The sequence below is a fragment of the Protopterus annectens genome, chromosome 7.part0, assembly GCF_019279795.1.
Source record: "Protopterus annectens isolate FY-2018-M chromosome 7.part0, PAN1.0, whole genome shotgun sequence".
Lineage (NCBI taxonomy): Eukaryota > Metazoa > Chordata > Ceratodontiformes > Protopteridae > Protopterus > Protopterus annectens.
In genome coordinates, this window is record NC_056739.1 from 493701175 (window position 1) to 493773263 (window position 72089).

Here is a 72089-nt window from a genome sequence, read left to right on the forward strand (position 1 = left end):
TATATATAATATATACTATATATATATATATATATATATATATATATGTATATATACATAATATATAATATATATATTACAAGTAAGGTCACGCAATATGATAGTACAGGGGGAGTAATTAAACAATGTAAAGGCTATGCAGAAGGATACAAACAACATAGGTAAGAAGCTGACAGTAGTACATTTAACAAAGCATAGCTGTAAAGTTGGAATCTGGGTAAGTCAAGGAATATAAGGTGATTTGATATATTAAGTCAGTCATTTGACACCATGTTTAGGGCAAATTGAAGTTTTGTTGGGGAGAGATTCACTCAGGTTTTTGAATGTTATGAAGTCAGTAACTTTTTTTTTCTCATTTGGCAGTGGTTTCCATATGTTTGCTAAGAACATAAAAAGGAGCTCTGGGTTTATTTAAGAGTATCTTAACTGAAGAGAGGCTTATTAAAAAAAAAAAAACATTTTTTGCCGTAGTCATGAAGTTACAAAATAAAATAAAAAAAATATGTTTTGATGTTTTAGTTGATAGTTTCAAATCCAGAGCAAATTAGTATCTTGACGTTCTGATTTCTAGCTGTCAAAATACACTGACAGTTTTGTTTGAGGGTTAAGTAGTTTTAGAATTAGTAGGATGTATTTGAAGGATTACACAGCATAAATAATTCATTTTTTTTAATTTTGTCCAGTTGTGTTTTTCATTGCTGTGTGATTTATGGATCTTTTTCCCCAAGCCTAAACTGAAAATCAACAACTTCCAGTTGTCAATATGAATGTAAAAAAAAGACATTTACCATGCAAAAAAATCACATTCTAGTCCTAATAAAAACATTTTGTTAAGTCACATAACTGTATCGCTAGCTAGTAGGTTACCAATGAATAGATTTCAGACCACAACACTAGCTAGTGGGTCACCTCTGAAAACATTTCAAAGTGCTGAGTACACCTGCTTTCAGCTTCCTGTTGCAGCCTAGCCGTTACAACTAATGTTACAACGTTAGCAAACTGAATTCATACTATAAAACTTTAAGAAAAAAGTTCTTGTATTTTGTTCTTGAGCCTTTTTTGTTGTTTAGATGTATGACTCTTATGAGGTAGTTTCACATTTAATTCACTTATGCATGTTTGCACGCAGAAACTGTTTCAGCAAAACTGAAAATACTAGCAAAACTTCAGCTAGACAGGATGCTATGTGGGTGGAAGGCTAGTTGTAAAACACGATACCTTTGTATAGACATGAAACAAATGAGTAAGTGTGGGGAGGAGTGGATTGAGGTCAAACCACATCTAATTTTCAGCAGTTGTGAAGAACTTCCTCAGCCTTATCACAGTGGGTGTGAATCATTAATGCAGAGAAAATCATCAAACAGTTAAAACCTTTACTTAAATATACATTGATAAGAAAATGAGAGTATACCAACCTTAAGATATCACCGCCCACATATTTCCTGGGTTTCAGAGAATCCTATGATCCTTCTCAGAGTTAACCTGATTCACAGGGTTGTGATGCTGTACACTTTCATACTGCAAGAAAGATATGTGTGTTGACATGTGACAGTCTTCCAATGCTTTCTTCAGCATCCTAAAAGTGTGTCTTTTTCTAATGACTTCTAGATTAGAACATGCACAACAATTCAAATATTTCCTTTAATGTCTTTTCCTACAGTGATAACAAAAGTCAGTGAGGGATTCTAAATGTATCTTACAATCACAAGAATGCTAACCAACTAAGCAACATAATATGCATCCCTAAAACTCTATCTTAACCCAATGACTTAGGTCACTCCAAGGCAAGTACAAATATGACCAGTCATTGTCCATGCTGGTGTGAACGACCTGAGACGTACCTCCCTGGACTACATGAAAAGAGACATAGAGGAGCTCTCTGAGCATGTAGCACAGGCCGATATGACCATGACCTTGAATAGCATCTTACCCTCACCAAGAATGATGCCACAATATGAAGACAAGATGATCAATTTCAACAATTGGCTTAAGTATTGGTGTCATTCAAAGGGGATCCAATGCCTGTCAGCCTGGGATGACATGCTCGACAAGCCACGATGCTTCGCTAGGGACGGCTTGCACCTGTCATCCCTGGGCTTTCGGATATTGGCAAAGGCTCTTGCTACCCCCATAGTGCCTTTTTTAGGCAAGGCTCAAAAGACAAACCCACCTCCATAGGTATCACAATGGATAAGAAACTAAGAGTAATGCTACTCAACGCCAAAAGTCTAAACCTCAAGATGCACGCACTCGAAACTCTCCTTAGCATGGAGAACATCGATATCTGTGCAGTAACAGAAACCTGGTTGAAGGCTCCCGAGAGCACCCCAGCACTACCAGGTTATACCTCATACCATGCTTTTCGGCCCAAAAACTTGGACCGAGCCACAAAAGGAGGGGGAGTATCAATATTCGTCAAAGATACCCACACCTCCAGGTTGGTGGCACAGCATGAAGCATCAGAGACTATCCATGTGCAACTAACAGTGGGTAAAACTGCCTTCCAGTTTATAGCCTGCTACAGACCACCCTCCTAAACCCAGGAACCCCACTTGGCCTTCCTGAGAACCCTGAAAAATATGAAGGTCTCTCCAAACACCATTATATTGGGCGACTTCAACTACCCAAACATAGACTGGGAGCATTACTCTAGCTCCAACACCCTAGCCCAAAGGTTCCTAGAATTTATAAACTCAGATGCTATGGAACAACTTGTTACCACTCCCACAAGAGGGGGAAAACATACTGGACCTGATCATCACCAACATGGGGACTCTATGCTCCAGACCAGAAGTGTATCCCTCACTGGTAAGATTAGACCATAAACTAATCTCACTGGATATTCACATCCCGACTCCACCCCATGCCCTGAAAGCCACAGTGAAAAACTTCTCTAAAGCAAATTTCACACTCCTCAAAACCGAGGTGGAATCCTTCAAAGCCCCCGGGCCTGTGGAAAATATGGCCCAGACCGTAGAATCCTTTATAAACGCATTCTATGAACACCTTCAGGAATGCATGGATCATGCAATCCCAAATAAAACCAAGACCCAATCCTCCAAAAGCAGACGTCCTGTCTGGTGGACCTCAGCCATAAACAAACTATACAATAGAAGGAGGAAGCTACTACATGATAGAGCAAAATCCCAAAAAGGGAAGGCATCTCTGATTAGTATTAGCAAAAAACTACGGGCACTCATAAAATCGTTTAAGGCGAGCTTCGAGAGAAAAATTGCACAGGACACTAAGGATAATCACAAAGCTTTCTTTAGTTATGTTAGGAACCTGGGTGGGAATTCCCAGATATGCTCAGAATTAGTCCACAATGACAAAAAATACACCGAACCCACAGACATTGCCAACATCCTAGCTGACAGGTTCAGCGCAAACTTCTCCCCCCCCACCAAAAGGGCAAATATCTATCCCAGCAGAGTGCTGCCCCCCTGACATCTCAGATGCTCAGGTAAGAGCTGCCCTCTCCAAAGCAAAAAACACAGCATCAATGGGACCAGACGGTGTCCCGGGCTGCGTCCTACATGAACTCCAAGAAGAGCTAAACCCAAACATAAAAATACTGTTCAATCTCAGCCTTACTACAGGATATGTACCCAAAGAGTGGCGTACAGCAACAGTGGTCCCTCTCCACAAAGGTGGTGCCTCAACGGATCTTGGAAACTATCGCCCATAAGCCTGACTAGCTTGGTCTGCAAAGCTATGGAAAGGATCATCATGGACCTCATAAATAAAGATATTGGGGACCTACAGACACTGGATCCTACCCAGTTCGGCTTTGTTAAGGGCAGATCCTGCCTCTTAAACCTGGTTGATTTCTTTGAAACAGTCACCAAGGCCATTGACGAGGGGAAGGTGGTCCACACAGCCTACCTGGACCTCGCAAAAGCCTTCGATACAATACCCCACTTGGGCATTATAGATAAGCTCACCAGCTTAAATATAAACCCCTATGTCACTAGATGGGTTGCAAACTGGCTCAAGGACAGAACCCACATGGTTAGAATTGCTGGAGCCATGTCAGACTCCAAACCAGTTACAAGTGGCGTCCCACAAGGCTCAGTCCTGGGACCTCTCTTGTTCGGTATATATTTCTCTGAGGTACAGGCCAACATGGAAAGACTGTGGCTGACCAAGTTCGCAGATGACTGCAAACTGGGCACCATAATCGACTCTCCAGCTGACACAAGCATCCTCCAAAAGGGCCTCATAGAAACAGACAACTGGTGCCAGAGCCATAGACTCAAGCTAAATGCCAAAAAGTGTATAGTCATCCCCTTTGGCAAAAACAAAGTGCCCACAAATTACCACATAGGTGGTAATCCATTAAGTACAGAAGAAGTAATTAGGGACCTGGGGACCCAAGTTGATAGGAATCTCTCATTTGACAACCACGTGGCCAAAGTGGTTAGAAAAACATTTTATATAGCCCACCTAATCATGAAGGGATTCACATCTAGATCAGGGGAGGTCATCGTGCCTCTTTACTCATCCCTCATCAGGCCCATAATTGAGTACAATGCCCCTTTGGGATGTACCTTACCAGACACCTGCAGCAACTGGAAAGACCCCAAAAGTACCTCACCAAGAGGATCAAAGGGCTCCAACAGATGCCATATGCTGCCTGGTTAAAGAAACTCCAGCTCTACTCAGTGGCATACCGCCTGCTCAGAGGCGATCTGTGCCTGACGTATAAAGCCATGTCCAACCCGGAATTAATGGACATGCTGCACCTCAGAAAATCCAAATCCCATCGAGCTACGCGCTCAAGAGACTTGAACCTCAGCACTGAAATAAATAGGACATGCTGGAGGGACAGATTCATAACCCAGAGGCTCCCTTCACTCTGGAATAAAATCCCAGTCCTGGTTATGCAGAGTCCCTCATTGACTCTCTTCAAGAGGAATCTTGATGAGTGGATGGGAGATCGTAGGTTTACCCCAGGTATCACTTTTGTGTCACTGTTAGACAGAGGCACAGTATACTAACCTCGAAAAAGGGCATAGCAAAATTAACTTAAAATGGGTGGCGAAAGCCAAACACACTCTGGCTAGACTTATAAATGCCCTAGGGCAGATAGCCTAGTATGAACCTATGAACCTATGAGAAGCGCTTCCAATATGTCCTTTGAGTTTGCCTACAAATGCTAACCTAATCAAACATGTAGACTCATCAACATCAGTGAAGGAATGCTCCCCACTTATTGCTATCTATTGCAATGTGCTGTTTGGAAAGGCTAACAACAACTCTCTGACTACTGTGCATTTTAATCCAAGAGCTCTTATGTCAATCTTAATGTAATAGTTGACAGACACTAACTGTTAAACAAGCAATACTGTCAAGAGACAAAAAGAAAACTTCAGGGCACAAAGATGCTTCCAAAGCATGGCTAACATACTTGGACCATGTAAGAACCCTTGCAGATGGTAATCACATCTGATACCTCACCAGACCTACTTGTATTTCTAAGTGCATATACTTAACCACCAACATGCTGTAACATAGCAAGCAAGTCAAACCACAAACAACATTTATCATTTAACTAGCAAATGATATGTTGCAGTTTTAAATTGTCAAATCATTCCATCTAGTGACACTTCTTTATACTGCCCATGAGATCTGACAGAAATCTCACAAACCTATGTTATCTTATAGGTTCATAGGTAGGTACTAGGCTATTGGCCCAAGGGCCTAAGTAAGCCTAGCCAGCAAGGTTCCATAGCTTATGCCACCCAAGAAAGTTATTTTCCTGTGCTGCTGTCCAGCAGAGACACATAAGTGATCCCCGGGGTGTATTTCCTATTTCCCATCCACTCATCAAGATTTTTCTTGAAGAGTGCTAATGAAGAACTTTGCTTGACATAGATGGGTAGCCTGTTCCAGAGTATAGGAAGTCTCTGGGACAGGAATCTCCCCCTCCATTGTGTCCTGTTTATTGTGTTGACAAGGTTTAGGTCCCTAGAGCGTGTAGCTCGGAGGGATTGGGATTTCTTTAGGTGTAGCATGTCCAACAGCTCAGGGTTTGACATAGCTTTATATGTCAGGCAGAGATCACCTCGGAGTAGGCGATATGCTATGGAGTAAAGCTGGACTTTTTTGAGGCGGTCAGTGTAGGGCATTTGTTTGAGGCCAGTAATCCTCTTTGTGAGGTACTTCTGTGGCCTTTCCAGCTGCTGCAGATGTCTTGTGAGGTGCATTCCAAAAGGGGCGTTGTACTCTATAATGGGTCTAATGAGTGACCAGTAGAGGGGAACAATGACCTCTTTTTTCCTGGATGAGAACCCTTTTATGATGAGGTGTGTCACATAGAAGAACTTCCTGACTACTGTGATGATGTGACTATCAAAGGAGAGACTACTGTCCAACTGGGTCCCAAGGTCTCTTATCACGCATTCGGTGTTAAGTAGATTTCTGCCTATGTGGTAGTTCATGGGTACAGAGTTATTAACTAAAGGGGATGACACTGCACTTTTTGGCATTGAGCTTGAGGCCATGGCTCTGACACCAGGCATCTGTCTCAGTGAAGCCCTTCTGTAGGATGTCCACATCATTTGGGGACTTGACTATGGCTCCTAGTTAGCAGTCATCTGTGAACTTCATTAGCCAGAGGCCTTCTGTGGTAGCCTATACTTCAGAGAAGTAGATACCAAACAGAAGATGTCCCAGGACGGAACCCTGTGGTACTCCACTTGTCACTGCTTTGAGGTCAGATTTGGAGTCTGCAACTTTTACAGTGTGGGTTCTGTCAGTGAGCCAGTTGGCAACCCATCTTGTGATGTAGGGATTTATACCTAGTTTAGTGAGTTTAACTATAATTCCAGAATGGGGGATGATGTTGAAAGCCTTGGCGAGGTCAAGATAGGCTGTGTGAACCACCTTACCCTAATCCACGGCTTTGGTGACTGCCTCAAAGATGTTGATCAGGTTCAGGAGTCATGATCTGCCTTTCACAAAGCCGAACTGGGTGGGATCCAGAGTTTGGCGGTTACCAATGTCTTTGTTTATCAGTTCCATGATGATACATTCCATAGCCTTGCAGACCAGGCCCGTCAGGCTAATAGGTCGATAGTTCCTGGGATCAGTGGTGGCTTCCCCTTTATGTAGTGGGATAACTGTTGCTGTGCACTATTCAGTGGGCACAAAGCCTGATGCAAGGCTATTATTGAACATGGTGCTAAAGTGGGGAGCCAGTTCGTTCTGAAGTTCATGTAAAATGCAGCCTGGGATGTTGTCCGGTCCAATGGATGCTGTGTTTTTGGCTTTAGAGAGTGTAGCTTTTACCTGAGTAGTTGTGATTACAGGGACTCTGCTTTCTTCCTGTATAGATATGGGCCCTTTAGGGGGTGAGAGGGGGTAAAGTTAGCACTGAACCTATCTGCCAGGATGTTGGCAATATCAGTTGGTTCTGTAATTTTCGTGCCTTTGTGCTGTAACTCAGAGCAGATCTGGGTGTTGCCATCTAGATTATTGACAAAGCTATAGAATGCTTTGTGGTTGTCCTTGGATTCAGTGGCGATTTTGTTTTCATAGCTAGCTTTGGAGGATCTTATAAGGGATCTCAGCTTCTTACTGAGGCTGACCAGGGAGCTCCTCCACTCATGGGATTTTACTCTCTTTTGCAACAGTTTCTTCCTTCTGTTGTACAGTTTGTTTATGGCAGGGGACCACCAGATTGGCTTCCTTCTTTTGGAGGATAGCGTCTTGGTTCTGTTTGGGATAGCACGATCCATGCACTCGTGTAAGTGCGTATAGAGTGCATGTGTGTAGGATTCAGCAGTTGTAACTGTATTGTCCATCTTGTGGATTGAAGTCACTAAATAGTCACACACATTTGAAATTTCAGACTTTATACCCTTCAGAAAATGCACACAACACAAAACCTGTTATTCTAGCAACATTCTACATTTATTTAAAATCTGTCCCTATTTTTGGGCCTTTGTCTAGATTTCTTGTGCTAAGCAGTTGCGAGGTATGCTTGCAAGTGAAATCATAGTTGTGATTCTTGTATTCAAGCTTGGTTGTGGCTGAAAAGGGTCAATACTTGGGACTAATATAAACCTAAACAACCCCCCATCTGAAAATGTCAGACATTGCTATGAACTCAATGTACTTCGATGGACCTCCATGTTCCTTGTAGAACTATAGCACGGATGATTGTATATTAGTACTGTAGGCATAGACATAGGCTTCATCGAGCCCTCACATCAAACACCAGAAAAATATCAACACTCCCTAAAAGCTCATCCTCGGGGTACTGACATATTCCAAGTCAGACTGCAACATTCTAAATTAGGTACTACTGTTTTAAGCTCATTAAATGTGAAGATAGGTTTTGGCTCCCCTGTTAGTGAATCCTAAAGCAGTTATCACAAAATGAATGAATGTAGTCTAAAGGTACCTCTGCGTTTCATGTCAAGTAACAACAACTGTACATCAAGGTCAGTGTAATTTCTATCGGTCACTTTTACAGCCCCAGTATTTCTCCATCTTTCATGCCTCTCAGAAGTAACAACATAACTTGCATTACTGTAGACTCCAGTTCAGACTTGAGCTACTTCTGTTTATGTGTGTGGCTGTTGTGCCATCATTCCATCAGGAATTATTGCAGCTTCACTGTACTTCTATCTGCTATAGCAAGAAGAGTACTATAACAGGAACTACTTTGTATTCAGGGCACTTGTGTCACACACCAGCTGTATACCAGGGAATCCTGCAGGCTTAAGTTATTTCTATATCCCGTGATATGCAAAAGCAATACATACAGCAATATTTTAGTTTCAGAGTACCTTCTTGTGCTAGGAATATATTGTGGGCATTATTTCAGTCTCAAGGTACTCCCACCCATCATGTTATAATGCAAAAGTAACATATTAGGCAGTATTGAAGGCTCTGGAGGCCTCAATCTCCTACGACAGGTAGAAGGCTTAAATTATTTCCATCTCCTATCAGGCATTGATGTAGATTTGAAGTAACACCATCTCCCACAATAGCCAGAAACAATATAGATGCTAGTTCAGGTCACCTTCATAACACGTCAAGAAAATACTGTTGAGCAAAGGTGTTCACCATAACAATAACTTTTGGAGGCAGAGAGAGACTCTTAACTGCACTATAATGTATGTTCATACACTAGACCCTATATGGTTAGTTACATGGAATCTTTGTATAAGGTTAGTATAAAAAAGGGCTGAATATATATATATGAGAAAATCAATAGGTTCAGGAGGAGAAAAGCTAAATATTTAGACCTAAATCATAGCAGTTGAGCAGTATGACACACGTTCATATACACTGTTGGGGTAAGTCAAACATGAACGCTATACGAAGATGCTGGTAACCCATACAACCGTAACAGACAGTATATTGAAGATCTTCTGTTATTAGTACCTCTCACAAAACAGTGCAGTAATACATGTAACAGGTGACTCAATTGTGAAAAAAACCCTTTATAATAAGCTTGTAATATCTGAGTTACTTGTGCTATTATCTAACACTAAACAAGCATAATGCCAAACTACTAGACAAAAATATGTTAGCTGTGGGGTGTTATCCTTGTTTAGTGCTAGATTTTGCTGTTTGTCGTCTGAACACCGGAAACATTTTGTTAGACTATTTAGTAGTATAACAGCTTTGTTTGTTTTTCTTATAAGAGATGATCACTGATAACCGGAATCACTGATTTCAATTGAAGGCTCCGAACACAAAAGGAAGGATTACTTTTAACAGGCATCCTGTTGAAATGGGGTATCAAATACAGTGACTTGTACACTCCTGAAACTCAGAAATTCTTCTGGCTGAGGTGCAACAACCAAAACAACATTTTCAGAATATTTTAGTTTAGTTGTACTCAAGTCAGTTGTTCAGTGCTAAATTTCAACTCTCCCAATGGTGAAAGGGAGAGTAATAAAGTTCACTCCCATAGTGGTGAAATGGAGCACTGAGATAGTGTAATGAAATATGCGGACAGAATGTTTGTGGACAGTTGATGACATGCCGAGTAACAGATGCATGTACTTTGACTGAGGAATATTGAGATGAATGAAAAAGATCAAACAGTTGGCTTAATAGCTTTGACACTAAGACTACTTGATACTTTCTGCCCTCCAGCACCTAATGAACTATTGTCAGCCTGAAACAAAACCAGTTTAGTTTAGAGGTTAATGGTGTGCCTTTTCTTCTAACACCTGGATTTTGAGCTAATGTTGGTGAAAGCATTTTAAAAAATGGGTCCTTTCTGCTGGAATGCCCAGTGTGCTTCACCTGACAGTGGTGCTATATTCTTTAACTGCAAGACCATCATCCAAAAACATCTTAAGTAAATGATGACCTGGAAGTATTTCAGATATGTAGGATGAGAAGCTAGTTACCTTTGTTCTCTGAGGGTTTTGCTCTATAAATACTGCTCCCACTATCTTTTTGATTCCCTTTCCAAACTTGTAAATGTGTATATAGCTGAAATACTCAATTCTTCTAACTGATTATATACCAGTGCTGCATTTACTTACTATCAGACTACACGCTTTCTTCCTAGAGCTTGTATTTTGACTGAAGGTGTTGTGCCTTTTTTCACTATCCCCTTACTACTTTATCCACAGCACTGCAAAATGCAATTCTTCACCATATCCTTGCAATATTCTACTTTTATTTTCTGTAAAATATTGTAACGAGTTTGGACAAGGGCATGGATAAAGGGGGCCATTAGACCGACTCAAGGGCATGGATAAAAGGTGTCATTGATACCTCTCAAATAATCAGTCAGTGAAATAAGTAAACACATACAAACTTCATTCAGGTAATCAAAATCTTTCCATTTAACTAGTCATAATTGTATTGATTATTTTTTTTCAGATGCTCTCATAACTTCCTTCAAAATGTATAGTGTTTGTCAAGTAAAACATATCTATCATGAGATCATCCTCACCTAAAGGCTGCAGGATAGGATGCATGCTTTTCCATCTTGCTGTGTTAGGATAATTTAAAATGTTGATAGTTGTACTGTACATAGTAATGTCTTCTCCAGGAACTCAGTCAGTCATACCTGTCTTAGCCTGTTCAGAGCCACCATAAACATTTGTGTTAAGTTCTGTCAGGTCTTCAGTAGTGCTATTCGCATTAATGGAAAGAACAGACAGTCATCCGTACATAAGGTTGCCCATTCAAATAAAGGAGACTGCATTTGTTGTGTGGGCTTTTATATCCAGATTCCTTGTTTAAACTATAGATAGGCTGGCACTGTCCTGAGAACCAAATGGTCTGTGATTGGGTTTCCGCAAGTATCTGCCAGCTGGAGAAAGATTTGTGTACTCATTTTCCATTCATATAATTAGATACTGTTTGCTGGTAAGGCAGTCAGCAAATAATTCTGTTGGATGAATAGATATATCCTTCCAGAACTTCTCTTCATAGTATGCCTGTTGTTCTGCAAAGAAACAAAGACTAAGTCTGCTTGTTTGGTACAGTGGTTTGCTCATATTGCAATATGAAGAAAGATATATGTGTGATAGCATATAAGTGACAACCTTCCAGCCCTTCCTGCAGCATCCTGTTTGGAATGTTCTATAGCAGAGGTCAGAGGCAAGCACCGAGGTGACATTAACACTCATCAGGAGCTGTGTGAATGGCACATGTAAGACAGTCATAAATAGTATACAGGAGCTAAGGTATATGTACCATGTGCTTTGCATATCTGAGCATGTAGTCCAGCAAGGGAAGTTAGACATTCAAAGTTTTTATAGAAAGCAACCACCTAGCTATTGAGTTTTGTTTGTCACCTTCATGGGTGAAAAGAAGGCCCGAAAGCAAATCCGTGTGGAAAGGGGAGGACTTCCATAGGGATATGTGGAGTTGTAAATGCCAGCAGCAGTGGGAAATGAAGGAGTTTCTGGTGACCATGACACATTAGATAGCTAGTTGAGGAGGGGGAACACAAGAAGAAAAGAATGGTTTATGTACTTAATACGCAGATTTTGATGACAAATAATGACAGCTATATATATATATATATATATATATATATATATATATATATATATATATACTGAAAAAGCTGCAGCTCTAACTTATCTAACGGATTTCCTTTTCCCCCCATTTTCTCATGAGAATTGCCTTATGTCTGTCTAATGTATTACTGACTTCTTCAGAAGTATAGCCACAAAACACAGCAGAAATGCTGTTCCAATCATCCACTGCTGTTTATGCGAAATCAAAGTCCCCTGATCTGTATACATTGTATATTTAGATTACGTCCTCTAATTATGATACATATCTTTTTGAAAGATGATCTTAGAACACATGGCTAACAATACTGTACTTAAACGCTTCTTTCATTTCTCTACTGTCCCCTTTCTTCAGTATCATGCCTCCCTTTTATTTCATCCTGCATTACAATACATGTGAAGTTATTGATTTTTCTCTTCATATGACTTGCGGTACAGTTCATTTGTCATGTTTATGGCCTACGTCTGAACTGCTTTTATCCTATGTCCATAGAAAATCAGGTCTCTGGAAATGCAAATAGAAGTTCATATATGGTCTTACCAACTGTCTACATAATAACGTCCATTTATTTATTTATTTGTATCTTCCTGTGAATCCAGTATTTGGTCAACCTTTCTTTCTGCAATCTCGGCTGTTTGCCTAGCTTTAGATCATTTGAAATGATTAGCCTCACGCTAACTTTCCTTATTTGCTATTGATACTGCTGCTTATCCTTTTTTCTTATTTTTCCTGCTTTTTTCTGCATTCTTATACTACATTTACTGCTATGTTTTAAAGCTGTATTGTAGTCTTGCACAGTCTCTTCTCACTCTGTGTACAGTTTTTGTATTACGCATGTGGCATTGCTTAATGTCATTTATATATATGAATTTTTCATCCTAGTCCTGAAATGCCACTTGTATCTTATCATTTCTATTGTTATAATACTGACCACTTTTACTGATTAACATCCTTTCGTTGGAGTGGACTTAGGTTACTATGACCTTCAGTGTCCTATTGTCTAGCTGTTTTTTACCCACATTACCTCCTAGTAGCCACTCACTTCATATCTGTCTTATCATTTTGCTAACTGTATTATGTGATATCATGCCTGTGTTACCATACCAATTACTATGACTAAATATATGAAGGCCAAAACTTCAAACTCTGTTTGAACTAATATCGTGGTTACCCAGTTGAAGTACTCAGATTTGTCCAGCCACAGAAAAAATACTTCTGTTTAAAAAGTTTCTTTCATTTAGTACTTTGTACTTCAACTGATGCCTTTCTTTGCCAACATCTCTTCGTCAGTTAATGTTCCATGTCCTAATCAGTTACTTAATGAAAAGAGAATGGAGAAAGCGAGGAAGAAACAGTTGCCAGTTAATAAATTATAGAAAGCAGAAGTCTTTACTCATACTAAATGGAAATGAGGTGCAATACCTTTTGTTGTAAATCAGCGTTGTTTTGGATTATGTGACCCACTGAATTCTAGATATGTGTTTTTTCCTATATCTCAGATCAAACTGACAGGTTATTTGCCAGTCTCAGTTTTATTTCCAATCTTGAGAAGAAGAACTACATTTTAGGAAAATTACCCACTCCCAAGATATTTTTTAAATACTCACGGTATCACCATTTCCCTCAATTCTTTAAGAATCCTGAGGTGAATCTTATTGTACACATTCAGTTTTCGGTTTGCTATCTGTAGTCAAATTGCTGAAGAGAAACTGATTTTTAATGTTTTTATAACCTGCATTCTTCTTCTTCTTTCGGCTTTTTCCCGGTTAGGGGTCGCCACAGCGGATCACCTGCTTCTAACAAAATGGTCACAGAAAATGGTACTGCCACTCACAACACATACAAAAAACCCACTAAAACATATTTCTGAGGGGCTCACTTCTGCACTGTGATGTATAGGCTCCCACCCCCACACACTGTACTATAACTTCAAAGTCTCTCAGCCATGGAGAACGTGGAATGTTTGTTCCTGTATATAACTGATTGTGCTCCCTTCTCAATAGTTATCCATTTCTAGAAACAAGCTTCACAGCAATTATAGCCACCCTGCCATGAAAATGGCCCATTTAACAGGATAGCATTTTGATAAATAAAACAGCTCTGCTAATAAAACTCCAATATGCCTGAATAAAACGGGAGTGACTGTAGTCACAAAGACATTTTTTTCAGGCAATATGAACAATTTGGAATAAAAATAAGTTATTTTATTTGCTTTTGTTGAGTAGGTTGTTGTAATGGATTCACTTCAGAACACTGAGATACCATAATGTCGAAATTCAAAACATTGAGACCAAAAGCTTGAAAGTTCATTATGCTGAAAGTTCATAATGTCGAATGTTAGAATGTTGAATCAGCTGTGTAAACAGTGTTATGATTTGCAACTTGGTTGCTGTAGCTTTAAGACATATTACATTGTAGTATAGTAAATAAGAAGGGAACATGACTGAAGTTACCTGTGAAACTCCGGTAAGTATCGGAGAGATATATAGTAATGTGTGATGTGTTAGCAGTGAATTAGTGTTTCTAAGAGAAGGTTCAGTATAGTTTTTTTTACAATTTGAGTAGGTAGCCATGAAGTGTGGAATGGTATGTTTGCCATTTTGATTAGTGTAGTGTGATCTCAGAGTTGCTCTATTTAAGCAGCAGGGGTGTGGGGGTGCATGGGGGCTTGCCCCCTGCTTATATTTGGAGAAGTTTAATATAGTTTGTTTGTTTATTTGTTTCTGTATGTTGTTGTGGTGGAATATAATAAATGTTGGTTTCCTATGGTTTTTCAATGTTATGGGATTCAATGTTTTCAGTTTCGGTGTATTGAACTTTCAAGCTTTTGGTCTCAATGTTTTGAATTTTGACATTATGGTATCTCAATGTTCTGAAGTGAATACATTTTAATTAGGCCTATGGCTTGACCATTTATGTAAGCATGAGTTCAAGCCATATAGGCCGAGGAAAATTTGATCAGGTGGCCAAAAATCTTTCCTCTGATTTTTCATTTTTTTTCAGAGAAGCTGCTAGGAGAGCTTATATGTCTGATGGTTCTTATACTATATGGTTAATCAGTTTCCCTTGGTGCATTGGTGCATCTGGTATAGTCTGCAGATGAGGTTTGCATGTACAAAATGGAGTAGTTTCCTTTGTTTCCAAAATCACAGTCATTTTCTATGCTAGGCAAAATACCCTTCAACTTCAGGTTTCCACTACAAGGGTGGCTTCACTCCGGTTCAGTCTTGAAATGCATGGATTCACTGTTATTCCTTTTTTGCACCACGGGATGGCTTCCGCACTTTTTAATTGGTTAAGAACATAGGGAAATAGGAAACTGCCATTTCTGAGGGTCATGCTGCTCAGCACTAGAAGTCTAAATCTCAAGGTGCACTTGCTCGAAACACTCCTCAAAATGGAGAAAATTGACATTTGTGCAGTAACGGAGACATAGTTTAAAGCTGCAGAAAGCACCCCTGTGCTACCAGACTATAACTCATTCTACACCTTTTGGCCCCAGAACATGGACCGAAGCTCCATAGGTGGTGATGTCTCCATATTCATAAAGGATATGCACATCTCCAGACTAGTAGCCCAGCATAACGCATTTGAGATACTCCAGGTACAACTAACATTGGGTAAGACGGCGATTCAGGCTGTAGGCTGCTATAGGTCCCCAATCATGTCACAAGACTCTCACTACACATTCCTAATCACCCTGGAAACTATTAAAATCCAACTCAACACTCTCATACTAGGTGACTTCAACTACCCGTCCATCAGCTGGGAAAATGACTCATGCACCAATGCACTGGCTGAACGCTTCCTGGAATTCATCAGTTCCAATGCCCTGTACCAGCTCTTACCCTCACTAGAGGAAGCAACATCCTTGACCTGGTTATTACTAACATGGGCAACCTTTGCTCTACACCAATATCAATTCCTCCCTGGTTAGATCTGACCACAAACTAATCACCATGGAAATCCACATCTCACCCACACCCCCTGCAAAGGTATCCACCATGAAAAACTTCTCCAAAGTTGACTGTGGACTCCTAAAAACAGAGGTGGCTAACTTCACGACAGCCATGCCAATGGAAAATAGATGCATGATTTCTGAATCATGCACCGATGCACTGTATGAACACGTACATAAATGGCTGGAACTAGCCATACCCAACAGAACCAAGATGGTCTTCTCCAAAAAAAGGAAGCCAGTCTGGTGGTCCCCTGCCATTAATAAACTCTACAACAGAAGGAAGAAACTGTTGCAGAAAAAGGTGAGGTCCCAAGACTGGAAAAATTCCCTTATTAGCCTCAACAAAAAGTTGAGATCCCTCTTCAAAACCTCCAAAGCCAGCTATGAAGGCAGAATTGTGGCAGACACTAAAAACAACCACAAAGCCTTCTATAGTTATATCAAGAATCTCCATGGCAATACCCAGATTTTCTCTGAGTTACTGCACAGTGGTACCTCCTATACTGAGCCAACAGATATTGCCAACATACTGGCCAACAGATTCAGTGACAATGTTACCCCCCCCCCCCCCGAAAAGACCAATCTCAATACCAGAAAAATGCCAGGCACCCAGCATTACTGCAGAACAGGTTAAAGCTGCATTGTCTAAGGCCAAGAATACAGCTTCCATGGGACCCGACAATATCCCTGGCTGTGTTCTACATGAATTACAAAGTGAACTGGCACCACACCTGTATGCTCTGTTCATTCACAGCCTCGCCTCAGGCTTTGTCCCTACTGAATAGCGCACTGCTACAGTCATCCCTCTCCATAAAGGAAGAGTGACTACAGACCCTGGAAATTATCGCCCCATTAGACTGACAAGTCTGATATGTAAGGCTATGGAGTACATCATCATGGACCTAATTAACAAGGATATAGGGAATCTCCAAACTCTAGATCCCATGCAATTTGGTTTTGTGAAAGGTAGATCATACCTGCTCAACCTGGTTGACTTCTTTGAGTCAGTCACCAGAGTGGTGGATGAAGGTAAGGCAGTTCATACAGCCTACCTTGATCTGGCCAAGGCCTTTGATACCATTCCTCGCCCAGAAATTATTGATAAACTCAGCAAACTAGGCATCAACACCTATATCGTTAGGTGGGATGCAAATTGTCTCACAGATAGAACCCACAATGTGAAAATAGCAGACTCCAAGTCAGACTACTGACCAGTCATGAGTGGAGTCCCACAGGGATCCATCCTGGGTCCTCTCCTGTTTGGCATCTACTTTTCAGAAGTTCAGGCCAAAACAGAGGGATTCTGACTGATCAAATTCACAGACAACTGCAAGCTGGGAGCCTTTATTAACTCCCCAAGCGATGCAGACATCCTACAGAAAGGCCTCACTGAGATCAATGAATGGTGTCAAAACCATGGCCTTAAGCTTAATGCCAAAAAATGCGTTGTCATCCCCTTTGGGAAAAACTCAGTTCCCACTAATTACCACATCGATGAAAGCTCACTGAACACTGAAGGCGTTATAAGAGATCTGGGGAAAGAGGTTGACAGCAACGTCTCCTTCGACCACCACATTGCCACTGTGAAAAGTCCTTCTATGTGGCACATCTCATTACCAAGGGTTTTGCATCCAGGAAGAAAGAGGTCATAATTTCTCTCTATTCTTCCCTCATTAGACCAATCATAAAGTATAATGCCCCATTTGGCGTGTACCTCACTAGACACCTGCAACACCTGGAGGGGCCACAAAAGTACTCACAAAGAGGATTCTATGTGTTAAACACGTCCTACATGGACAGACTCAAAAACCTCCAGTTATTCTCTGTCTCATATCATCTACTAAGAGGCGATTTCTGCTTGACTTACAAAGCCATGTCTGACCCAGCTCTGTTAGAAATGCTACATCTAAAGTAATCCCAATTCCTCCGCACCACACGCTCCAGAGACCTTAACCTCATTACCACAATCAACAGAACATGCTGGAGGGACAGGTTCATAACCCAGAGACTGCCCATGCTCTGGAATAGACTTCCCATACATGTCAAGCAGAGCACCTCACTAGCCCTCTTCAAGAGAAATCTTAATGAGTGGATGGGAAATAGAAAGTTCACCCCAGGGATTGCTCCAGTGGCTCTACTTGATAGAGGCACTGAGAACTAACGTTGGGCAGCACAATGCCAGGACACTTCAATGGGCTTGGCTTGTAAAGGCTCCAGGGCCATTAGCCTAGTACACACCTATGAACCTATGTAGCGCTACCAGCCCCTAAAACTCCTTATTTGCAGCTGTTTCTCCTATATTTCCTTGGTAATTCTAGCTCTTATTTCCTGCCTGACAAACCCTCTACAGTTAGAAATTAGACCATTTGACTCCTTAGCCATATTGTCTTCCTTTCTCGGTAGTCTTTAGCAGATGGCTGCAGTGCCACAATATGTATGAGGCTATTATTATTATTATTATTATTATTATTATTATTATCATTCCATGAACATTCTCCTCATGACCAATGAGGTAAATAAATATAATGAACTGCAAACTCAAAATTTAATAGAAAAATAAAGACACAGTGTCTCAACACCACCTGCTATTTATATTCCACCTCCAACCTTGCACAACAGTGGGGAAAATGGAAAATTTTGTTTGACAAGTCTCAGATGAACTCTGACTTTGTACAAAGTGTGAATTGAATAAAACACTTTCTGTTTTTAGACTGGCATCAAAGAAATGTTTGACAGATGATACTGCATTCACATGTATCACATAAAGGAAATGAGCTGTGAATAAGTGCTGTACTATTATTTTTTGCTGTTTCACTTGCAGACAAATATTTCTGCCTCAAATCTTATAAATATGCAGTCAAGATACTCTGCTGTGCGTGGTTTCACCAGGTCCCAAAGTGACAGCAGGGCTTTTTGGTGACTAAAACTAATTATACATTCAAAACTGTATTTTAAGACCATCAGCACAGCTAGGATTCACAAACACACCAATAGTTTAGACTTTAGTTTAGGCATGAGCAGCATGGAGGACTGAGGGTAGAATCTAAAAGGATTTGGAAAGGCTGAACAAATAATCTGAAAAGTGGTAGTTCAGGTTCATTGAAAAAAATGCAAAGTACCACACACAGGCCACCAAGCACTCGTTGTGAACTGTGAGGGAGGTAGCTGTCCACTCAAATACCCAGGTCTCGCACTATATAGGAAGTAGAACTTATGGCAGCATAGCAGGAAGTGCCTCTAGGGGTAGTGATCATTAATGGACTGGTAGGGCAGTGATAGCAACAATCAGAATAATGGGGTGTAACTGCAGGGAGCAAATTATGAAAGCAAAGAGATAATACTTTCAAAGAGTAGGGTTCTCCATTGTCAGACCAAACACTGAGTGCTGTGTACATTTCTGGAGATTATATTAGGAAACAAACTTCAAGCTGTTGGATGGAGTCCAGGGAAAAGCTACTAGAAATGTATGTGAGATAGACAAGAGCTAGAGGTCTTCTCAATCTAGAGAAGAAGGGATGGAGTTGAGGGTGGGGCATGATATTTGTGTACATGATCATGTAAAGGAAAAGTGATGCGGCCATCTTGAACAGGAAGGACAGATGGGTAAGAAGAAGATATGCAGGCAGCAGATTGTAGGGACTAGCAATTCCCTAGATATCTGAAAAGACATTTTCAAGGAGGACATTGTAGACCCATGAAGATTGCATGTTGAAGAGAGAATTCATGGCACAGCTGATAAAAAAGTTAAGGGAGGAAGTAAGTAAGTATGGTGCTGGAGTAAAATGTTGATTGTATTTAAAAGGGTAGACTTTTTAGGCTTATCATCTTGTTCTGCTAACTACATGGGCTGCAGTTTATCATAGAATTGTAGGAACTAGAAGGAAACTGAGCCATGAGGCCCTTACCACCTAGTCAGTATCCACCCTTAGACCTTACTTCCCCATTTTTTAAGGAAGGCCTGGCCAGCCATACCAGGGTTGAATTTATGAATACCCATCCAGTTGTCCAGCTCCTTTTTAAAGGTAGACAGTGTATCACACTGCTTAACTTGGAGAATTTGATCGTTCCAGAAAATGGGGTAATCATTCCTAAGGAGTCTATGTAACACTGAATATAGAAATAAAGCCTCCAGTCTTTCTTCATAGCTTAGGTCTTTTAAGCCCAAGAGTTATTAAATAAAAACATCTGGGGTATTTTCAATTGTATATATGCTTAGTAAGGTACAATGTATTTAATGATGGATCTAATCAGAGTGGAGTTTAAGAAGGTGAGGACGTCTTTTGGTCTAGAGGAGATGCATTTTCCTATGAGCTATGCAAGATAAAAATATTTTCTAACTACTGTTGTAATTTGAGAGAGGGAGCTATCCACCCAAAAATCCAGGTCTTTCCCTATCTTTTTATTTTGAAGTTGTGGGTTACCTACTTTATAAGCTGGAGTTAGAGGTTCCATACTGAATGCTACATTGTGGCACATTTTGGCATTGAGCTGTAGTGCATTTTGCATGCACCAGCTATTGACAAGTATAATCCCCTTTTGGAGGAGGACTTGATGTTAACTCTCAACTTAAAATCATCAACAAACTTAAATAGATTAGATACCTAATAGGAAAAATTCCAGTACAGATCCCTGAGGAACTGCACTGGCCATCTTCATGTTCTCTGAGAATGCACCCATTACTCTTACTGTGAGACTCCTGTCCCTAAGCCCATTGATTAGCTGTGGACCATCAATGGATCATGGGAGGTAGAGACTCATAAGTCTGATTAATCTCATATGCAAAGCCATGGAAATTATTATCATGGAAATGATTAACAACAACATAGGAAACCTTCTGACACTGGACCCAACTCATTCTGGGTTCATGAAAGGCAGGTCATGATTACTCAACATGGTGGACTTCTTTGAGAAGGTCACCAGTGCAATGGATGAGGGAAAAATGGTGCATACTGCCTACCTTGACCTAGCTAAGACATTTGATACATAACACCACTTGGGCAACTCACGGAATTAGGTATAACCCCCTCTGTAACTTGCTGGATAGCCAGGGCCCAGAAAGCTATAAATGGAGAAACCACCTCCACCAAGATGTTAGTCACCAGTGAAGTCTCCCTTGGCTCTGTGTTGGGCCCCTCCTCTTTGACATCTATTTTTCCAGAAGTCAGGACCAATGTCAGTGGCATCTGACTTACCAAGTTTGCAGATGTTTACAAGCTAGAAGAACTCATAGAAACCCTCCCAAAATACTAACATCTTACAGGAAGGTCTAACACAGACAAATGACTGGTGCCAAAGTCACAGCTTAAAATTAATGCAAGGAAATGTATGATAGTACCTTTTGGGAAGTCAGACACTCAGGGATAATACCTCATTGATAAAACACCCCTAAAAGTAGACACAAGCGACAGTGATTTGGAGACATATGTAGATAGCAACCTGCTTTTGAACAAAATGTGTCTAAGGTTGTAAATAAAGTCATTCTTTGTTTCTCACTTTATAAGTAAGTGCATGGCACCTAGGTCCAGGGAAATCATTATGTCACTGTACTCAGTCGTCATTATATCCATCACTGAGTGCAACGTCCCCTTCTGTATGAACCTGACTAGGCACATGTTGCAACTGGAACATCCACAGAAAGTTCATCACAAAAACAATACAGGGCATAAACATAATGTTCTATGAAAACCACCTCAAAGCATCTCTAGACACTGTTTATGTCTGACATACAAGGCATCCTTGGATCCTGCTGTGATGGACCTTTTGCATATCTACAAAATGAACAGCATCAGAACTACTACATCTGTGGATTTAAATGTTGCTTGCAGCTTAAAAAGGACATATTTGAGGGTTAGGTACATATCTCAGAGAATCCCCATTCTCTGGAATAGGATTCCCATCCATGTGAAGCACAGCCTTTCCCTAACCCTACTTGAGCACAACCTGGACCAGTGAATGGGAAATCGGAAATTCACCCCTGGTTTGATACCTATGTCTGTAATGGATAGAGGCAGCCATTAAATCATGCCCTAACCTGCACCCCTTAAAATAACCTCTAAGGCATAATAACTTGTGGAATATATTTGAGTTGCATGGCTAGGCCTATAAAGGCCCCATTAGTCATTAGCCTAGTATACACATATGAACCTATGATATCTTTCAGCTTTTTTATTAAATTTGCATTTGGTATGATATAGCCAAGGTACACTATCTGAACAGCTTCCCCACAGTCTATGACCTGAGTAATTCATCCAGTCAAAGTTCTTGCTGGGGGTCAAGTCTGATATGACTTTTGACACCATAGTCAATTAGGTCAGTTATAATATGCTCAATGGTTTTGCATATAAAACTCATTAGACTGATAGGTCTGTAATTCTCAGGGTCAGTGGTGGGGCCTCCTTTCTGAACTGGGATCACAATTGCTGTTCACCACACCTGTATACAAAGCTATTTGCTAGGCTTAGGTTAAAGAGGTTGAGGTGTGGGAACCACCAAATGATTAGGCAGCTGGGTATGTTGCCAGGTCCCATGGATGAGGTTTTCCTCATTTGGAGAGTACTTTCAGTACATATTCTTTCATGATGGTTGGTGATTTGATTCCATCTTGATAAGTGGGTGTCAAATAGATGTCTCTGGGGAAACAGCTATTATTAAATGTGTTTGCCTTTGTGTAGTGCCATTATGAAAAAGCTATAAGCAATGTTGAGTGAGATTTGTTTAAGTATTTATAGTTTCTTTGGCATCTGTAGCTAGACTGAGCTCATGACATGCCTTTGTTTCATACCTCTCAACCTCTTAAAACAAGAAATCTGAACAAAGCCACAAATAATGGGGGGACAAAGGCTCCCAAATTACTCTTACAAACTTAGAAAGTTGATAGAATAACAGGTTTTGCATTAGTATGAATTTATGAAGGATATTAAGTCTGAAAATCAAATGCCTGCTACTATTTTCTGACTTCAGTCCTCAGTGATTTGCCAGAAAACTACAATTTTATAGAAACAGACCAAGAATATGAGTAAAAAATCTGGACATTCTGCACAAATATGGACAGTTGAGAGCTGCTTTGCTTTTCTGATGCCCTTTTTTAGTTTCCTAACTAGCTGTTTGATGTTCTCCCTAATTTGGGACTCTTTAGTTATATTGTATAGGTTAAGGATTTTGTCCTTTTATTATACTGTAGACCAATAAGGGTTTGCTTTTAGAGCAAGCAACAAAATGGTGGCCTTGTATTTCAGAGATGTTCACCACTGATGACTGAAGTGCTGAAATGGCCTTACACCAAATTCTGATCCAAATAGATTACATATGAATTATCTTTGCGGTTTATTTAGTTGTTGTTATGATGATGACAGTGGCCAGCTGTATGCTAAGCATAGGAAATGTAGCTGATTTCTGAAAAATAACATAACACTGAGCAGATGTTGACTGTATGAGCACTAAGGCTACAAGGCGAATAACAATGACAAAGAATTGACAGCTGTGTGTTACTCCTCTTTCTATTGCCTATCCACTGTACTTTGGAGTGTGGCCTGGGGTATTGCACGCATATGCAATGCAAGTGTAATTCTCTTTATAAGGTTTTAGGTCATTACATTGAGTGCGAACATCCTAAACATTTAAATTTACTAAGACTCCAGTATGTGGAACAGCCAAAGTATTACATTTTCTTCCTTTTTACAGACTTGTGCTTCACACGCCAGAAACATCTTATGATTTTGATGTTTGGTGGCCCAATGTTTACAAAACTAAACACACAGCTCTGAAGGTTCTACCTCAAATTCCAAACATCCTTGTTTTCTTTATGAGTGCTATAAACTTTGAAAAAATAATGTAAAAGTCACAGAAATCTACAGATATGTCAGTCTGGTACTTCTAAAATGAAAAGAAAACATTAGAGACATTAGATGTGTTGATAACTTTGCTATGCATAGTCTCCTAATTTTGGCAGCTTTGGGTAGGTGCAACTGCTGCTTGCTATAAATGCTAGGAAGAAGGATGTGTTATTTGATTATGCTTTAAGGGAGAATATATATTTATTAGATTTTATTGATTTTCATCCTGTCATTCTTCACCTCATAGTGAGAGGAGTAACTCAGTGTTAGAAAACTGAAGGTTTGACCAATAGTTCTAAGAATGGATTCTACTAGCCATTTCAGATCACGAAATGCACAAACGTCCACTTTCCCATAGGCAAGCAAGTTATGAGACAGTAAGAAGAAGAACTCACTGAGAGAGTATACAGTGTTAGCAATGAGTTCCTTTTCCGGTCTGCATGTGGGTTACTTGTGTAACACAAACACAGAACCTTACAGCTGATAAGGAGTGCTTTGCTGACATGTTATAATTATTCCTTCAAGTAACAGATAAGCTGACGCTGAAACACAACCATAATCTTCCTCTTTTTTACTTCTCATCAGGGCTGACTTTCCTTTTTTGTGCATAATCACTCCCTCACTGTTTCTAAATTCACATTTCCCTGCTATGTGAAATATACTTCCTCAGTTTTTCTATGAATAGAGACTGTCTATAAAACACAGTAAGAATATAGATAATCCTCACATTAAAATAGTACTTTTTCTGTTTCCAGGACCTAAAAAGTATCAGTATGCTGCTGAGCGCTGACTCATTCCGCTCTCTGTGCCTTCAAAACAAGTCCCAACAGCTCGTACTGTCTTTGTGTGTTACACCCAGACATTTTCTGTGTAGAAAAGCTAAAGTCGGGCACAAGCACATGCATGCACCCAGATACAAACACTTGAAAATTATAGTCTGTTAGTTAGTTTTAGCAGGCTAAGTGGAGTTTCATCATTCCATCATCCTGTATGAAAAGAGAGACAAACAAAATGTGACCAACATGATTTGGCATTAGACAAATATAATTGCATACACATCTAAATAAGTTTATGTAGTCTGAATAAAACTCTGTCTGGCAATTAATGCAGAGGAGTAAGGCTATGAGCTGCTAACAAAGTTTGTCCTGTAGTCCAGGCTCCAGTTGCCTCCTGTGTGACTCTGAGCAAGTCATTTAATCAGACAGTGCTCCTAGGTTGCTTTTGAAATGAGGCTTGTGCCCAATGGGATTACCTGGTTAACAAATAAAACAAAAATGGTAATGTGTGAGAGGCTTTGTGGCTATGAGATCATATAGCATAAAGTGGACTTAGCGATATTAGAAGGACAGAGGGGTGCTTTGTCATAAACTCCACAGTGGGTACATACATACTCCCTTCTGCCCCTTATTTGAATGTATACTCTATGGAACTAAGCTAAGTCCTAAAGGAAAATTAACTCCACTGGTACCCGAGCGTGGCAGGGATGAAAGCAATATGGTTTCTGAAGACTTGGCTTGCTAAAAGTAGGTTGAAGAGTTTCCTGACTCTAGCTTTCTCTACCCAAAATTTAAAAAAAATCCACATCTCAGTCTTGTAACTCATGTTTTCTAAGAAACTTGAAAACCCTGCATAAGTTTGAAATGGATGTGTCATTCATTTGTGCTATTATCTTCTTAATTGTAACAAGGATTTCCAGAATTGTTAATTCATGTCATGATCAGGCTCTGATGTACTTAATTACAATTCTTAGCATGCCGTTCCTGGTACGCTTGATCTTGAGTAGAAACAGGTCAGATACATGCTGAACTCTTGTACTGAAATAGGGTTCCCTGTTTTCAAATGACTGCTGATCCCACCTTTCACCTCAAGCATGGCTTTGCTGCTAAAGTGAACCTTGACTTCATGTACCTCATGCAAACCAGGATTTGCCTGACTGTAGGAGAAAACACTCTGTGTAGGCTAAATGAAAATAGTTTTCAGTGGATCATATTCACATAATTGGACTTTGGAGACTTTGCAATCATTGAGTTGGCATGAATTTTTTCATTTCATACTTTTAACCACAGATGGCTCCAATACTAGGTGACCTAGGCAGTTGCCTAGGGCTTGCTGGCCAGGGGGCTGCCACAACAATTAAAAAAAAATTATTATTTGTCTTCTTTAAGGGCATATGTACATGCGGTTTCTTCTTTAAGAATCTGTGAATGAATCTTTAGTACGACACACACGCACACTTCAACTCGGATTTAAACATTCCTGCTGCTGTGGCTTCTTTTTGCATGTCCGGAATTTAAACATGGAAAACTTGCTTGCTGCTGCCATGTGAGAGACAAAGGAAGTGTTCCTTTTTCAGTAAGTTACAGAACTTGCCATGAGGGGTGTGTGTGTGAGTAATGCTGTAGTTAAGCATGGCAGGTTAGTTAATTAACTTGCTCAGGCTCAAACCCTGTATCTTGGTTACAAGAGAAAAGAGCCTGATCGTCTATACCAGTGGTCACCAACCTTTTTTGCACGAAGGACCTGTTTCATGTAAGACAATTTTCCATGGACTGGCCATCGCGTACACATAATAAAGAGCATAATATTTTTTTATTTATTTCACATTTGTTTACCAAGGAGGCTCGACTGGGCTAGAAGTCCATTTTCAGCCAAGACCCGGGGATAAAAGCTCCAAAGTAGAATAAAAATACAATTGGCAATAATTACCAAAAAAAAAAAAAGTGTACATCTTAACAGCATAACATTGATCTACTATGGTCAAGAGGTACATAAACCTAATGGCAACCTTATTGACTTTCTAATAATAATTATAGTTTATAAGAGCAATATTGAAAATCTGTCCCTATTATTTGGCTCTGTCCAGCATGCCTCTCAACTGTCCAGATTTTCGCAGAATGTACAGAATTTTGCCTCAGATTTTTGGTCTGCTTCTCATAAATCTGTTGTTTCCGGGCACATCAGTGACAGATCATTGAAGTTTGAAGTCAGAAAATAATGACAGGCAGTTGAGTTTTAGACTTCATACACTTCAGAAAATACATGCTAATGCAAAGCCTGTATTTCTACATACTTTCTTAGTTTGTAAGAGAAGTACTTAAAAGTGTCCTTATTTTGGGCCTTTGTCCCCCATTATTTTTGTCTTTGTCCAGATTTCTTGTTCTAAAGAGGTTAAGAGGTATGCTGGCCAGATTTATTGTGCGAGAGGATGAGTGGTGTGGTCAAGATGTACCACAAAACCTCATTGCTGCTACTGCCAGGGTCACTCTAACTCTTCACTCTCTCTCTATTTCTGTCTCTGTCACTCACACACACACACACACACACACATACACACACACACAGTCTCTCTGCTTTCATGCACTCATTCACTCACACTCACAGACAGAAACAAACACACATACACACACACTTTTCTCTTTTGCTCGATCAATCTCTGTCTTACTCACATACATACTACACTCACACACATACTATTTTCATTTTATTTTTTTCATTTTACACTCACTAAATAGCAAAAGCACTGCTTAGAGAGTGTAAAATAATGTCTCACTCACTCTCTCACTTTCACTGACATGCACACATACACACACTAACATAAACACACACACCGTCTCCTTTGCTTTCATGCATGCATTCACTCACGCAGACAGAAACATACATACACACACACACACAGCACGGACTCTTGTACTTTCATACACGCATTCACTCTCACACACACAGACAGAAACATAGAAACACACAAAAACACACACTTTTTTCAGTTTCCTTGACTTTTAGTTTACACTCGCTAAACAGCAAAAACGCTGCTTAGCTAGTGTAAAATAATGTCTCAATCGATCTCACTGCTCACTCTCTCTCTCATACACACACACATTCTGCTTTCATGCATGCATTCACTCACACACAGACAGACACATGAACACACTCATACACACATACAAGCATTCACTTTTTGTTTCACTCTTTGTCTGGTGGACCGGGTACCAAATGATCCATGGCCCAGTACTGGTCCATGACCCAGTGGTTGGGGACCACTCTTCTATACCAACTACCAGACTGCTCTAGGAATTGTGACTTTCAGTGCATTTTCAAGGAACTGAGTTTCAAGGGAAGAGACATTTGCTAAATATGTTTTTAATGTGCATCTGCTTTGTTTAGCAAATGGCTGTCAATGTTTGTGCTATAAAGCTTGAAAACAGTGCTAGTAGCACAACTAGTAGCATACGTGCCTTTGGAGCAGGAAGCTCTGGGTTCTACTCCCACATCATGTAAATGGACTGCTAATAACACAGTGTACTTTAAGGGGAGAATGGGGTGCATCCTCCTTTGTATGTGATGCCTAGTAACTGCAAAATATTTTCCAGACATTCCCTTTTGCAATATTACCAGTTCATAATTTTTTTTAATGTAACATAAGCAATTTATTCTTCAAGGACAGCAGGCAGTAACATTTTACACAAAACACTGAAATGTAAAGTTGTTTGCCAGCAATAAAGCTTTTCATTAGTCACAGGTTTCTTTAATGTGGAATTATTCAGATGACTTTTACTTCTGCTATGATTGTGCATATTGACTGATATTTCTGGATGTTAATGACTGAAGCTTGAGTGGGCTTTTATGTATGAAATGTTCTAAAATGGTAGTTTTGTCATTAATGGTTCCTACATTTTGTTTTATTACTTATTCCTACATTTTGTTTTATTGCTTACTGGAAAAGTGTTCAGAACTACATATTTAAAACATACACTAACAAAAGTGGTGCTATGTTATACAAGGAATATCAGGAAGGGGAAACAAAGAACATGTGCATGTTTGTATGGTCCTAAAAATGTGTGCAAGGGGCCTATGATTTGAAAACAGCCCAAAGGTAAACTTAAACTTCCACTGCCAGAAGCATTTTCTTTGAATGTGGGTGTGATGATGTGAGGTATTGGCAGCTATGCCAGGAGACGTAGGGCAGTGGATATGTAACATATGCCTGCATAGCTAGCTGGAGTTTTGTAAATATTTATGTGTCATTTGTATATCAAACTGATTTGTACAGGTGCTTGTGTTGAAAATGTATTTGTAAAGCTGCTTGTGTTAGAAATGTACAAAAAGCGGGTCCTGCTGGACAAAAAAGAAATACACCAGTATGTCAGACTGTATTGTAACTGTTGAAATTAATATATTGTAACAGAGGATACTGGAAGTGAAAAGGTTAATTTCAGTCCAGCTAACTATGGAAAATAGTCTGAAATTAAATTACCTGCTTTAGGCCATAAATATTGTATTTTACAGTTCTGATTGCAGCCAGAGAAAAAATGTCTGTGAAAACCAGGACTAGGAATCCTACTGTATTATCCTTAGGGGTGAACTAATTGATACCCTTGAAGGATGAAAGTTTTTGAAATGGTTTTATAGCTTCCAAATGCTATAACATAGCTTAGCAAAGCTCCATGTGTGTGTATGGCAACACATATGTGCAAGATTCTGGCTCAGTTTCTAGTAAAGGGGATATTGCGGAAACTAGAATTCAGGTGACCAGATGTATGTGATGTCATTCTGCACTGAAATGATGTTTTAATACTAGGTGAGACAGAAGTCTCTCAGCAGTCTGTTTGTGAAACCTGGCAAAGAATGACCATTCATTCACATCATCTTGCCTTGTTCTAGTAAGTGAACTAGGGGACAGTGATTCTTTAGATCAGTCATGAAAATATAGTGAGATTAGTTAAGTATTGTTTTTCTGTATCTGTGTGAATCTTTCCATCTGTTATTTTTAATATTTCTTGTGACTGAAATTCTGGTGTTTATTTTAAATAGATATTTAGTATTTTCATGTTCTTTTATTGTTGATTATTCATTGTGTCTTGTCTTTTAGAGAGTATTTTAACCTTTGAGAGTACTTATATTTATTTGGTGAAAGCCTTGTGGTATTGGTCAAACACTACCATTTGTATTAATTTTACTCAGTATAATTGGGTACCTTTGTAAGAGCCTTAGAGTAGCTGGGTTTGGAGTGTTCTGTTGGCAGTATCTACCTTATAGTCTGGGCAGAGGGGGGATAACTGGTAAATCTGTGCCAGCTTTTCCCAGGTGTGCGTGTGTGTGTGTGTGTGTGTGTGTGTGTGTGTGTGTGTGTGTGTGTGTGTGTGTGTGTGTGTGTGAAAATCAAATTTCATAGAGTGTGTGTCTCAGCCACTTGGAGCAGGGACACAGAGCACTGGTCTCACAGAGACAGTGGTGGAGGACTTGGCTTGGAACACTCAGCTGAGGACTCAACTTTACACAGCTGTGTCAGTGGGGAGTCTTATTTGGAGCCTGGAGAGACACAGGGAAACCCAGCCCCAGGACTGAGTGCGTTCTTTGTGTGCTCTTAAGCAAAATTGTACTTGGTGCAGAGAGCTGCATCTGGAAATACTGTATGTGACTAATTTTGTTCCAAGTGAACGTCCCTCACAGTTGTCGGTGAGGACTGAGGCTCCTTAATTTACTGTCCCAGAGGAGGGATTTCACAGTCGGTTTCAATGTTGTTTCAATAAATGTGAGTTTCAAGGACAGGGAAGTTTACGGTTGCTCATGCTATGTCTGTTTTTGTTGTGAGACTATATTATTTTGTTTAACAAATTGTATCAGTGTTTGTGCTGTAAAATTTGAAATAAATGTTTTAAATTATATTCAAATATCTGTAATCACTGTAGAAGTAAAGAAGAAAATAGTATGTACACTGACAGGCTTGAACAGTGTTTATGGTAACTGGGAAGAAATAGCCTAGTAATGGGACACTGGAATGGCTTGAGGGGGTCTGATTCATTACTGTGCCTAGGACCCATTGATCATGATCTGGCTCTGCTTGTAACCACATTTGCAATATTCCCTTTAGAAAGGTTCTGATAGTTGGAGTCATGGATGATTGCCTACCTCCGAAGAAAAAAATTAAAATGCCTGACAAAATGCACTTTTGTTTCAGTTTCATTTGATATATTATTCAGCAAATATTAGAAATATTTCAACAGTTGTGTGACTGGGCTTGTCTTTATTTTTTGTTTTTTATAGCAGTGGTAGCATGAGTCTCTCTTGTAATAGCTACATGACAGATTGCTTCAGTTCACTGTTATTCACTTTCTGTTGAATTCCAGTTATTGTGATGTTTCTCATCTTTTTTAGAATCATCCATGTTTTCTCTTTACCTGTTAACTTCTTTATTCTGAGAAGAATACAATAATCTGATAGATGCAGCCCAGCTTTTACTGCTGCTTTATCTTCTTCTAGATTGTGTAGTTTTACTTGTAGCCTTTCTATGTCCATTTCTTGTTACATTGTTTGTTTTAAGGAGCTCACATTCTGGCCTGATGTGATTTCCTCTCTAAACAAAATGAACAATTGTGCCTCCTTGTAGTGCCTGCTGACCCATTTTTCTTTCTGGGTTGTTTTTCTCCCTGAGAACACTGTTTATCTCAGTTTCTCCAGGCCCTATCCATCTTGGCTTGGCTCTAGCAGCCTCTCTTGGTAAAACATTATGTCAGCCTATATTTAGACACAGGTGACGTAGCTTTGCAATGGCAACCCACGGGAATAACTGGAGTTAAATTTGGTGAAATCTTGGGTTATAAAGTAAATGCATTGAAGAGACAGATAATCATGATAAATTATATTCCACCACTACATATCATAGAGGAACTTTCCAGACAATGTGAAATACCAGGGGGTTACTATGACTCCAAGTTTAGAGAACTCAGCTTTTAAAACAAAATTCAATAATAACCAATATTAAGACATATATTCAGATTTGGAAAGGTCGCCACTTAGATTTTCATCAGGGAAATTCATGTTATTAAATGATGTATTCTTCTACTTCTTATCTATGCCTCTCAGAGTCTCCCAATATACTCATGCAGAGAAACTTGTCTGCTTCTTCAAAGACTAATCTTAAACTTTTTGTGGAATTAGCATAATCCCAGATGTTCAGATTATCTAATTTCATTGTTGGAAGATATTTGGTGGTCTGTGTCTTTTTGGATTGGGTGCATTATACGAAAGTGGCTCAATGCCAATTATTACAGAGCTTGATATCATCCCGATATACTGCTGTTTGAAAATCTTCTATTGGATCAGATGCGAGAGGCTAAGTAGCTATATATAATGCCCTACTGTCTAAGGACAAAGGATCTTGAGCAAGCAACTTTTTTCTTTAAAATGAGGCTTTTCAGTTACCAAATCAGACAATTGGATATAATCAGTGGACCCTATAAATTCTTACATATTAATAGGCATAAAATAATAAATATCTTAATCTTTCAGTATTGATTTAGTGTTTGATGTTTGCTATTGCCAAGAAGAGCAGTCTTGGCTATGTGCCCATAATTAGCTCCTTCTGCAGTTCCTAAGGGGTTGCATGTATTGGTAGCATATTGAAGTATGATTATAAATTCTGTTACCCTATCGTAACTATTGAAGCCATGTACTGAAAAGATCATGATGATCTTCGTTGAGCACACAGTGGGACATAACACCATTGGGCAATCCTGTATTCTATGAGTTATTGAGGTTTGCTGTACATACTAAATGTTTACAGTCCCAAAATCAGATTGACCTCCATGGGTACAGTTGTGGGTGGATGCACAAAATTCACAATCTACCCTTCGAGGAGCACGTGCATGCTAAAATGGGTACAGTTTCTAAATCATATTGGCCTCTATGAATACAGTGGTGGGTGGATACACATAATTCACAATCTAGTTGCAGTCTCTAGGATTTATAAAATCATACTGGGTTTAAGATCTTCTTGTAGTGAAAATATTGGAGAGTCTGGGAATATGGCAAAGCTACTGTTTGTTCCCAAGTATACTACTAACTCTTATAAATTTAGATTCTTTGGATGGCAATGTCTCATCAAATATCTCTATACATCTGTTAAACTTGCCCAGATGTTTTCTGCAGTCTCACACTGTGGCGAAGATTTGGGGAAATGGACAACTGATATTATATTTTTTTGAGATTGCCTGGAATGAAAGAGTTTTGTTTTAACAGATTTGGGATAGTTTCAGTCAGGAAAGATGAACTTGATCTGTACTTATTTTTACTAGGACTGGAGTTGCAAGTAGCTCCCTAGTGGTCAGAGCATATTGAGTTTGATTATGATGATAGCAGGAAAAAAGATGACATGATGTTGGAAGAAGAGCTCATATAACATATGCAAACTGACTCTGGTCCAAAATACAAGAAGCCAGGAACTTCAAAAATGGTGGTACGTTCATAAATGACCAAATATGTGGTCTCACCACATCAGTAGTAGAACTGGTCACCCCAGGCAGCTCTCACTTTAGCATCTACTGGGCTTTACCAACCTCAAACACCTCCCCTCATTCCCTTAATGCACCGCACTTTCCTCTCTTTCCAGATTGAGTTTGCCTAAGAATTCTCTCCCTTGCGAACTATACATTGATACATAAAGATCACTTGACCTCAAACAACTTCACCAGACAAAATTACCTGACCTCAGATTTACAAACACCCTCACCAGACCCTTAGGGAAAGTTGACTAGATATCTAAAAAGGAGCACTTGGATAAATGAAGAGAAGGTGGAAGGAGATGTTGCAGTGGACAGAAATGGATCATGAAGATTGTTAGAAAGTTTACTGTTAATGGGAATTACATAACCACCTGCTTGGGTGGTTTCTTGACAGAGTACCATGGAAAATGGTGGCTGTTGAGGTTGATCTAGATATAGAGATGACATTCAGCATACAGTAAACTCTCAGTTAACTGGCACCCATGGAGATAGGTAGATGCCGGATGACTGTAGTTCCTGGTTGCTTGAGAGTTACTATTAAAACTAGGCCTGACTAATACTGTACCCTATACTTTTTGTTTGATTTGACTTTTTCTTAGGTTGGAGAGAGAGCGGATTTATTCCTATCTTCCATTTTAAAACTCTAAAACTCTAAAAAACATAAGGTATGTTTCTGCAGGGAGGAAGCAGAAAGTGCAACACATGAAAATTGTACTGTATTTCTTCAATTTTTTTTCTGGTTGCTTGAGTTCTGGTTAACTGAGACTTTAGTGTATATTGTCTTGCAAAAGTGTGCTGTGAAGTTCAGGTTGATGTGCACAGATGTCATCCAAAGAAGAGCTCCTGAAATAGGCTAGCAAAGTTGGTATAGTGTTTAAACTTGTATTTTTTTCTGGCAAAAACTTGTAGCAAAAAGAAATACATTCAGATAGCTACCTGGATGTACAACTCTAGCTAGCTGATCTTTTGCCCTGTGCAGATCTGCACACTTGCACCCCACTCCAACTCAAAGTTGAGGAGCAAAAAAAAAAATGTTCTTTTCAAAGGTGAAGTTAACTAAAAAGCTCTTCGCCACTCCAGCAACTGTTGCAAGCTGCTTGTTAACAATGTTACAAGCAAATTGCTGCACTTTTTACCAACCACACTTCACCATCTCCTCATGCTAAACACTTTAGAACCAAGCTGCAAATGTGGTATAGGTATTCATTGATGAAGCTGAGGTATCTTTATGGCTTCATAAATCAATGCTGATAGCACACTCTGACAGTCAGGTCACCTAACAACTTGTCTCCCTTGGCAGAGTGAACTTGCAATCCACTCTATCAAGTACAGCTATGATCTTGATGATGCCTCTTCTAGAATTGCTGCCTTTGGGTCTGTCATGACATTATTCTAGGCTTCGTCTGCACTCATTGACTGAAGAAATTAAGCCAAGTTGCCGGATGCTCCTTTGGGCACTAAAAATCTCTTTGGAACTGCTGCTGCTGCTGCTATGTTTAAGTTTCTTCAAGAAAAGGGTAAAGCTTTGCAGGACCATAAAACATATTTTATGTCTTTCTTCCCTAAGTTCCAAAGAAACTATTCTACTAGGTCTGCCTTTGTCTGTAGGCAGCCACGTCAGGCCACCAAAGGCAGGAAGGATGGTAGGTGAGCTCCTTCTGTTAAGACTTATTAGGCTCCTGTGGCCCAGAAGACTCCTTTCTCTGACAAACCTGCCTTTCTTTGACATTTTGCTTCCCTAACCCCTGACCAGTTTTTTTTTTTGTCCCTTCGGCTCTCCTTCTGTCTTCCAAACTGGCAGCTCATCACTTCAGATTCTTGGGTTCTGTCCATCATCCGTCAAGGTTCTTCATGGTGTGGAAGTCTCTCCCTCCTTTTTCAGGGATTCCTCAACCTCCTCAAGAACAGCTTCTCCATTTCTCAGAGGTTCTGGAGTCTCTGGTGTATCAGGGAACTATTCATCCTGTCCCTCCTTCCCAAGTAGGAAAGGGATTCTATTCCAGAATGTTCATGGTTCCTCAAAAAAAGGGCTCTTGGAGGGCTATTCTGAATCTCTCCTTACTCAGCACTTTTCAAGGTTCCTTCCTTTTGGATGCTTTCTCTTCAAACCCTGTTTCCTTTTTTGCTCCTCCAGGTTTTCTGTTGTCCTTGGACATGAAGGATGCTTATCTTCATATTGCTATTCACTTTCCTTACAGGAAGTTTTTGCATTTCTCTGTTTCTTCCTCTCATTTTCAGTTCTCTGCTTTGCCCTTTGGCCTCTCTACTGACCCAAGGGTATTCACAAAATGCTTAGCTCCCGTGATTACCTTTTGCAGGCTCCAAGGCATAAATATTTTTTCCTTATTTAGATGATCTATTGATCTAGGCACCATCTCTCAGTTGCCTGTTACAGGCTCTGGAGTTCACCATATCTCTCCTTCAAAGTCTGGAATTCACTATCAACTTTCAAAAGTCTGTTCTAACACCCTCACAAGATTGTGTGTATATGGGCTGCAGGATTCAGGCACTGCCAATATTGGCCTCTCTTCCACCTCCAAAAGTTTTGTCCTTGACAGCTTTCTTTCAGTCTCTTCTTCCTCTGCCTGCCATTCCAGCCAGGGAATTTCTTTGGGCCCTAGGATACATCGTCTCTTCTATTCCAATGTTCCCTCTTGCTAGGCTGCATATGTGGAAGCTTCAATGGTACCTCAAGTCAGTTTGGCTTCAGGTTTGCCACCCTCTGGATTTCAGAGTGCCTCTCCTTCCTTGTCTCAAGTGGGAATTTGAGTGGTGGATTCAGCAACATCCCTTCAACCGAGGCCTGCCCTTTCAGCCTCCGATTCCTTTCCAAGAACTGTTCACAGATGCTTCAGACATGGGGTAGGGTGGGGGGGCTTCCTGTCATTACCTGAAAGTTCAAGGTCTCTTGCCCACCCCCACCAGAAGTCAGATCATATCAACATCAAAAAGACGACAGCTCTGATTCTGGCCCTACAGGCTTTTCACCCCATGCTCCAAGTCCTGCGAAGGTTTACACAGACAATACCACAGTGATGTGATATGTCAACAATTGGGGAGGGGGGGGGGCAGGCAAAGTCTTACCTTCTTTGCAGGCTGGCTCTTCAGGCCTGGGAACTGGCTATCAGTTAGCTAACTCTTCAGGCAGTGTATATTCCTTTAGAGCACAATCTAGTGGCAGACTGTCTGAGCAGGTCCAAAACATCAGCTCATGAATGGATGCTTCACAGAGACGTATTTTGGACATAGTCTGTTGGTGGGGTATTCCTCAGGTAGATCTCTTTGCTTCCTTCTGGAACAGAAAAGTGGGAATTGCCTATTCAGAGTGCAATGACATCTGTTGTGGAAGATGGACACCTTTCTCTTCCTTGAAAGATGTTTTTCTATGCCATCCCTCCTCTTCCTCTACTTCCAATATTCCTGCAGAACATTCAACCGGACTCCCTGAAAATCTTGCTAGTTACTCCCTTTTGGCCAAGACAACACTGGATCCCTCTCTTAATGCATCTGGCAAGGAGCAATCACCACAAGTTACCTCACTGGTTGGACCTCTTCACGCAGGACAAAGGGTCACTCATCCATACTTACTTGTCCACTGTTTAACTGACACTGTGGGTTATAAGGATTTGATCCCTTTTGGCAAGGTGACCATTTTGTTTGTTTGTGTCTTTCGGCTTTTCCTGGTTAGGGGTTGCCACAGCGGAACTCCGGTCCGCTAATGATTGGCAGTTAATTTTTACGTACCGGCTTGCCAGGCCTGATGCACAACCTTCAACGAAGGTACGCCCATTCACGCATGTCTCCATGCAGAAGATGCTCTAGCTGAGAATCGAACTGGACAGCATCTTACTGTGAGGCGACAATGCTACCGCAGCACCACCACCACGGGTAAGGTGACCATTTTGTTCCAGGACATAAACTGGGACACTTGAGGGCTGCCCCGAGAAGCCAGGTCTGCAATCCCATTCTCCCGGCCCCCATGGGAGTGGAGATAGGGCTGCCATTTCATCTCGCACTAGGGCTGGCAGGTTCGCCACCCATCCTTCACCTTGCACTGTGGGGGATGCCACTCTGTAAACAGCACCACCCAGGAAGCAAGAGGCCACATGCCAGGAGGCTCAAAGCAATGCACATTTGTCTGTGTCTGGCACCATTGGGAAGAGAGACTTGAGGTGTGCTGCAAAATGTGCAGAGATGGGGGGGGGCAGGACTATCTCCCCTGCGAGTTTGAAAGCCCTAGGTGCAAGGCAAAGAGGAGAACCACTGTCACAGAAGTCTGGATGAGGGACTGTCTGGGGCTTTGCAGCCCAGCAGAGTTCCATGAGGCTGGGAAGATCCCCTGAGAGGCTCAAAGAGCATGTGTGACACTGCATGATTTGGCAGCAGTCAGGAGATATGTAACCTTGGAAAAGAGCCCTCTCCCCTGGGTAGAAGTTTAAGCCTGGAGGGGGCCATCCCGATGGAAGTCTGGAAGGGAGAGAGAGGTGGAAAGTGACTGGGACAGGACAGCTCCCACCTGGGTGAGGGGGTATGGCCATGCCCCCTCTGGGAAGGAAGTCTGGAAGGGGTAGAGAGGCAGATAGTGGCAGGGATGGGTGGGGGGACAGACAGAGCTCCCCACAACAGAAGTCCTTAAGGGAGCAACTGGTGGACAGCAGAAGGGCCTGGAGAGCTCCTGCCTGGGTGAAAGGGATCAGGCAGAGCTCTCCATGATGGAAGTCCTTGAGGAAGCACTAAGGTGGATAGCGGAGGGGCCTGGAGAGCTCCTGCCGGGGTGAAGGCATCCAACTTCACTCCATAACTGATGGCATCCTTGAAAGATCTCAAAGTCCCCAGAGCTGTTCTGGATGGGAAAGCAGGGGGACTCTGAAGCCTTCATGAGAGTGGATCTGCCTCTCAGTGGCTGAGGTGAGTTCCAGAGGGGTGAATAGGATTTGAGGGAAGCTCCCCAGAGAAGGTCTGAGGGCATGAGTGATCCAGCATGATTTAGCAGCCTGTAGGAGACATCGAGGTGGTGGAGTCCTCTGACATGGGGGGCTGTGGCTGGGGAAGGTCTCTTGGCCAGGTTGAAGGGGAGGCCTGTAGGGTTCGGCCGTGACAGAAGTCAGTGAGGGTGCAACGGGCAGATGGGTGTGGGTTCTGGAAAGCTCCTGCCTGAGGGAGTGGGGTCAGGCAGAGCACCCCATGACAGAATTCCTGAAGGGAGTGACTGATGGATGGTGGCAGAGCATGGAAGGCTCCTGCCAGGGTGAAAACATCCAACCTTACCCCATACCCAATGACATCCCCCAAAAAAAATCGCAAAGTCCACAGAGCTGGTCAGGATGGGAAAGCAGTGGGACTGGCTGCTCCAGGAAGCCAGGTCACCATTCAGACTGAGCAGTTTAAACTGGGACATTTCTGTGTCCCAAAGACAATGTTTGGGATTCCAGGACAGAGACTTCCAAACTGGGACTGTCCCGGAAAAACTGGGACTGTTGGTCACCTTGCTTTTTAGGCACCTCTTTTCTGAGGATGTGTTCAGGGTTTTACAGGAGGCATGAAAATCTGCAACCAGAAAGTCTTATAAGTCCAAATGGAAAAAGATTTTCTGTCTGGTGCCATGCTTATATCCAGGACCCTTTTTTCAGTGAGGGTCCCTCTGGTTCTCCTATTTATGTGAATTGCTCCAGTTTGGCTTGGCCTAGTCTTCTGTAAAGCCCATTTATCAGCTACTTCTGACTGTCTGCCTTCGAATCCTCCTCTGGCGTCTTGTTTTGAGGTCAACAATCTTCTTAAAGACATCTTACATCTTAGGCCCCCCAGGGAAACCTATTCCTCCCCTTGGGATCTTAATTTTGTTTTGGAAAAATTGACGCAGGCTCTTTTTGAGCCTGCAGTTTCAGCTTCTGTGTAACACTGTACCTTGAAGACTGTCTTGTTGCTTGCTTACTTCTGCTCAGAGTTTTTCTGAGTTTCCAGCCCTTATGGTTATTCCTCCTTTTTTTTGGTTCTCAACAGAGACAGGGTGTCTCTTTGTACTAATCCTTCTTTTATGTCCAGGGTTGCTAACGAGTTGTCGTTAAATTAGGCAGTACAACTCCCTCCCTTTTTTCCTTCTCCGCAGTCTGCTAGTGAGAGAGTCCTGCATAGCTTGGATTTGCACAGACAGCTCAGGTATTATTTGGATACAACCAAGGCTATTCACGTCTGACCATCTTTTTGTTTCTTTTTATCCCAGGATATTGGGTTTGGCTGTTTCTATGCAAACCATTTCCTCTTGGATGTGTAAGGCCATTTCTTTTTGTTATTCTTTTTATGACAAGTATTTGCCTTCTTCTTCAGTTAGAGCTAATTCCACTAGGGCTGGTGCCTCTTCTGGTGCTTTCTTCAAGGGTTTGGATACAAATTCCATCATTGAAGCTGCTACTTGGTCTTCAGTGCATACCTTTACTAAGCATTACAAATTGGGTATGGTTTCTAGAGCCAGAGTAGGTTTTGCTAGAGCCATCCTGCATGAGTTCATTGAGGGCTCTTCCCAGCCTTCCACCTCCCACTCATTTTTTGTCTTTTGTACTCTCCCTTAGGTGCAGAATACTGCAACAGTGATATAGAAGGACATAGTACAGTTGTGTAAAATCTTAATATAACAGCAGTAGATGTCCTTCTCTTCACTGTTGCAGTATTCAGTTCCTCCCTCCATCCCCCTTTTTCATTTGGGCTTTGATTTGGTTTCCTTCCTGACAGAGGGTCCCCCTTTTACATCTGCATTGTTTTTACTTCTGCATTTGCATAGCCTCCTTTGTCCTGTGGAGACTGTTCTCTACTAGGGCAATTCAGTTCTGGGTAACTGTGTCTGTACATCATTTTTATGCCCTACGTCCTGTACAGAGAGCATGGGTGTAATATACGGTGCATACATGATCTAAAGGCTTTGGCATACTGGCCAGATGTTGGGCTATCCTTGGCAGTGAAGAGTACTGCAATAGGGAAGAGAAGGACATCTGTCATTATGGTAAGATTTTACTCAACTGTACTTTCTGGGGTCTACTAGTGGACTAGAGAAATTTGTGGTATCTGTCCCTGTGGAGGAATTAAGGAAAATAATGTGTTGCTGTTGTACTTGATGTTGATTAGAGATGCAGAAAAGCCACAGAAAGTCTCTCCCCAGTGGTAGAATATTGTACAATCCACTGTCCAGCTGAGGGACTACACACATACCATCAGTAAATATCTGCTGAGCCTGTTCATTCTATTCTTGACAATGTCCAAAATAAAATAAGCTGGGGGGAGGAAGACAAAGACTGAAAATCAGGGACAATTTTTAAATATTGCTCTTATTCACTAAAACAAATAATTGAACACATGTTTTGCATCACCATACATTTTCTGAACAATAAGAACTGTAAAACTGTAATGTATGGCATTACTGAATAATTGCAGTCCTCAGTGATTTACCTGAAAATCAAATAAATAAATAAAAAAAAGAATACATGAAAAACCTGAGTCAAAATCTGTGATGTTCTACAAAATTCTGGACAGTTGAAATGTATGCTGTTACAGAATTGATATGTTCCATGCCATGCACTGTCATCAGAAAGGAATGAGTTAATTACATATTCCAGTCTTGTGACCTTACACAAGATGTAGGACCTGGTACCCCCCCCCCCCCCATTTCTGTACTACACCACTGAGCTGCTGTTAGAGTAGATGGCAATTACACCCTGGGGCAAGAGCCTGCAATGAAAGGAAGACTACCTTCATCTCTAGGACATTTAGATGGAGTACAGCCTCTTCTTCTACACATGTCCCTTTGAACATTTGACTTAAGCCATACTCCTACCAAGGACAGAAACAGCTGCAATAAGTAGTCCATTGCAGTGAGTCAGTGTGTGCGTGTGTGTGTGTGTGTGTGGGGCAGCTAGGAGCAAGTCATTCAAGTATGGGAACAGTCTGATTCCCTTTAGTCTCTGATGAGCTGCTACTGCTCTCATGGATTTGGCGAACATCTTAGGGGCTGTGGTGCTGCTTGAAGTATGATTGTTGAGTCTTTTAGAACCATTGGCTCTTCACACTCATCTGCTTTCTATAGAAGGTCCTCTTGAGCAGTGAAGGACTTGATACCTACATTTCAACGCACTTTTTTCCCTTTTTGCTCATGGTTGATCAATCTTCTGCAGTCCACACAAGATGGATACATTTTATGGAGTGTTGGTGAAGGATGCCTCAGGCAGGCAAATGGTCATATCTGACCCAGATCAGTGTGTCTAGTGTTCATTCTGTTAAATTTCCTTGAAACAAGTCATGTGGATGATGGATCAGGTAATTCAGCACCTTACTAGTGATTGTACCTAAGGTATAAATGTATTTACCAAACTGACCCTTAGTCCAGTAATCCTTGTCTGTGGATGGCATGCAGCATTCTTTTTGGGGGGCTATTTCTTGAAGGCAGTTACCACCATGATGAAGTTATCTGAGGAAGCCTTTCTTGAAGGCAGCTGCCTTGATGATGGAGTTAGTTAGGGAATCCAGCTTCAAGCTCATCCATCCTTGAGGAGCTGGAAGATCTTATCCAGTCTCCTTGGGATAGGCAAGTATTTATGCTGTATGTGGGAGGGAACATCCAGGATGTAGGTGGGGAGGAACAAAAACATCTTGTAATGTTCCTTCCTCACAGGAGGATGGGTCAGCTGGCCGTGGACTTCTTTAATGTATCTAATACCTCTTGAAAACTGAGGTTATAGGGGATTGGGAAGAAGCTTCCCTTTCATCCAAGTTTGTGTCTGGGGTGGAGGACTTCAATGGGTAGTGGAGATGTATCCTTTTACATCACCTCTTCCTAGGATTTATCCAAGTACTCTGGAGAGGGATCATGGGTTGCTTTCTGTTTCCCTGTCCATATGAGATAAGATGGAAGACCCAATATATCATATTTTAGGGTGTAGAGCTGACAATGAAGCAACTATCCAAGTATCTAATAACTTAAAAGGTTACTGAGACACTGTTCCCTGGCTGTTGGCGTCAAGCCCATTTGCACTGAAATAACTAATGCAATGGGTGATGTCAGTGCTCAAGAGGTTGACTCCAATTCGGATCCTGTTAGTCTTGCTACTGGCATCAAAACTGATGCCAAGGAAGACTTTGGTACTGAGAGCTCAAAGCCGATGATGCCAATTTCAAAAATGGCACTGAGGAAATTGGAACCTTGATTAACACCGAACCACTGACTTCAGTGACCTGGGGCCTAGACCTTGGTTCCAAAAGGACTAGTGTGAAGGCCATTAGTAATGATAGAGGGATCAAGGATGACCAGAGTTCAATTGATGTTGGCACCAAAGGTTGTTAGAAAGAAACCATCTCCAATAATCCTGGTGCTGTGACAGGGCCTAAAGAAAGAGGTGTAGATATGGAAAGTGAGGACAGCTATCTTAATGTGAGTGTTGACAAAGGCCTTCATCATCATCAAGGTGTTATGAAGAGCAGTGTAGGGCCTAGCTGACCTAAGTGAGATAAAGAAGGAAGGTCTTTACTGCAGATAGTGAGACAATTCCTATTTTTGAGGTAAACCTGCTTAGTCTTCCTCTAGTAGTGGAGGTTCAGAATTATAGAGACCATGGGCTGGGAAACCATAGTGGTGGCCATTTGTTCAACAGCTCTACTAGGTCCCTATGCTACTTTAGGTAGGGAACCTTCTTCCTAGGTATCTTTGGTGAAGGGAAAAGCTTCTGCTAGTCTCTAGAAAACCTGTCCTCATTAGGCCTTTGCTTCTACTTCTACTTGGTTTCTGTGGGGAGATGCTGTGAAAGATGTATTAGCTCCTCCTTTCCAGGAGGATTTCGGAACCAAAATTATGAAATATTTCACAAGGGCCATCCAAGTGTTCAACCCACAGGTACATGAAACAGAGTTTATGAAAGGGAATATTGTTGCCACATGCAGTGTGCTTTCTGAACTCTGAAGTCTTTTCAACTTTGTCCTTATCCAAAATGAGTAGCAACTAAAAACAGCTATCCCAAACTGTAAACAGAGAGAAAAAAGAGCTTTTTGATAAACCAGACAACTTAGACAGGAATAGAGAGGTATAAACAACCACTGGCAAGCTAAAATGCTCTTGAAAAACTCTCACAAACTACTCTACAAAAAACTTACCATCCTTACAAAAGAAAGCAAAAATGAAAGTTATGTACTTATCATAACAATAAATCTGTGTTGTCTGCTTCCATCCTTCCTCAATGGATGGGTCTTCAGACTGACCACAGATCCGTCTTCAGTCACTTAAGACTTTGGATCTCAACCCCAGGCACCCCCCTTACCCATAATCCCCACAAAGTCCAACAGTATCTCAGACTGAGTTTGCTCAAGAATACAGACAACCCCACAATGGTAATAATAATAATAATAATAATAATAATGCTGTAAAGGATTATCCAAAGGTAATCAGAATGCTCAAAAGCCAATCTGGAGATAAAAAGTGCACTTAAAGGGCTTTCAGAATAGGTCAAACCAGGGTAAAGGAACAATGAATTCCATAATCAGGCAGGGGATAGGTGGGAGGGGAGATGTTTGTATACATGTCTCTTCTGTCCATTCCTCAGCTGATGGGACAGAGTCGCCAACTAATATAACTCTTGGGTGGATTCATGAAAGGATATTCCAGAGGACAGCTGAACCAAAGGCTGTCCTGCTTCTAGAGAGTAAATCCCGTTTACAGTGGGATATGAAGGTATGAACATTTCACCATTGGCACTGAAATAACTAATGCAATGGCTGCGCAAATGTAATCAATTGATGCTCTGGCAAAGAAAGCAGTAGAGGTTGCCACCGATCTAGAAGAGTGAGCTTTGACAGGTTTAGGTAAGGGTAAACCTTTTTCTTTGTATACATGTGTAATGCAAGCAGACATCCATCTTGATCAAGCTTGACCTGATTTATTTGCAGAAAAGGACACAAAAACTTGATAAAACTTTCTGAATACTTTCATATGGTGAATGTAAGAACAAAGCTATCTGTAAGCATCCAATAAATGTAGCATGTATTCTCTTTTATGAAAAAGTTCATGAAGAAAACAGGAAGATTAATTTTTCTACTTTACATTGGTCATGCTAGCTACCTTTGATAAAAAAAGATGTGCAGAGGTTTGCATGAAAGGGCTTGGAGTTCTGATACCCACTTAGCAGAAGTACCTGCAACTAAGAATAATGTTTTCTATGTTAAGAACTGTAGATCAACCTTCGTTAGAGGGTCAAAAGGTGGTTTATTCAGTGCTTGAAGTAAAATAGTAATATTCCATGGAGGAACAGGATCTCTAAAAGGAGGTCTGAGTAGAAAGGTACCGATCAAAAAGGCCTTAGATAATCCGAGAGAGGCAAATGGAGACTGATTCTCTCCAATGTGGAAACTAGAAATTTCTGACAACTAGACTTTGACAGTAGTATAGCTGGCATCATTCTGAAAAAGACATGTTAGAAAGTCTGACTGCTGGAAGGGGTCTAAATTCCTTTGACTATCCCAAATAGAGAACCTTTTCCATTTGCTTTGGTAAGTCTTCCCAGTAGATGGTCTCTGGGATGAAGTAAAAATGGGGATCACTTGGAAAGAAAGCCTGGATTGACTAGCCATCATTCAAAGTGGAAAAAAAGAAGCAGTTAATTTGAGGGCTTGAATGTCTGGAAGAGGCAGGCTGGATGAGTAAGAAATGAGAGCCAGGCTGGGATCCAACATTTATGGAGGGTGCTTCAGATGAGGCCACAAGTAGGGCAACCAAGCTTGTCAAGATCAAAAGGGGAAATGAGGATCACAGTGACCTTCCTCTCTAATGTCTTTTGAAGAAATATTGGGATGAGAGGAGTTGGAGGTAAGCCATAAAAAAGACTTGGGGAGGGGGGGCAAGCGCAGATGAAAGTGTCACTGGGATACTCTCTCTCTCTCTGAGGGGATCAGGGCAATGAAACTGCTGCATTTGGTGTTGCGGTGAGAAGTAAAAAGAATGCAGCACTGTTTGTCCCAGCAGCAGAAAATTTATTCTGCCACCTTTTGATTGAGGGGCCACTCATGAGACAGGAGGATGGATCTGCTAAATCTGTCCAATAGTACATTGAACTTCCCTAGAATATGCATTGCTAGAAGAAAGCAATTGCTTCTCAGCATAACGAGCAAGAGTGGGTTCCCCATCACTTGTTGATGTGCCAGACTACTGACATGTTGTCAGTTGGAATGACATCAGTCATTGAGGGAGGGAGTCTGGAAGGCCTGCAATGCTAGGAGAAATGTTATCATCTTTAGAGTGTTGATATGGATATTGACCTCAGGGGGGAATCACACGCACTGGACTCCCTTTCCCCTGTAGTGCACCTCCCCAAATAAACTGGAAGGCGTCCATGGTCACAGTGGCTTTGGGATGGTGAAAGACAAACAGGCAACCTTTCAGTACCACAGGGGATTTGAGTCATCAGCAGATGTGAGACCGGCAAATGTTTGTCAGACTTACTTGGAAAGCCATGGGCGGCACCTGATTGGACACTGCATTGATAGGGTCAGCTGGAGTACTCTCATTGTATCTGGTGAGAGAGATCAAAAGTGAAGGATGCAGTCATCGACCCAGTACACAAAGAAACATTCTTGCTATTGATTTTTTGAGATGAAAGAATGACTTGAGCATGATTGTGAATTGTGGAATAACCTGCTCTGTGGAAGTTTTGCTGTCTGATTAATTGTGTCCAAGTGTGCTCCTATTAACTCTTATTACTTTTACGCAATGGAATTTGGACATGTCCAGGTTTACTATGATGGCACTAAGGCATGAAGAAATACAAGGGAAAATAGAAATCTTTATGATACAACTATATAATGTAACTATGTCAAGGGGAAATAGGGCATCCAGATAGTAAGAAATAAAGAAACAAAGAATATGGTATAGAAGAAAAAGGTAACAATAAAAAATCTCTTTCAAGTTTTAACCCACAGCTGAGCAAGGAGACCTGTGTCTGTCAAAAAAAATGGCAAAAGAGACCTGAAGTAATGTTGGACTTTGCAGGGGGATATGAGTAAAGGGAGAAGGCTGAGAGTGGGATCCAAAGTACTGAGTGGCCAAAGATGGAGCTGAAGACCCATTTGCTCAGTCCGTTATTAAATGAGTTTCCTTTAAGCATTCAGTCCATTATCAAATGAGTTCAGTGAAAATTGGGAAATCTAAACAAGTATGAGACAAGAAGGGACTCTGTCACATAAGCATTCTACAACAATACCAAAACAACAGTAGGAGTCACAGACATGCACCACATTTTCAGATAGAATCAGAAAGCTGGTACTCACGCTCAAAGTTTAGTGGTTGTGTTCAGAAAAAGATTACGTCTGGTGCACCATGATAATGCTAACACATAGAAATGACTCACAAACAGGATTTCAATGGACCTGTAAAAGAAAAAAAGTTATGTATTCACCATTACATTCCATCTGTGTTGTCCATTTTCATTCTTTCTCAACTAATGGGTTCTAATCCGATCCTCGGATCTGACTCTGCCTTTATACTAGCTCATGGCCTCCTCCAAACTCTTGAGCTCCTTCCCTACCCATAATTCGTCAACCCCTAACACCTCGCAGATTTTGTTTGCTGCTTGACAGGAAGACTATAATGATATGCCATAAATGGAGTTCAACACAAAGGACATTGGTGTCCTTGGTATCTCATTCATACCTCTCAACCTCTTAGCGCAAAAAATATGGACAAAGCCTGACAGAATGGTGAGGTCAAAGGCTCAAAAATAAGAACAGACTTTAAATATTGCTTTTATAAACGTAGAAAGTCACTAGACTAACAGGATTTGGCTTAGCATGCATTTTTCTGAAGGATATGAAGTCGGAAACAGAACTGTATATCATTATTTAGTGACTTCAGTCCGCAGATCATCCCAGTGATTTGCCAGAAAATCACCAATTTTATGAAGAACAGACCAAAAATAAAGGCAAAAATCGGGACATTCTGCAAAAATCCTGACATTTGAGAGGTATGATCTCATTCCTCCAGATGTCAGTCATTAAAAATGGTGGGATTTGTGGATGTGGAGTTGAGGAAGAATGAAAATGGACAACACAGATGGAACATTATGGTGAGTACATAACTATTTTATCTGATTATTTACATTTTCATTTATTCCTCAGTTAATGGGACATGGTCCCCAGCTACCTAAAATCCTCAGTAGACTCTAAGGAAGGATATTCCTGAGTATGTTTGAGCCAAAGGCTGCTCTTCCCCTTGAGACCAGATCTAATTTGTAAAGAGTGATAGAAGTATAAGGATTTGACCAAGTTGCAGCTGCACATATATCATCCATAGAAATTCTAGACTGGAAAACAGCAGAAGTTGCCATGGATCTAGTTGAGTGAGTCTTCAAGGGTTTTGCTAAGGGAAGATTGAATTGGTTTTAGATAAATAAAATGCAATCTGTCAGCCATCTAGCTAGAGTTACCTTGGTAACTGATTCACCCAATTTATTATGTGCAAAGGAAACAAATAGTTGATCTGTCTTTCTAATCTCTTTTGTTCTGTGTAGATAAAAATGTAGTTGTCCTTGAACATCCAGTAAGTGCAGCATATATTCCCCTATATTTGCAAATTTTGGAAAAAATATTGACAAATGAATGGATTAGTTGTTGTTGGATTCTGACACCACCTTAGGAAGGAAGGAAGCACTGGTACATAAAGTAATCTTATCCTTATGAAAAATAAAATATGGAAGTTTAGAAGATAATGCTTGAAGTTCTGAAATTCTTCTAACAGTTGTAATTGCAACTAAAAAGATAGTTTTCTAGGTCAAACATTTAAGATCACATTTAGCTCCTGGTTCAAAGGAAGAATGAATTAAGGCTTGCAGTACCAAATTTAAATCCCATGGTAGCATGGGGTCTTTATAAGGGGGTCTTAGCAGAACAGTATCTCTCAAAAAAGCCTTGCACAGTTTAGAGGAAGCCAGTGAAAAATTTTGAAATTCCACATGAAAGTTAGAGATTGCTGTGAGTTGGACTTTAATAGCATCTTCATTAAATAAACTGGCTAAAAATTCTAGAACAGATTGAATCGAAGCTAAGAAAGGGTCTGTCTTGTTTTGCTCTGCCCAATAAACAAACCTTTTCCATTTACTTCTGTAGAGTTTCCTAGTAGAAGGTTTATGAGAAGATGAAAGTATGGAACGGACAAAGTAAGACAGCACTGGTTGTCTGGCTATTAATGGAATTGGAGAAACCATGCTGTTAGTTCGAGATTTGAGATATCTGGATGAACCAAGCCTGTCTGGTGAGACAGGAGATCTGGAATTGGATCCAGAATCCAATGTGGATATAGTAGATGAGGCCAAAGGAAGGGAAACTAAATCTGTCAAGGCCAGTAAGGTGCAATGAAGATGACTTTGCTCATCAACTGGGCTGCTTTCTGAAGGAATTTGGGAATTAGGGGAGTTGAAGTATAAGCATACAGAAGAGTAGAGCATCCCTCGGTGATTCCTCCAGTGGGGTGATCAGGGCAATAAAGCTGCTGAACTTGTTTAGGGAAGATGCAAAAAGATTGCAGCAAGGCTGGCCCCACTGACTGAAAATCATTTCCATCACTTTGTTATTGAAAGACCACTTGTGAGGTAGTAAGATAGACATACTCAGTTTGTCTGCTGTTACACTGGATTTCACCACAACATCCATTGCTATTAGAAAGTGGTTGGAAGATATCACGCATTGTCACATTCTGAGCGCTTCTCAACACAAGGGATAAGATCTGGTTCCCCAACTTGTTTGTTGATGTACCAAACTACTGACATGTTGTCTGTCTGGACTGCAATTGTCCCAAGAGGAATGCCTGTAATGCCAAAAGCACAGCTCTCATCTCCAGAACATTGATGTGCAAGTTGGCCTCTTCGGGGGACCAAGTGCCTTGGGCTGTTTTCCCCAGGAAATGCTCCCACCCAACCAATATGGGAAGTGTCTGTGGTCATTATGGCCTTGGGCTGAGGGAGGATGAAAGGATGACCTTGTAACCTACCTCACTAAAAGAATCACAGGCCTAAAGCAGATGCCCTATGCTGACCGCCATAAAAAACTCCAGCTATACTCTGTCGCATATCGTCTACTCAGAGGCGATCTCTGCTTAACATACAAGGCCATGTCAAACCCAGAGCTGTTGGACATGCTACACTTAAATAAATCCCAATCCCTCAGAGCCACACATTCCAGTGATCTAAACCTTGTCATCACAATAAACAAAACATGCTGGAGGGATAGGTTCCTGACCCAGAGACTCCCCAGACTCTGGAATAGATTGCCCATACATGTCAAGCAGAGTGCCTCTTTGGCCCTCTTCAAAAGGAACCTTGATGATTGGATGGGAGAAAGGAAATTCATCCCGGTGATCATGTCAGTCACCCTGCTAGACAGGGGTCCAGCGAAGTAAATAGTGTGGGAAGAAATAGCCAGGGAATTGTTATGGCTAGGCTTGTATAGGCCCTAGGGCTGATAGCCTAGTACCAACCTATGAACCTATGAACATCTGTTGCGACTGCATTCACAGCAAAGGTAGCATTTGCACACCTGAGTTCTTATCTTTGCTGACATGGGTTGAGAACGCACTGACCATTGTATTGCTAGCATTCATTGTATAATTCTCAAGTGGAATCTTGCTAAAGGCAGTAAAATTGTTGCTGCTGACATTGATCCCAGGGCTTGTAGAATCAATTGGGCTGAAATTCTGGTACTGCAGATTATTTTCCTGACTTGCATCCTTATCATTTGCACTCTTGATAGTAGAAGAGATGCCATCATACATACATACTGTGTTGAACACTGCTCTTATGAATTCTAATGTCTGGGTTGGTTGTAAATGAGACTTCTTGTAATTTATGGTTATTTTAAGATGTGAACAAGTCTGTAGCACCTGATCTCAGGCTTCTATCAGTTGATGTCTGGTTGGGGTGATAATGAGCCAGTAGCCTAAATTTGGAAACACCCAGAATCCTTGCAGTCTTAAGTGAGCTGCTACCACTGCCATGCACTTAGTGAACACCCTGGGGTTGTAGTGAAGCCAAAGGGCAGTGCTCTGAAATGATAGTGACTGGCTGCCTACTGGAAACATAAGTGCCTTCTGGATCATCTGTTCATCTTTATGTGATAATACGCATCCTGAAGGTCTATCGAGCACATGCAGTCGTCCTTGCCAAGAAAGGGCAGCATGGATGGAACGTTGTGTGTTGAGCTGACTGGTTAAATACACTGAGATCCAAAACTGATCTCCAGTCCCCTGTTTTCTTTGGCACTAAAAAGAATATTGAGTAGGTTCTAGATTCTGTTTGGTCTGGTGGGACCTCTTGGATGACTTTTTTTTTTCTAGCAGCTTTTGGATTTCTAGAGTTGCTGCTTTCCTCCGATTAGGTGGAATATTCAGAAATTGTCTTCACAGTGAAGGATATAGGGAAAATAGAATTATATAACCTCTGGAAATAATTCTCTGCACCCAATTGTCTTTTGTTATATCTAGCCAGACTCTGGTTCAGAGAAAAGTGACCCCCGACTGCTTCCGGAGGTAGGCAATTGGGCCTCCATTCAGGAGCGCTGAAAGGGTCTATTAGAAAAAGAATTTATAGGCCCCCAATTTTGCAGATCTCCTCTGCCACTGGTGTGTTGCTTTCCATTATAGCTCCCCCTTCTGCCCCTGGGGAACTATCTCCACATGTGTCCTGGAAAGGATCTTGGGACTTTCTGAACTGCATTTTTCAACCCCCCCATTGATTCCTGGAAAAGGTCTTTTGAGAGGTTGAAAAATGTACACCCACTGCAGAGAGGGTCTTTCTTACACCTGGAGAGTATGTCCTTCATGGTGGGGCCAAACAAAGATGTGCCGCCAAAGGGAGCAGTGATGAACGAGAACTTGAAGGGCTCTGCAAAATCACATTGGTATATCCAATGGCTCCTAATGGAAATACCTGGACCCATGGCCCTTGAGGTGCCTTCTGCAGCATGTGAGATAAGCCTCATGGACGAATTAGATATAGCTTATAGGGAAACCAATTCAGAGACTACTGAAGATTGAGCCTTAACAGTTTTGGTTCCAGAAAGAGATTTCAGTAGCTCTTTAATCAAATCTCTTTCAAGCCTCGTAAAATGTGCCAAAAAGTTCAGCCATCGGAGTGCAAATGTCACTGAAGCATAAACACACTTCACAAATCTGTCTATCACACTAGATTGTCTATTAGGAGGATGGACAGTGGAACTCTATTCCATGAGCTCTTTTCTTGTAGCTGCCACCATGACCATGACATCCACTGGCACCTGTTTACCCCAAAATTCTCTGCCTACTGGTGGAGCCAGAATCCGGTTTGGTCTCTTGGGGATTGGCTCAACCATATCAGATCCATTCCATGCCTGCCTAGGGATCAAATCAATGAGCCCATTGGCAGGTGGAATAACTCAGGAGGTAGACGGGACAGTCCCAAAGGCTTACAGAAATACTGATTCCTCCAGAGAAGGGTCTTGGGAAGACCAGTCTCCCTTCTGCTTAAGGACCTCAAGAATTTCTCCAAATGAGATGCCATCGGGTGGTGATTTTGGAGACCCCTCTCCTTTGAAATCAGTATTCTCAGTGACTGACCTTTGAGGTGAGTCCAAATGCCTCCTTTTGCACTTTCTCTTCCTAGGGACTTCCTCAGTGGGGTGGTCCAGTGAAGTATCAGAAAAGATTAGGATACCCTGCTGGGTAGCCTGGAAGCTTTGAGCTGGCTGTCCCTGTGGGGTAGAATGTTGAGGATCATAGTGCAAAGTCATCTGAGAAGCAGAGGGTTGAACTGAGGGGGTAGGACACATCTGACCTGCCAGAGCAGAGAATACTGTCTTCACAAGTTTAAAAGCAGATCACCCTGGGGAGAAGGAAGACAACGGAGTTGAGAAAATAGTTTCTGGCTCATCACCTCCCTCTACTCCGAGAACAATCCAACCAAGGCAGAAGTCGGAGCCGAGCTGTCCAATTCCAAGGCTCTGAGAGGAAGAGATGGCTCTAAAAACCTCAGAGTCGACACCAACCTCCCAGATTTGACTGAAATGCTTCAGCTCCGAGAATCATCCTGCTCTGAGGATGTGGGAGCCGGTGCACTTAGAGCAGTATTTGTATCCAAAGGCAGTGGTTTCTTCAGATCCAAACCAGATGGACCCAGAATGGTCAGATCCAAAGACTCTAAAACAACAGGTAGGATTACAGAAGGAGCTGTAATGGGTGGGGTACTAGATGATCAGACTTCCTGACCCAAAGTGGTAGGAACCGTGAGAGCTCCCATCTGAATTTGCTCCGTGAAGAATTTCCTCATCATCCTCTCCACATCTGCTTTCATAAAACTCCTGGAGGAATGAGAAGATACTAGAGATGGCAATTTGGAGCATCTCTCTAAAAAAGGAGAAGGCACTCTGGATGGGACTGGATACAGACTAGGAGAATAAGTTGTCCTTGGTAAAGGTTTCAGGTCCGAGGGTGTAGAATCCGGAACAGGCTTGAATGGATCCAGTGAGGATCGGATCTTAAGTAATTTCAGATCCAATTTTTCTTTCTTCTTTTTAGGAGCTGAGGAAGAAGAGGCTGGAGACTTGGAAGGTTTAGACCTTTTTGTAGGGTCTCTAGATTTGTGTTTGGGGGATTGAACCCCAGTAATGGCTTTGGAAAAGGAAACTGGCAACAAGCCTTTTAAAATCAGTTTATTCTTCCTGTCAGCAAGTGCTTCGGGGTTAAACCCATGACAGATACTGCAATTCTTTTGTAAATGATCCAGGCCCAAGAAATATACAGAAAGATTAGGGGCAATGGAATAAGGACCTTTTCAGACATTTTGAAAGAAAAAAAATTATCGTAATAACAGATGTACCAAACTTAACTTTTTTTTCACTAGAAAGAGGAGGAAAGGTTAAATATCAACAATGGCACTGAAGAACTACAATGATCTTGTAGATAGGAAAACAACTATGGTAAGAAAGTAGGTATACACTAAGTGTAAAGGGAGTAGGGAAGGAAGGTTAGGCCTACCAACAATGGTAGGAAAGAGTACACTCAAAAATGTATGAAAAGAAACAGTAGAAATGACTTAAAAATAAAATTAAAGATTAAAGAAATAGTCGAATATAAGGATTTTTTAGATAAGAAATATCAAAAAAGACTTATCTCCCACTATACACTCGAGAGCTGAAGGCGACCATGTCTAGACACGAAAGCATCAAACGAGATATGAAAGATGTTAGGGGTTGGTGCATTATGGGTAGGGAAGGAGTTCGAGAGTTTGTTGGAGGCAACAAGCTACTATAATGGCCGAGTTGGATCCCAGGAATTGGATCTGAACCCATTAGTTGAGGAATGAATGAAAATTGATAACATCAGATTACTACATTTCTCTTAGTTGAGATACAAACTATCACAAATGAAGTGCATACATTTAAAGATAACCAAACTCAAAACTTTGCAATCTGTACTTTAACAAATCACCTTCCAGGAGGCTGTGCATTCTGTACCTACAGCTCCATCGTTAGATATGCTAATTCTGAGGTTGCACAAGATCAAAGGAAAAAACAAACAAAAACTTCACGTTTTGCTTTTTCTCTGAGTCACCCAATCACCATAACACAACATAAGCATAGTGAAATGTCAGCAACACAATTCAGTCAGACACATGGCACTTCAAATATTTACAGAATGTGATATGACAAATCCTTTCGGTGTCTTCAATGTGTACATTACTCTGCCCACAGACATATCTGCTAATCTTTGCATGTAGTATATTTTGGAAATAATGTTATTCTACAATGTGTTATGTACTGCTCTATTGGACCAAGTCGTGGCTGAAAGGGACCTTGAACTAGTCTAACCACCTGTTTAGCAAGTAGGTAAATAATATGACTCCACTATAATGCTAATGCATAATACTGATCTGGAGACGAGGTCCTTGATATTCAAAGTATAATTGGGTTACTGAGTTACACTATCAATGTTCACTTAAAAGTGTGATTCAGAAGCAAGGATCTGTGAGCTACAATTGTATAATATGGATATATAAGAGAAATTCAGGGATAGTGTCCTTGGCACTCAGTATGTCAGCTGCACAGTTGAAATACTGATACACAGGACTGATTCAGGGATAGGGTTCTTGGTACACAGTTTAGTGCTGATTCATAAGAGGTATTCAGAGAAAGGAGAAGAATTCATAGTTCCACACTTCACATGAGTTTAATGCTAATTTGTGAATAGTGCCACATTTACTTATTTAAATACAGGCAAGGTGTTAAAATTTTCAGAACTTCTCAGCCCTGGGATGAAATGCCCACAATAGTTCTATGCATCTGAAATGACGTACAATGAGTAGAAGTTAGTGAAGTTATGTGTGGAAGAATTTGTATATGCGTAAAGTCACACATGATACTGAGCATTTTCAGCAGGTAAGTGTGTGTACAAGGCTGTGCAGATCCCTTGAGATTGTCTAAGGGAACATGTGCTTTACTGAGCTGAGTGCCACTGGTATGCAGCCTACCCAAACTGTTTTAAAGTTTCTTCTATTCACTGTAAAGGTTGTAAAGGGGGAAGACAGAAAACTGGAAATAGAGAGAGAGAGAGAGAGAGAGAGAGAGAGAGAGAGAGAGAGAGAGAGAGAGAGAGAGAGAGAGATGATAAGAGAAGCACAAAGGGAACACATTAAGAGGGAAGTTGGAGAATAAGTATAGGTAAAGGGTTTAGGAGACACCATTAGGAAATACATAAGAAAAACAGAAACATAAAAGACAGACAGGAAAGCTATGGTGGGCTGACATCAGGGAGGGTAAAAATACATTCAGAAGGCAGACAGACAGGAAAGATGAGGAAATGTGTGGCATAATCACCACCCCATTCTGGAGAACATCAAGTAATGCCCTCTATGATAGTCCTGGAGGGGTGCAGTCAAATAGTTTGGGGTTTGGAAGCCTCTAGTGGCTCAATGAATGGATCTGACTAGGTGAGCAAGTCTTGTACTTGATGGAAGAGAGAGAGAAACTGAAGTGGGAGCAGCCACCTCTCCATGGTTCCTTCAACTGCTGCCTCAACCAGACTTTTAAGCTTGTGGTGCTGGCTTACCAGGCTACCAAGCAGTATGGGGCCCTGCTGGAGCCACCCTGATAAGATGCCCCTGGGTGGGCAGGGTGAGATTGACATCTTTTCTGCACCCATGAAGCTTGTGGCTAAGCTACCTCATGCTTAGGGCATTACTAGACCTGTAGAAAAAGTCAACATAAAAGGCAAAAAAGTAAAACAAATAAAAAAAAAAGAGTGAAAAAGACAGAGAGAAAAATGGAGTCATGAAATGAAGTCATACCTGATGTGAAGCTATTTCATTTAGTAGGAGTAAATTAACAGAAATGTCTGATACAGTCATGAAATGCTAAGTAATGAGACATATTTTTGCATGTAGTACTATGATGACTGAACTGACAACTAGTGGATACGTACTTATTACTCCTTGTTTTGCGATATGAATAGCTGACTGCTTTAAGCTACGAAATGAGATACAACTTGCAATGAAGTATTTCATCACAAAGTACTGACTACTGTTTCAGTGACAGATAATGGCTTCACTAACAAAGCCGTCTTTATTGATACAATTCCTTCGCTGTCACTAATTCAATGCAATACATTTACATTACTAATATGGTTCATGTTCTATTAAGTATGCATTAATCTACTCAAACAAAAACTACAAATGCATTTCAACTGTTTGTAGCTAATCCACAACAGAAATCCTTCACCTGCTGTACTCTATTAAACTTTCTTTAATCAAACACTCCCACTGTTCTTTTCCCATTTTTATTTTTCGATGTTTTTAAGTTCACCGAAAAGTGCCTTTGACGCATCTACATGAATCCTTGCTCTTGTGACCAAACTCTAGCTGTCACAAGTATTACATTGTATCATGACCACCCTCGCTATATACTTGTAGTGTATTTTTTCTACTTTCTATAGTCTTTATATGACAGAAAGTTTACATGAAAATATATTTTTGCATGCCCTCATCACATTCCCTTTTAACACTGTACTATGGTCAGGTTCTTATGAATGGTCTCTGTCATAGTTAAACAAATTTGGAATGTAAGTGATTAGTATTAAAGTGGCTTCTTAGTAAAGTAAGGTATGATCCCAGTCCCAGTGGCAGTTGCACTGGCTCTGCAGATATGATGATCTGAATATATTATCTTACCGCAGCCCTCACTTGCCGATGATGCAGCGTTACAAGTCACTCAGCTTCCTTATACAGCTAACTACCCTTGTAAACGGGATCACTTCTGTTTTAATTATTTCTGAAAAAAACACACTCTAAGAAAGGTTCCGTCTGTCTAAGCTGTTAGTGGTTTACGTGGATGTTAGAGATCCCACGGTACTTATCAAAAAGGAAAAGAGGAAACATTCCTGGTGCCCTGAACAAATGTTATCTAGTCAGTGTAAATACTGCTTCAATTCTCCTCTGAAAAGAAGCCACTAGCTTAATGGGACTAACCTGGTCAACAAAGGCTAAATAACTATGTAATTCAATATTTAAATCAGTGTATCAACAGAGGAAAATCTTCAGTGACTCATTTCAGTTATTTACATTGGTATGAACAGAACAGCCCTAACATGTACTTACTAGAGAGCCTGGGGGAAGGGGCTAGATTGGATATGTTTAATGAAAGCAATAAACAAAGCTGATAGCTAGCACATGCATTGGCATGGTATATGATTTCAATACTGGAGGGCAAGAAAACAAAGTCATGAAGGTGAATTCCAACAAGGAAGAACAGAATTTCACTTGCATTCTGTCAATGAAAACATGCTTATTTGACAGGGGAAGCAGTAGATGACAAGACAGAAGTGTTTTTAATAGGGATATCAGTATGACTTATTTTTCAACTTCTACAGTTCCTTGTACAAGTGTACTTCTGCATTTTTGTTTCTGTCTAACTGTGGCTTCCAGTTTCGTCAAGGATTTACAGAAGTTCGGACATCTTTCTGATTAAGTAGTAGGCAAGGAAAAGTACATTCTTGTTCATATATTTTCTTGATCAATACTGAAACTGAACTTATCGATGAGATCAATTCTTTTATTTTTAACATTCTGATGTTGTTGAACATATATTTATAATCCTGAAAGAAGTTAACTATAGTCTATATACTCCACCATGAATCTTACCCTGTGCAAGCGATGCCACAGTTCTGAATGTTTGTCAGTCATGAAGATAGAAAAATTGATGTGAACTGAAGGGGTATGCCCCACAGTCTGCTATTCATTCTGTCACCTTAGAAGTTGTGCTTTACCCACAACTTCCACTGTTGCCTTATGTCTGCCCCTTGTGCTCTGAATTCTTATGTTTGCAGCCTGTCTAGTCCCTTTCTGTGACACTGCCCATTTGTTTCACATCACTAGAGTAATAGTCAGTCCCAGTGTGGGCATCATGCTGGCACCCATGACAGATATTCCCTTTCCCAGCCATAACCCCTCAAGTGGTGGTTAATGTGCTTGTTTGCAGACCCAGGGACCTGCTTTGCCTTGCCCTGTGATTGTATGCATTCCCCTACTATGTTTTATGAAGACTACCACCAGAACAATGCTTAGTATCACCAAATACATGCCCTCAGTCCATATACTGCATACCATACATATCTTTGTCCTGTAGGTGCTGACATTACAGAGGGGCTCCAAGAAGGTAAACCTAGCATCAACTTCTCACTCCTACTATTTGCTGGCTCCTTCACTGCTTGAACTTCTAAGCAATGCTGCATCACTTGGCTTACAGTGAGGGCTTTATCCCACTCTACCACTGAGGCAACCTCTCAAGTTCCTTGAGTTGTTTCAGTCTTTCTTGAGTATTTCTACTTTTTCTCCCACCTTCTCTGTGAAGTAATTCTATCTCTTGTTTCCTCTGAATCTACCCACTTTACCTACATCCATCTCTTGTGCATGCGTTATCTTCTTGCTTTGGAAAAATAGATAGAACATTTAGCCTACTTTCATGGTAGTAAGAATGCAGTGCTTGTACTGTTTCTGTTATGTACCTCTAATCTTTCCAAGTCCTTTATCTTTACAAAGATTTAAACAACAAGACTGATTAATGCCCCTCAGCAGAACTATCTCCTGCTAAAGATGCTGAGAACTTGAGTACAGTGGCAGTCTGTTGATTAAATAAAAGCAGTGACAATGTACTTATGGTTTAGACTGTTTCAAAGGTGATAGTAGTGCTTGACATACACAGGTAGTTAAGGAAAAAGCCTTGCTTCTTCCACTACTCCACTTTCTTTTGCTTAAAACCACTACTGTGAGCCTAAGGGAGGTAGGATTGTTCTGAAATGTGCCATTGGAGAGCCAAGCTTAGGTGATGGAGAAGATGGCAGTGAGTGTCCATTGACAGTTCACCCATCCTGGGTGAAGGGAATTGACTAATCCTGCTACTTCCACTGTCACTAAGACAAGGCAGGTTAAGCATACCAAGCAGAGTAAGTTATAGTTGGAGCTGGCCGTACAACAGACATAGTTACTAGGATTTGGCAGGATAGGCATGCCAAGCAATGGAATTTAAATCTGGAGCTGCTCGTACAATATGCATAGTTAATTGGACTTGGCAGGGTAGGCATACCAAGCAATGGAATTTATATCTAGAGCTGCTTGTACAATAGGCGTAGTTACTAGGACTTGGAATGGTAGGCATGCCAAACAATGGAATTTTTATCTGGAGCTGGTAGTACAATAGACATAGTTACTAGGACTTGGCAGGCCAGGCATGCCAAGCAGTGCAATTCATAGTTGGAGCTGGCAGTGTACAAAGCACAATATTACATACTGTACTGTTGATAGGCCATTCAGCTTTCACTCTATGTGAGGAATGAATGGGCCAATGGGCCAATGGGCCAATGGGTCTTGGGTGGACTGACTGTTGCAATGCATCAGAGATTCCAAACAACTGTTAAAGAAATTCTGCCATTGTGGTGAGGGACGCTAGGCACAAAAGATTCCAAAAACAGAGAAGAAACTGAATTAAAATATTTGTTTATTTATTTTATTTAAATTTGTTGACCGGGAGTGTCCGACTGGACGTAGGTCCATTTTCAGCGGAGGCCCGGGGAGAAAAGCTCCACAGTTAAAATAAACAGACAGTATTTACATTGGATTACATAGTGATTAACAATTTACATAGCAATTACTTACAACATATTTACAGATGAAGAACATAGTACATCAGTAGACAACTAGAATCTGTATCTGTGAAGTGCATACCAGACATTAACAAATGTTACAAGAAGAAGACATTCGTGCTGTATAATAAGCACTGGCTTATGAGCATCTGAGCTTGCTATAATCAAGGTAGTTAGTGGAGTGGAAAGAAAGGTAGTGGTTGGATAGGGTGGATGATATTAGAGTGGGAGTTGCAAGGGCATAGCCAGCATGTTTTTAGTTGCGCTTTTAGTAAAGTTTTGAAGTGGGTGCATGATGGTATGGAGGTAATTGTGGGTGGGAGTGAGTTCCATAATTTGGCTATGGCGCAAGAGAATAGTGCTTCACCAGCAGAGTTATTGGCTTTAGTGATCTGCAAGTGATTTTTGCTGCTGGATCTTAGTGGTCTGGTGGTGCGATAGGGTTGGAGTAGATTCTGGAGGGATGGGACATTTAGTGGATGGTTTACTAGTTTGTGGGTGAGTGAGAGTTGATACCACTTAGGGAGGTGAGGGAGTTCAAGCCAGCCCAGTTCAGCAAGTGAGAGACAGTGGTGACTACGGTAAGATGCCCCTGTGGCGAATTTGGCGATTTTGTTGTAGCAGGTCTCTAGCTTGTTTAGATCACATTGCCTTAGGTTGGTATATATTGGAGAGGCATAAAGTAGGGTGGAGATAAGGGGGGAATTTGCTACTGAAATCTTTGCTGCTTTGGTGAGAAATTGCTTATTTCTGTATAACGCTCTTAGTTTATTGTGGACTTTTTTTATAGCCATGGATATGTGAATGTCAAATTTTAGTTTATTGTCTATTTCCACTCCTAGCAATTTGGTGTGTTCAGTTGGGTATATAGTGGTGTTGTCTTTTGCCGTGATGTTAAAGTGAGAGTTGTTTTGAGTATGTTTGGTGGGTTGGAAGATGAATAGTTTAGTTTTGTTTGTAGTACAATATGTAGCATATCATCTTTTTCTGAGCAAAAGACTCATCTGAGTGCAAGCAACATAACGCATGTGCATTATCTAACTAAAAATACCCTAGAAGAGGAAACACTGCTCTTCGTTTTCAGAATTGCGGAAGCCGGTGCATACAAATCTATGGAGTGAGATTGCTTTTGTATGTCAGCAAAGATGATAAAACTGCAGTTTAGGACTAACTGATAGAAATCAGTATTGGCTAGTTTAGACTACTGTTGTACATTAGAAACAGACATGTCTTATTTACCCTTAGGGTGCCCATTAGAAGCATTGCTAGAACAAGTACAAATACCTTTGAGTGCACCTGGATCTTTCTCTGAAAGAACTATTCCTTTTATCTTGATTTATTTAGAGGTAAAAATGCCTTGGAAAGAAAAAGGCTTGCACAGACATGAGGAATTTTCTGATGAATGATTGACTCCACACTGGCAACTGCACAGCTGAATATTGTCACACTCAAAGTGATGGTGGTTTAATTCCCCACAATACAACAGAACTAAAGTAGTTCTAAAATGGATTATAGATGAAACTGATAAAACATTACTGATAAATGAGCAACAAGTAGTAACAGGCAATGCATCAGGCAAGCAATGTGCTAAGTTGGGGTGCATTTAAAGCCTGTAACTTTGTTCATTATTCCTGAGGCATATAAACCAATAACTGGCATTTTCACCCGACTGGCAAATGTTTTTCCTCTGACATTCATTAAATTCTAGTACTCATTTAATTTGCTTTCCCTACTTTCATACCATTGAAAATTAAAGGTGATCTTTAACCTACTTGACATCAATTCAGTGAAAATGTAAAATGCATTCATGGACTTTAATTGACATGTTCTGTACAAACACACAGATGTGTGTGTGTGTGTGTGTGTGTGTGTGTGTGTGTGTGTGTGTGCGTGTGCGTGTGCGTGTGTGCGTGTGTGCATGCGTGTGCATACAAGACAGTAGGAGGGTGTGCATACGCATAATACACATTTATGTATATTTATGGATATGGTACATTTGGGCCATGTTTGTATATGCATAATATGGATATATTCCTATAATACAACGGGGTGTGTGTGTGTGTGTGTGTGTGTGCATGGGAGGATGTTTATACATAAGATACAGATGGTTGCGTGTGTACTCATAAGAAATATGCATTCAATAAAGTGGGAGGGCATGTATGCACATATATGCATATGATACACTTGGGGTATGTATACGTATGTATACAATCCAGCTGGGGTGCGTGTGTATACATACGTATGTATACAAACCAGCTGGGGTGTGTGTGTATACATATTTGCATACAATACAGTTGAGGGGGTGTGTTTGTACACAGAATATAGATATAGACATATGGTACGGTTTAGAGGGTGTGTTTGCATACAGAATATAGATTATATCCACACGAAAAAGTAAGAGGATGGGTAAATACATAATATAGATATATGCATATGACACAACTGGAGTGTTTATATACGAATATATGCATTAAATACAATTGGATGTGAGTGAATGTATATGCTTAATATAGAGATATGAATATGATAGAGCTGGGGTTGTGTCTATGCACAATATAGATATATGCATATAATACAGATGGGGGTGTGCATTCTCATAAGATAGATATAAGCATAACAGAACGGGAAAGTATCTGCATAAAAATGCAGTTGGGGTGTAAGAAAACATATGAGATAGATACAGGCATATGATACAATCTGTGTATGTATACACATAATACAATATATGCATACAATACAGTTGGGTATGTTTGAACAGATAATATAGACATATGCATATGATACAAATGAGGGAGGTGTGTTTCTGCACATAATATATATATATATATATATATATATATATATATATATATACGGATCCAGGTTAGTACATCGACAACTGAGAAGATCGATATCCACTTCTCCGACACGAAAACACCGACACATGAAATAATCGAAACTGCAAATCACGGGCATTTAACAGGTAACGGGTTTAAATTTCGCTAATCATGCCTACCATGTTTTAGTAAGTGTGGCAGTGTTATGCATGTGTTACGATCATTGTATTACTTAGTCCTTATGGTAGGCATGATTAGCGAAATTTAAACCCGTTACCTGTTAAATGTCCGTGATTTGCAGTTTCGATTATTTCATGTGTCGGTGTTTTCGTGTCGGAGAAGTGGATGTCGATCTTCTCAGTTGTCGATGTACTAACCTGGATCCATATATACATATATAGATGCATAACATATGGTTGAGTGGGTGTATTTGTACACAAAATATAGATTGAGGGGAATGAGTTTGTGATATATGCATATGATACAGTTGGCAGGGTGTGCATGTACACATAATATAGATAGAGGAGGTCTACTATCAAAATGTTAAAATTTGGTTCAGCGAACGTGGAAAGTCGAATATTACTTAGTTGATTTTCCATGTTGTCGAATGCTAGGAGATCAGGATTACATATCAGCGAATGCAAGTGTGCATTTGATGATAATAACTCGATGCTGTGAGTAGAATCGTGGTACAGTGCGGAAAGGGAAATGTATCCCTTTCCTCACTATAGTGCGGTCTCGGAGTTAGAATATTTAATATGTAGGGGGTGCAGGGGGGCTTGCACCCTGCTAAAACATGACTGACAGTGCAGGTGTTTCATTTACATTTGCACCTACATTGCCATCATGGCAGATTTTCATCAGTAATGTCAAATCTGTTAAATTCAATCAACTGATTTGACATTATAAGCTAATTAGTATGCCGGAAGTGTTACGTCATTTTTATTGTCTCAAATGTTCAGTGTTCTGAAAGTCAATATTTTAATAGTAAACCAGATTGAGGAGAGTGTTTGTACACATAATATAGATATATGCATATGATACAGTTGAGGTGGGTCTATCAGTATACATAATGTAGATGTATGCATGAGATATAGTTGGGGTTGGTTTATATGCATAATATAGACACATGCATGTGATACAGTTGAGGGGGTCTGTTTGTACACATAGCACAGGTCTATACATACAATAAAGTTGAGGGAGAGTGTTGGTGCACATAATATCAGTATATGCTTGCGATACAGATGAGGGTGTGTGTTTGTATACACAATATAGTTATATGCATGTGATAGGTGGTTGGGTGTTATTGTACATTTAATATAGATATATGCATACGATATAGTTGCGGGGGTGTCTTTGGACATATACAGATATATGCCTATGATATAGTTGAGGGGAAGTGTTTGCACACATGTAGATACATGCATATGAAACAGTTGAGGGGCTCTGTACTCATAGAATTAGGGTGTGTGTTGGTACACTTAATATAGATTAAGGGGGTGTATTAAATGTTTTCTTGTTTAAGCCTTAATAGTTATATTTTAGTACATTATTTTAAAGTGGCTTTTTTCAGAAACCTAAAGTGTTTGATTCCAGCACAGTTCACAAGGACAGCTTCATTGTAGCCATTTCTAATAATACCATTTTCCTTCTTAATTAATACAGCACCCTGGGGCTCGCTACCCTTGTATTCAGGGTTAGTGGAGACACTCGCAACTGCGCTTGACTCTCCCTTTTCTGTGTGCCTGTTTGTTTCTTTTTTTTTTTTTGAATCTTTTAAATCTCAGAAACATTCCTCGTGATAAACATCTTGGTCCACCTGCTCTGAGACTTCTGTCGAGACAAACCAGAACCACATTACCAGCCAGTAATCAATTGTTGGTTCCATGTGTCAAGAACGACAGGTGAGCGAAAGCCAATCTATTGAAGAAGCATTTAACCCAGATGTCCAGCAAACTGCTCAGTCCATTACAAGAAGGAGAAGTGGAAAGGATGCAAACATCAAAAGGTCATGATCGGATTGGTGTCATGAAGAATATTTGCCCCGAGCTGAGGTCATACATTGTGGAATCACAAGGAGCAGAGTTTAGGTGGAATCGCAAACATTTGAGACCGGTGTCTGAGCCTATACCACAGTATGTAACTTGTGAGAAAGACTCTTTATCTCAGAGTGAGTTGTCCAATGTTCCAATTCAAGAGGAAGTTCCAGAGAATATTCCCATTCTTGTGACAAATCCAGAAGTTCCTAGATACAAGTTGTTCACCGAAGACTGTTCCTGTTGCTAAATTCAGTCTTGATTGTTATGTTACGAGATCCGGTCGTATCTCCAGACCATGTAACAGATACACAGCAACTTGGACATGAATATTGTGTTTGTTTCTAATATCTCTGATAATGCATGTCTAACTTTTTAGTTAGATTGAGGGGTGTGTGTTTGCACACATAATATAGATGCATACATTTGCTACAGTTGGGGGGTCTTTTTGTACACGTAAAGATATATACAAACAATACAGTGGAGGGTGTGTGTGTGTGTACATGTAATATAGATATATGCATGTGGTACTGTGAGGGGTTGTGACTGTATACATAATATAGATATATGCATGCAATACAACTGAGGGCGTCTGTACACGTAATATAGATGTATGCACACGATATTGTTTGAGTGTGCTTGTACACCTAATATACATTGAAGATGTGTGTTTGTACACATAATATAGAATGAGGGGGTGTGTTTTTATACATTGTATAGGTTTATGTATACGTTACTGTTGAAGGGCAGTGTTTGTAGACATATGGATACATGCATATGATACAGTTGAGGGGGTTCTGTTTGTACACATAATATAGATATATGCATGTGATAGAGTCGATGGGTTGTGTTTGCATACAAAATATTGATATATGCATATGCTACAGTTCAGAGGGGTTCTGTTTGCACATGTAGAATAGATATATGCATTCAGTACAGTGGAGAGAGTTCTGTTTGTCCACATAATATAGATATATGCATGGGGTACGGTTGAGGGGTCTGCTTGTATGCGTAATACAGATTGTGGGGATGTGTTTGCACACATATAGATATTTGCATATGATACATTTGCGGGTGATGTTTGTACACATATAGATATATGCATATGATACAGTTGAGGGGGTCTGATGGTACACATAGCATAAATATATGTATACGGTACAGTTGACAATGTGTGTTTGTACACATAATATAGATAAATGCATACAATACAGTTGAGGGTGTGTGTTTGAACACGTAGTCATACGCTTGCGATACAGTTGAGGGTGTGTGTTTCTGCATGTAGTTATATGCATGCAACACAGCTGAGAGTGAGGAATATAGATCGAAGGGGTGTGTTTGCACACATAATACATGTACATATATGCATACAGTACAGTTCAAGGAGTGTCCTTGTACACGCACTATAGATATAATTATATAATACAGTTTAGGGGGTGTTTTTCTACATAAGCTGAGTGGGGGTGTTTCAACACATCATATAGATATATGCATATGATGCAATTGATGTGGTGTGTTTGTACATGATATATTCAAACAGAACAGTTGAGGGGAGGTGTTTGTAAGTATAATATAGATATATGCACATGATAAAGTTGATGGGATGTTTGTACACATAATATAGATTGAAAGGTGTGCTTACAGATATATGTATACAGTTGATAGGGTGTGTTTGTACATATAATCTACATTGCAGGATGTATTTGTATACATAATATAGATATATGCATATGATACAGTTAAGGGGGTTATGTTTACATATATTGTTAATATATGATTATGATACAGCTGAGGGAGTGTGCTTGTACACATAATAAAGATATATGCATATGATGCAGTTGAGGGGGTGTTTTTATAGACATAATAGAGTTATATACATATGATGCAGTTGAGGGGGTGTTTTTCTAGACATAATACAGATATATGCATAAGATGCAGTTGATGGGATATATTTGTAGGCATAATACAGATGTATGCACACCATACAGATGAGCAGGTGTGTTTGTACATGTAATATGGATATATGCATATCCATTCAAGGAGGGTTGTCCACATAGTATAGGTATATGTATACGATGCAGTTGAGGTTGTGTATTTGTGCACATGATATAGATATATGCATATGATGCAGCTGAGGGGGTTCTTTTTCTACACGTAATGTAGACGTATGCATGTGTTACAGTTATGGAGGTTTGTTTATGTGCATAAGATTGATATAGACATGTGAAAGAGTTCAGGGGTTTGTTTATACACATAATATAGATGTATACCTATGACACAGTGGAGGGAGTGTGTTTGTGCATAATATATAGCTTGAGGGTATGTGTTTTTACACATACTTTAGATATATTCATAAGATACAGGTGAGGGTGTATTTTTGTATGCATAATATAACTTGAGGGGGTGTGTTTATATAGATAATATTGATAGATGCATGTGGTACAGTTGAGGTGTTTTTTTTTCACTTATAGTAATATGCATTCAATTAGTTGAAGGGGGTTTGTTTGTACACATAGTTTAGATATATGCATGTGATGCAGTTGAGGGGGTGAGTCTGTGCCATAATATAGATTGAGGGGGTGTTTGTACAGATAATACAGATATATGCGTACAATACCATTGGGTGTGTGTGCTTGTATCTATAATATTGGTATATGCATGCAATACAGCTGAAGGGATGTGTTTGTACACACAATATACATTGAGGGGAGTGTTTATACACACAATATAGGTATATGCATATGATACAGTTGAGAGGAATGTTTGTACACATAATATAGATATATGCATACTATACAGCTGAGTGGGTTATTTGTACACATAATTTAAATTAATGCGTACTATACAGTTAAGGGGGGTGTTTGTACACATGCATGCTATTTTTTATTTATTTACTGGGGTGGTCTGACTGGCTCTACAGAACCCGTTTTCAGCAGAGGTCTAGGGAGAAAAGCTCCACATCACATATAGTACAACACAAATGCAGTGTAGTCCACAAACAATACAAGTGACATGAGGAATACTATACAAAAATAAGTAAACTAGGTTCATAGGTTCATAGGTAGGTACTAGGCTATTGGCCCTAGGGCCTATATAAGCATAGCCAAATGGTACCCAGGCTTTTGCCACCCAAGAAAAATATTTTCCTGTGCCCCTGTCAAGCAGAGCCACAGAAGTGATCCCCGGGGTGAATTTCCTATCTCCCATCCAATCATCAAGATTTTTCTTGAAGAGTGCTAATGAGGAGCTTTGTTTGATATAGATAGGTAGTTTGCTCCAGAGTATGGGAAGTCTCTGAGACAGGAATCTATCCCTCCAGCATGTCCTGTTTATTGTTACAAGATATATGACACATCTGGACAATTCTATAGAGTTATATCATTATAGACAATTTTAGTCATTCTAACAACATATACACTAGTACAAACAGACCACCCATTTATATATCTTTATCAACTGAGGGAGTGTGTTTGCACACATATAGATTTTTGCATGCAATACAGTTGAAGGTGTTGTTTATACACATAATATAGATATATGCATATGATACAGATGATGGACTGTGCTTGTACAGATAATATGGATTTATGCATACAATACAGTCGAGGGGGAGTGTTTGTACACATATTATAGATATATGCATACGATACAGATGATGGGCTGTGCTTGTACAGATAATATGGATTTATGCATGCAATACAGTTGGTGGGGAGTGTTTATACACATATTATAGATATATGCAGACAATGCAGTGAGTGGGGTCTTTTTGTGCACATAATGTTGATATATGCATACATTACAGTTGTGACGGGTTGTTTATATGCATAACATAGATATAAGCATATGATACAGTTCAGGGGGTTTGTTTGTACACACAATATAGATATATGCATATGATACAGTGGAGCAGGTGTGATTTGCACATAAACTATAGCTTGATGGTGTGTGTTTTTACACATAATATAGATATATACATACAATACAGCTGAGGGTGTCTGTTTGTACACATAAAATAAATTGAGGGGGTATGTTTGTAGATAAATTCATGCGATACAGTTGATGTGTGTTTGTACACATAATCTAGACTAAGGGACGCATTTGTATACATAATATAGATGCATGCATACGATATAGCTGAGAGTGTGTGCTTGTACAGATAGTATAGATATATGCATACAATCCAGTTGAGGGGGTGTATTTGCAGACATAATATAGATGTATGCATATGATATACGTAGATGAGGGTGTGTATTTGTACACGTACTATGGATATATGCACACGATAAAGTCAAAAGGGGGGTGGTCTGTTTGCCCACATAGTATAGATATATGCATACGATACAGTTGGGGGTGTGTGCATAATATAGATATATGCATACGATACAGTTGGGGGTGTGGGCTTGTGCACATAATATAGATATATGCATACAATGCAGTTGAGAAGGGTCTTTTTGTACATGTAATGTAAATATATGCATTTGATACAGTTCAGGGAGTTTGTTTATACATACATTATAGATATATGTATATGATACAATTGAGTGGGTGTGTTTATACATAAAATATAGCTTGATGGTATGTGTTTTTGTGCACATAATATAGACATACACGTGATACAGTTGAGGGGGTGTTTTTGTACACATAATATAAATTGAGAGGGTATTTATAAAGATAATATTGATAGATGCATGTGGTACAGTTTAGATGTTTTATGCATTCGATACAGTTGAAGGGGTCTGTTTGTATAGATAATATATGCATACAATTCTGTTGGGTTTGTTTTTTTGTAGACATAATACAGATATATATACATGCAATACAGCTGAGGGTGTGTGTTGATACACATTATATAGATATTTGCATATGATACAGTTGATGGATTTGCTTGTACTCATAAGTTAAATTTATCCATACAATATAGTTAATAGGTTATGTTTGTACACATGTATGCCATGTATACATCTATATCAATTGACTGATATAGATTTATGCATGCAATACAGTTGAGGGGGTGTGTTTGCACACATAGTATACAGATATGCATACGACAGAGTTGAGGAGTTGTGTTTGCACACATAGTATAGATGCATACATACGATACAGATGAGGGGGGTGTTTGTACATGTAATATGGATATATGCATATGATACAGTCAAGGGGGTTGGGGTATGTTTGTACACATAATATAGATATATGCATATGATGTGTAGTTGAGGGGGGTGTTTTTGTACATGTAATGTAGATATATGCATACAATACAGTTGTAGGAGTTTGTTTTTAAACATAATATAGACATACGGATGTGTTTTATATATAAGGGAGGGTATTTGTGTGCATAACATAAATTGGGGGGGTGTTTGTACACATAGTATAGATATATGCATACAGTACACTTGAGGGGGGGTCTTTGTACAAGTAATGTAGATATATGCATGCGATATGGGGAGGGGGGTGTTTTTGTACACATAATATAAATTGAGGGGATGTGTTTATACAGATAATATTGACAGATGCATGTGGTACAGTTGAATATGTTTTTTTTTTTCACTTATATGCATTCTATACAGTTTATGGGGGTCTGTTTGTACACATAGTGCAGATATATTCATGCAGTACAGTTGTGGGGTGTGTTTGTACACGTAATATAGATTGAGGAGGGGTGTTTTTACAGATAATATAGATATATGCATACGATACTGTTGGAGCGGTGTGGTTGTACACATAATATAGATATATGCATGCAATACAGTTGAGGTGTGTATTTGTGTTTGTACACATAATGTAGATATATGTATTTGATACACTTGAGGGGGTGTGTTTGTAAACATAACATAGCTATATGCATACGATACAGCTGAGGGGGTGTATTTATACACATAGTATAGATATATGCATGCGATACAGTTGATGGGGTGTATTTGTACACATAATTTACATTGTAGGGTGTGTTCATATACATAATATAGATATATACAGTTGAAGGGATGGATTTGTATACATAATATAGATATATACTTATGATACAGTTGAAGGGGTGGATATGTATATATAATAGATAAATGCATTTGATACAGATCAGGGTGTGTGTTTGTGTGTGCACAGTATAGCTTGCGGGTGTGTGTTTACAAAGTATAGGTATATGCATACAAGCCAATTTAGGGTGTGTATCTATAGGCATAATATGCATGTATAAATATGATGCAGGTGATATAGATATATTTATATGATACAGTGAAGGGGCTGTATTTGTACACACATAGATGTATGCATCAAATTCAGTTGAGGGGTATATTTTTACACACATAGTTGAAGGTGTGTGTTTGTACAGATAATATAGATATATACGGATGAGATACAGTTTAGAGAGTACGTTTGTACAGATAATGTAGGTATATGCATGCGATATGTTGAGTTTGTGTTTGTACCCATATAAATATGCGGTTCTACCTCAGTTAGTCGACACGCCGGAACATCAACATGGAAAGCCCCAGAAGATCGACAGTTCAGAAGACCGACGCGACGGGCCCCAGAAGATCGACAGTTCAGAAGACCGACTCGACGGATGAAAGCACCGATACCGAGGATGCCGACATGGGAAAAGGCTGTGTAAGTATGCGGTAGTGACGGACGTTAGGGTGCGAGTAAGGGAAGTGTGGATATTGACGGTCTGTAGGGATAGGGGTGGGTTAAGTGAGTTAGGGTTAGGGAGCGGGTCAGGTAAGTGTGCGGTAGTGATTGTGTTTGGGTTAGGGGCGGGTTAAGTGAGTTAGGGTTAGGGAGCGGGTCAGGTAAGTGTGCGGTAGTGATTGTGTTTGGGTTAGGCGGATAAGTGAGTTAGGGTTAGGGAGCCAGGTCAGGTAAGTGTGCGGTAGTGATTGTGTTTGGGTTAGGGGTGGGATAAGTGAGTTAGGGTTAAAGAGCGGGTCAGGTAAGTGTGCGGTAGTGACGGACCTTAGGGTTGGGGTTTGGGTTAGGGTTGTAGGTAGTTGTGTATGTGAGGTTTAGTGTGGGTTTGTAGGGATTTTGGTGTGCTTGTGTTGTGTATGTGGTTTTTGGACAGGGAATGTGTTTTGTTTGTTGATTGTTGTGATTGTGGTGTGTGCAGTGTATGAGGTTTCGTGTTTGTGTACCATCGGTTATTTCGTTGTCGGGCATGTGGGGTTTCGTGTTTTTGTACTGTCGGTTATGTGGTTTCGGTGATTGCGTTGTCGGTGTTTTGGGGTTTCGTTTATGTCAGGTAGAACCAAATATGCACATGATACAGATGAGGGGTGTGTGTTTATACACATAACATAGATATATGCACACGATACCGATGAGGGGTGTGTGATTCTACACATAATATAGATATATATGCATATGATACAGTTGAAAGAGTTTGTTTGCGCAGATAATATTGATATACGCATGTGATACAATTAAGGGAGTGTATTTTTATGCATACGATAGAGTTGAGGGGGAGTGTTTGTAAACATAACATAGATATATGCATATAATATAGCTGACGGTGTGTTTTTGTACACGTAATATAGAAATATGCACACTATATAGTTGAGGGGGGTTTGTACACATAGGTTCATAGTTTCATAGGTAGGTACTAGGCTATTGGCCCTAGGGTCTATATAAGCCTAGCCAAAAAGGTACCCTGGCTTTTGCCACCCAAGAAAATTATTTTCCTGTGCCCCTATCGAGCAGAGCCACAGAAGTGATCCCCGGGGTGAATTTCCTATCTCCCATTCAATCATCAAGATTTTTCTTGAAGAGTGCTAATGAGGAGCTTTGTTTGATATAGATATGGAGTTTGTTACAGAGTATGGGAAGTCTCTGGGACAGGAATCTATCCCTCCAGCATGTTCTGTTTATTGTGATGAGAAGGTTTCGGTCCCTAGAGCGTGTAGCTCGGAGGGACTGGGATTTCTTTAAGTGGAGCATGTCCAACAGCTCTGGGTTTGACATAGCTTTGTAAACACATACAATACAATTGAGG

At 40.3% G+C, this 72089-nt stretch overlaps 1 long non-coding RNA gene across 1 annotated transcript; it reads right to left on the reverse strand.

Moving 5' to 3' along the window:
• Positions 1-1420: 1420 nt before the first annotated feature.
• On the reverse strand, positions 1421-56478 carry LOC122805824. Its single transcript, XR_006365460.1, has 3 exons — positions 56285-56478; positions 46371-46469; positions 1421-1518 (listed from the first exon to the last, which is right to left on the reverse strand). It is a non-coding gene; the product is annotated as an uncharacterized LOC122805824 (long non-coding RNA).
• Between the last annotated feature and the right edge of the window lie 15611 nt (positions 56479-72089).